This window comes from Ambystoma mexicanum, chromosome 14 (assembly GCF_040938575.1).
Source record: "Ambystoma mexicanum isolate Mex_15411 chromosome 14, UKY_AmexF1_1, whole genome shotgun sequence".
Lineage (NCBI taxonomy): Eukaryota > Metazoa > Chordata > Amphibia > Caudata > Ambystomatidae > Ambystoma > Ambystoma mexicanum.
The window spans coordinates 452,771,415-452,843,503 of NC_090940.1; the positions used below are offsets into that span (position 1 = coordinate 452,771,415).

General features: G+C 45.6%; 1 protein-coding gene across 2 annotated transcripts; it reads right to left on the bottom strand.

Annotated features, from left to right (window-relative positions):
- Window positions 1-41,493: 41,493 nt before the first annotated feature.
- LOC138526891 (fap1 adhesin-like) lies at window positions 41,494-46,047 on the bottom strand. 2 transcript variants are annotated; one of them, XM_069637679.1, is made up of 2 exons: window positions 45,972-46,047; window positions 41,494-44,842 (listed from the first exon to the last, which is right to left on the bottom strand). In XM_069637679.1, exon 2 carries the CDS (start codon window positions 43,482-43,484, stop codon window positions 42,378-42,380), a length of 1,107 nt encoding a protein of 368 aa, XP_069493780.1. In that variant the 5' UTR covers window positions 43,485-44,842; window positions 45,972-46,047; the 3' UTR covers window positions 41,494-42,377. Both variants share the same exon structure in this region, with proteins under 2 accessions (XP_069493780.1, XP_069493781.1).
- Window positions 46,048-72,089: the final 26,042 nt, after the last annotated feature.

Sequence of the window (72,089 nt, forward strand, 5' to 3'; positions counted from 1 at the left end):
CAACCTCCCACCCAAAATAAGTCATACCCAAATGCATTCCAACAGTTGTAGTTGTAACATAACAATGAATGCCTGTTTACATGCACATTGTGCATTGCAAAAACAACACTGCAGATTCCGTGTGCTGTGTCCATCTCCTGCAACACACTGCTCAGCACACAGCATCGTGACCAGCCATTGTGTGTGATGCACACCCTGAGCATCACATCAAAAAGACAAACTACATCAAAAAGCAAATTATGCATGTACAGGATCCACAAATGGTCGTAGATCATGTGCTGCAGGGACGCAGTGGGCCCCAGAAGGCAAACTGAGTGTACGTGTGGACATGGAAGGGTGGTTGTACATATTGTGGATCATAGTGCAAGTGTGTGTGTCAGTAGGGACATGCACTCAATACATGCATGTGCAATCAAGTGACCATCAGTGTCCTCTACACATCACATGTGAACATTGACCATGTGTACACCCCAGCATGTCAAACCACAACTATACCTTCACACCTGAAAGGTAAACACATGAACAGGAATTGGTCAGCAGAATACATCATGTACATAGGATACCACAATTACAATGTCAGGGTGCCCATCACACTGTAGGGCAAGGCAACTGTCAACAACAAAATACCCCCCCTCCCTCACAAATCACCATGACTCACTGAACAACTGCGCCTGGGTTATGTAGCCTTCATCCTCGAAGTTCACCTGGCCACAGGATCACCCTTCCCCTTTGTCACCATCTTCCACCTTGTGTGTAAAAAGTGTCCAGCACCCTCAGAGGCCACCTTGACTTGCAAAAACACCAAATCAAAGAGAATTCAAAGCAGGCCAACACAGAAGCCAAGCAAAAAGCCTGCAGGTAGCAAAACAAACCAGAAGAGCCTCCAGTAGATGACTTGAAGTAGCAGTATGTCACAAAGCCCAAGTACTACCACAAGGATGTAACAACCAAGGTAGCACAGTAAAACAATGTCACAACAGGATGTGTACCATGTGTGGTACATAACATAGAATGATGCACCACAAACTGATGTGTACTGTCACAGCTCAAGTGTACAGGTGCAGGAGTGGCATGAACCAACCACCCCCACCGTGGTCTGGGTGCCTGCAAGGTCAAACTCACACAGGCCAATGAGACCCTGGTGGGGAAGGAGGGTCAGGGATATGCAGTCAGGACAGGCATTGGTATACTGGATAACCGGAATGAGGGGCAGGAGAGGGGAGTAGGATTGACACGGGAAAGTAGAGAATGCACAAAACTGTACTACTCTCATTAACACATAAACAATTAGACCAAACTTGTTTATCATGCACATAGTACCAAATTACTCAAATGGAAGTCAAAGAGAACCTTATCTCTGGGGTGAGTGCTGGCCTTCTGCCTGCGCACTCTCCGGTCCGGTAACAGGAGCAGTTCAATGCTGCAAAGAGAGCCACAGTTACTAATCTGTGCGTGCCCATAACACACAAACACAGCACCATAAATGCCCTAAAGTAAAAAACTACTCTACAAACAAACAATCTGGTGTGGTGCTTCGTACCCATACGTAACATTCCCCCTGTGATGGTTCATACACAGTCAATGCAGTAAGTCAGGGGCCGGTGGGTGCATGGCAAAAGGGAGATCAATGTGTCACGATTCACAAAACATGCAATGTTCCCTGGGTAAGCAGCCAAACGCATATAGCAAGGTACGACTTCAGAACAAGTCGTGTTCCACCATAACCGAAATAAAGTAGGTACTGCATGTGTCAAATTCTACATGGAAATGAAATGCACTGCGCACAATCTGTCCCTCGCTGTCTGTCCCTGTGAGCTGCTTCTTTCCATGTCTTGGAACGCTACATGGCTAATTCAACTGCCTCAATGGACCATGGTCGACCGGAGGGTATGTGGCACTGACCCTGCAGGTGCCCCAGACAACTTTCCCATCAACTAGCCATTAGTCCACCAACGAATCTCAGCTGTATTGTGCGCTTCAACACCAACATTTGTCCAATCTCACCATCAGTGCTGCTACTAAGCATGCATGTGCAACTTGCCTGGTGGAAGGTTGGCTGCGGCGTGGCCCCCCTATGCTGCTCACCTTGCATGGAGTCCCTTGAAACACGTCAGCTTTTTTTGGATGTATGAGAGCAAACCCTGTGCATCTGCTTGCGCACACATGCGCATGTCGGCACCACCAAATGTGTCCAGCTTCCAGACGTCCAATGGGCCATGTCTGCTGGCAAAGGTGGTCTGGAGGCTCATCCCCCTGCAGAAAGGGCATGAAACACATGATTAATGCTTTAAAATCACCTGTGTGTGTCTCTTCAGGCATTTCATGACTGCACCATGTCATAGACGTACATCAGAAATGACACCATCAGTGCGTCTTTCACAGGCAAAGTGTGGTACACACTATCTACAGCATAAATTGCAACAAGCACATGTACAGTAAAGATAAGAAACATACTACACAATGTATAGCAAATAATGTACACATGAATCATGAAACCCCCCATCTAGCAAAAGATGAACAGTGGTCAATAACACCCCTATTATCTCCACTAGGGGTGTTAACACAAGTAGGACAGCAGCAGACATGCCACAGATATGACAGTCTAAAGCCCTTGTGTAATAGGCTGTTACACCAAACCATCCTTATGAGCCCATGGATAAGGGAAGCAGGAGTGGCATATGTGAGTCAGGACCCCAAGCTGCAAACACGTACACAAGACAAGCTTGAAGGGCCCAGCTGGAACAGACAGTGGATGCTTTCAAAAGCCACAAAGCACCACACCGTCACATGAAAGCACAATAGACAAGCTATTTTAAACTATATTAACTAATTACACTGACTATGAAAAACCTACATTACCTAATTTAACTAACTATCAAATTGAAACTTAACTAACTAAACTAAAAGAAAAATCAAAAATGGCCACATACAACCCGGGGGGGAGGAAGGCACCCAGGAGGGGGGAGGTACAGGGTGCTGCTCAACACCCACATGCGATGATGTTGAGGAAAAAAAAAAACTCCATGGGCTCAACGCCTGCACAGCCCGACCTATGTGGGAGATACATTGTCGTCCGAGTCTGGCTCTTCCTGGAAAGGAGGACGTGACACAGGAGCCTGTCCACGCCTAGCCACAGCTTGCCCCTCATCGGCAGCAAGTCTGCCAGATGGGTGAGCCTGGTTCTGTGTGGCGATGACACGTAGCTCTGCATGCAGAACCTCCTGTGATACACATGCTTCCTCTTGCAAGGTAGCACGTGCAACATGAAGTTCCTCCTACAAGGCCTGGCTAGAAAACTGATGCACCTCCCAGCAAGCATGTAGCTCAGCCGAGATGGTACGCTCAAGCTGCGCAAACCTCTCCTCTGACCGCTCCCTCTGGGACATCAGAAGGACACCCAGAGTGGATCTGAGGGAAGCATACTCCTCCCTCAGGGTCTCCATGTGTGCCTCTGCGTGAGCAGCAATTGCTTGACACAGAGACAAGATTTCAGCCTGGTGTGCCCTGTCTGAGGCTGCCATGCCCAGCCTGAGCGAGCGGGCCGTGGACCGTGCCACCTGCTGCTGGAGAAGCACCTGCCTAGCAGGGGGGAGGGAGCATGGATTGGGCCACACGCTCCATGCGTACAGCGATGTTCTCCATTGCTGCCCCCTGGCATTCAGAATTGGTAGTCATGTCTTGCTCCCACTCAGTATACTGCGGTTGTGCGCGGCGACCGCGTTGCTGGGCTTGACCCCTGCGGGACCCAAGGACCGGGTGTCCTCGTTGTGTTGGCACCGCCCGCGGCTGCATGACTACATGCCCCCATCGACGTGATGTCCCAGGCACATCAGTGACTGGTGTGGAGGGTGACCCTGTGTCCCGATCCACCACAGGCAGAGGTTCCAACGCTGTCTGACCCCTCAGTGCAGGTGTCGTGGACAGAGGAGTGCCCACATCAGAATCACTCACCCCTGACATATGGACCTGATGCACATCCAACTCGACATGGATGTCAGAGTGGTCATCAGGGCTGGACTCATTGCCAGCCAGAGACAAGATGGACTGTAGCACATGTGGGTTTTCATAGCCTACCACCCCATGACCCCCACTTGTGCCGGGTTGCTGTAGTGATAACCCTGTGCCTGGCATGACAACACCATCCTCTGGCTCTTGCATCATCATCTGAAAAGTAGAGAGAGAAAAGGTCACTACACATGTTAGAAGTACACAACACACACACACACAGACATCACACAGACAACAAACACATCAAGCTGACATGTCACACACAAAAGAGAACCTTCCATGCATGCTGGGTCAACTTGACATTGCTTCTGTGATTAGGCATGTAGAATGGTGTCATATTGCTCAGAAGTGGGTCGATGCAGTGCAGCAAATTTGTATTTTACTCACTATCTACATGTACAAGTACTTCATGATGTGTATCTGAAAATGTGAAGGTAGTGAAAGGTCAACTTCAGGCATCACGTGCAATGTGCATTCAATGGGTAGCATGGCTACAAGCAAACCACCCCTCCCCCCAAGTGCAAATGCAGGGATGCCTTGCATGGTATCAAAAGGATGACCATAGACCTGTGTATTGACAGACAGTGTTGACTAGCATCAACTGCATCATGTGAATTAAGTGACAACACAGCAAACGATGATGGGACATTAAGCAGGACACTTGATGCAACCTCCGGAGTACACCCACGTGTGAAGAAGACACTACAGCCTGTGTGGTACAGGATGTACCACACAGCATATGTCTGGCAGATTGGCCGATGGAAGTTAGCATGTACACAGGACGCATGAACAGGCAAGTACTCAACGGCAAAATTGAAGCAGACCAGTGCAAAGGTGGAATTGGGGTGAAGAGGGGGGTGGAGGGGCAAGGGAGCATGCCTACATGGAGTACCCGCATGCATGCAGAGGACACATGCACGTCAGTCATGCTATGACATAGTCCTGAGAGGAAGGTCACCCCAGGCTAAATGCAGAAGGGCCAGTGAGCTGGAACATGGACCGGAGGGGCATCCTGGTGACCAGCATTTGAGTAGTGTGCAATAGTGGTGATGCGGACAGTCCCTGTCCGCTCCACATGTCCACCATCCAGCAGAGCAGCCATGCATCAGTGAAGCATTGTATTACTTGCACATCAGAAACATGTACATGTGACATGTAGTGGTAGTCATGCACAACACATCACACAAGTAAAACACACATGTCCTCAACAAACACGCAGCAACACTCACTGGACTGGGCATCAAAGTCAGGCATCTCTCCCACTCCTTTGACCGATTCAGGTGGTATGAACTCCGCAACGAGTGACTCATGCGGAGTGAGGTCTTCCTCCTCAGGTGCAGGCCCACTGCCACTCACCAGAGTCAAGTTGTAATTTGAGGCACGCTTAGCCTTAGCGCTGCGTTTGAGGTCATTCTAACGCTTTTTGCACTCTTGCGCCGTGCGCACCTCATGGCCGAATGCACTCACATGTTCTGCAACTTGCTTCCAGTGGGTATCACAGTGGGCAGCCGTAGTCTGACAATTAGGCCCCACTAGCATGTCACGGCTGTGATCCCGCAGTTAGTCCACGAGGTAGTCCAGTTCCTGGTTGCAGAAAGGCTTCTTCCTCAACATGCAGGAGGTTGTGGCTGTGTGAGGGGTCCCAGCCTCTGCTGCAGGTGCAACCTTCCTCCTCTTGGATTGTGGCGCAGACCCTGGCTGGTAAATGCCGCCCTGATCAGTATGGCCAGTGGCACCGGTGGATTGAGCCAAGGGAGTGGCAGGTGGAGGGACGACCAAAGGCCTGACTTGCATCAGTGGCAGCTGGGTGCCCTCTAATGGACCCTGTGCAGCAACATCCACTGTGGCAGGGTCATTGACCATGACTGTCCTGGTTGGCAGACTCACAAACGGGGTGTTGCTGGCTGCATCTGCCCCTGCACTTGCCAACACCCGGCTGTTCGGGGCAGCAGATGACATTACTGCCCCAGGGACACGTGTCTCGGTCAGGGCAGCCCTGCGTGCAACTACGGTTTCCCTCCTGCCCTGTTGGAAATCTCCCTAGGACTCTTCAAGTGCCAACGCAGCCTGCGCTGGCAGACCCTGAGCCTGGGTGGTGGTGTCCACAGCTGCACCTGCAGCTACCACTACCCTTGGTCCCGTGGCAGTCGATGAAACGCACTGCCGGGTCAGACGGGTGCCAGTGCCAGATGCAGAAGCTGCATCTCTCGGAACCACAGGGGGTGGTGGCATTACTGCACCAACACATGGCACAACATCGTGCTCAAGTGGTGCACCCCTGCCTCTTCCCCCTCTGTGGCCACCCTTGACACCCTGGAGTCCCCCTACTCCCTCGTCACCCCGGCCACGTCCCTGACCACGCCCGCCACGAGGAGGACGCCCAGCTGAGGCGCCCCTCACCTTTGGTGGCCTCCCAACCATGGCACAGATGGAGTAGTGCCGGCACAGATGGAGGAGTGCCAATGGGAGGTGTACACCACAATTGTCTTGGGCAATTGGGGTGAAGGGGGTGGGATGCAAGATGTTAACAGCCCCCCTGCACCTGCAAGGCTGTATGTGACCCCGGTGATGTAGTGACGAGTCACGCAATGCTCAGGCACCCCAAAACTGCAGTAAAACCGTGCACGCAACCCTGCAGCCTACGTGCGTGGAATTAACCTCCCGCAGTACGCGGTGACACCCAGTAACATGAAAAAGCGTACGCGTGGGACACGCAGGCTACTATGACCTCGAAAACGGATGTGATACACAGGGGCACCCGCAGTGGGAAAAATAGCGTGCGCGACTCACCGTCAGACTAGCGTGATGATGAAAAATTCACATAGCCAATACTCCCGCCAAAAGAAGAGATACGTCCTTGATCCGCTGTGAAGTTGTGATGGGGCGCGAAACACGAAGTAGCAACACACATCGGTCTCCACGAAAGGCACGTACAGCGAACTGCTGGCCCCGCTCACCTTTAACTCGTGCTGAGGGAAACGCCCGCGTGCATCGCGTCACTTACGCGCATAGGCCGTTTCCTCGGATTATACGCATTCACATGCGGATGTGCAGTTTTTTCAGGTGCTAAACCACTATGCCCACTTCATGAGGGAAACGCCCGTGCACGTAACATCACAGACGCGATTATGCGCTAAGGGCCTTTCCTCGAATCACTCTGTATCAAGCTGGCCACGCAACAACACACAGAAGACCATGCTCCTGCCTAGAAGGCCATATTCCTGCCCCCCAGAGCCCTGGGCACGCTCACCACCTGCCATCTGCTGCTGCCTGCCTGCTGCCCACATGCCCTGCTATTTGGTGCCTGCACGTCAGCCAGGGGTGCAGTTTCTGTGAACACCCTGCTGGATCTGAAGACTCCCAACTGTGATACCATCGCTCCACAGCCCAGCCCCAGGACCCAGTTGCCCACCCAAACTTGCCTCTGGGGTTGCCATGTCTACACCATCTGGCACCACTGGCAACCCCCAGCCAGAGAGGCAGAGGGCCACCAGCTTCAGTGCCAGTGACGTTGGTGTCCTGGTGGAGCATGTCCTGGGGCAGTATGATGCCCTCTTTGGAGGTTCGCGCGCCGACAATCAAGGACAGAAGAGGATCTGGGTGGACATCGTGACTGCCATCAACGCGGAGGGGGTGGCAGTCCTTGACATTCAACACTTCCGGAAGTGCTTGGAGGACTTCAGGTCCAGGACCCTCGACAAGGCGCGGGACCTCTTGAAGGCAGCGGATGCCAAGGGGTGCCGGGGCCACCTGTCCGACCACCAATTGAGGGTCCTGGAACGCATACTCCCAGCGCTCCACGTCCAGGTCCTTGAGAGGCAGACCCGTCTGGAGTCGAGCAGTAAATGTACATGCCTACTGATTGGACGCTGTGCGTGTTGTGGTGTGCCAGGAGTGTGCAGGTTCAACATATGTCTTTGTGGGGCCATGTATGGATGCGTATGTACATGGACATGAACCAGCCACATGTGATTCCTCTCATGTGTGAGACACATTGATGGTGTATGTGTTGGCAAGCATGCTGGCCAAATGCATGTGTGGGTGCACACAAGTGAAAATTATGTGTATCTACTGTGGCATGTTTGTGGTGTTACCCATGGATGGGGGTTCCTGCTGCATGTATCTGCACTGTGTACATGTGCATGTGTGTGTATGTGACAAGTGTGAAATTGTGATGCAACATGGATGCATGTGACACTGACATGTAGGAGGCTGATTGCCAGATGTGACATGGATGGTGACATTATCACTGCAGTCGTGGAGATGTACAGATGCATGTCAGTCTGGTGGCGTGTGTGCATGTGTTGTGCACTCCCTGTGTTTCATGTGACGTCAGGCTCACCTTCGGCTGCTCGTGCTGTTGTTTGTGTATAGACGTTGCTGGCTGGTGCAATATTCCTGTTGATTTGCTCATATGTGTGAGTTGAAATGACATGTGTGTTGGGGAGTGTGATGCCATGTCTGTAGTTTTACACTGCCACTCATGTGCAACTGTCATGTGTGTCAGTTCATTGTACAGTGCCCTGATGCCTGTGTTCTATCTCTCCCTGTCTGCAGCGTCAACTGATGAAGAGAGCGGAGAGGGTGCTGTGGAGCAAAGCGGCAGGGATCGCACCATCAGCCAGAGATGCAAGGCACGGCTCCCCTCCCAGGTTGTCATCTCATCGGGGAGTGAGGAGTCTGGTGCCGCATCCCAGGCCACAGCTGCCAAGGGTATGTCCAAGAGGCGGAGGTCAGAGGTGGACTCCTCGGCAGCAGAAGGGGAAGCTGAGACCCTAAAGGGTCCGACGGAGGAAGATGGCATGGAGTCATCCAGGTTGGTGGGGGGTTTGGTGGAGGAGGAGGCTGTGGAAGGGACACACACGGGGTCTGGAGGTGGGGATTCCAAAGGTGCTAGTGGTGCAGTGCAGGGGCAGGAACAGGAGGAAGCACAGATGCCTCGTTGACCACGTTGACCTACTGGGACGGGTCACCAGGGCTGGATTCCTCCATATGCTGGACCTTATTCCGACCCCCTCCTCATCTGAACCCCCTATGCGCCAGTCGTCCTCCATGCCATCTTCCCACCCATGTATCTCCCAACAAGGTGGGAGCCATGATGGCTCAGGGCCTTCAACATCCGAGGGGCAGGCATCGGCCAGAGGGCAGGAGGACCCAGGATTGAAAGTGTCTTCTGTGTGGCAGCGATTGGGCCAGGCCATAGATGCGGGGCACGGCTCACAATGGTCAGGGAGGAGAACTCCATGTGGAGGGCATTGAGGCGGGCCGAGTGCCTCGAGGCAATTCACAGGGAGTTGGAGGTCAACATGGCATCGTCCCTGTGAACCCTCGGGGCCATGGAAAAGGACCACCTCCTGGACATTGAGCAGGAGTTCGATGATGCCCTGGCCCGGGAAATCAGAAAGTGAGCCGTCAGACTAGCCCGCCGCCATTGTATATAGTTTTTAGTGTTAGGTTTCATTTTCGTTTTCCTTTATTTTGGGGTGTTTGGACTTTGCCCCACACATTTGTATATAGTTTTTTTATTAGGTAGTTTTTTTCATAGATTTGTGTTCTTTCGTTGGGCTCATGGACCCTTGACAATTGATTGTACATAGTTGGACAATGGATTTATTGGAACATTTTCTTTGGATTTCACCATGGATTAATGGATTTTACTTTTTATGTTTCCTTTGGATTTGCTTTGGTGGAGGGAGCGTTTGGACTATTTATCTTTTGGATTTCTTTGAATTGTTTATACTTTTCATGTGCTCATCTTTTGGACATGCTTTTCATTTCATGTTTGCAATTTTTTTTTGCTTTCATTTCATTGCTTTATTTTTCTCCATAATACATTTTGATATTTTACTTCCATGTGCGTAATTCACTCATTGAGTTCATGCATGTGAAAATGTGGGTTTACACAATCAATGCCAACCAGTGTGTGTGTGTGACGGACATGCGTTGATGTACATAGTTGACTTTTGGTTTGTGTCTTGAGATAGGCATGTCAGTGTGGGGTGGATTGGGAAATCATTGCGTCTCAAGACTGGGGTGGCATGCAGTGGTATTTTGGTGGAGATGTGGGCCATGATTGTGCATCTTTATGTCATGTAGGGGGGGCATGAGTCGGGCCTGCTGGCAGGTGCCCCTCACTGCTGGGGGGCGGGGGTGCTGGGGACATGAGTCGGGGCCTGCTGGCAGGTGCCCGTCAATGCTGGGTGGGTGGGAGAGCTGGGGGACATGAGTCAGGGCCTGCGGCTCACTGCCAGGTGGGTGGGGGTGCTGGGGGACATGAGTCGGGGCCTGCTGGCTGGTGCCCCTCACTGCTGGGTGGGTGAGGGTGCTCGGGGACATGAGTCAGGGCCTGCGGCTCACTGCCAGGTGGGTGGGGGTGCTGGGGGACATGAGTCGGGGGCCTGCTGGCAGGTGCCCGTCAATGCTGGGTGGGTGAGGGTGCTCGGGGACATGAGTCAGGGCCTGCGGCTCACTGCCGGGTGGGTGGGGGTGCTGGGGGACATGAGTTGGGGCCTGCTGGCAGGTGCCCCTCACTGCTGGGGGTGCTGGGGGACATGAGTCGAGGCCTGCTGGCAGGTGCCCGTCAATGCTGGGTCGGTGGGGGTGCTGGGGGACATGAGTCAGGGCCTGCGGCTCACTGCCAGGTGGGTGGGGGTGCTGGGGGACATGAATCGGGCCTGCTGGCAGGTGCCCGTCAATGCTGGGTGGGTGAGGGCGCTGGGGACATGAGTCAGGGCCTGCAGCTCACTGCCGGGTGGGTCGGGGTGCTGGGGGACATGAGTCGGGGCCTGCTGGCAGGTGCCCGTCAATGCTGGGTGGGTGGGCGTGCTGGGGGACATGAGTCAGGGCCTGCAGCTTACTGCTGGGTGGGTGGGGGCTCTTGGGGACATGAGTCAGGCCTGCTGGCAGGTGCCCCTCACTGCTGGGGGGAGAGAGTGCTGGGGGACATGAGTCGGGGCCTGCTGGCAGGTGCCCATCAATGCTGGGTGGGTGGGGGTGCTGGGGGACATGAATCGGGGCCTGCTGGCAGGTGCCCCTCACTGCTGGGGGGTGGAGGTGCTGGGAGACATGAGTCGGGGCCTGCTGGCAGGTGCCCCTCACTGCTGGGGGGCGGGGGTGCTGGGGACATGAGTCGGGGCCTGCTGGCAGGTGCCCGTCAATGCTGGGTGGGTGGGAGAGCTGGGGGACATGAGTCAGGGCCTGCGGCTCACTGCCAGGTGGGTGGGGGTGCTGGGGGACATGAGTCGGGGCCTGCTGGCTGGTGCCCCTCACTGCTGGGTGGGTGAGGGTGCTCGGGGACATGAGTCAGGGCCTGCGGCTCACTGCCAGGTGGGTGGGGGTGCTGGGGGACATGAGTCGGGGGCCTGCTGGCAGGTGCCCGTCAATGCTGGGTGGGTGAGGGTGCTCGGGGACATGAGTCAGGGCCTGCGGCTCACTGCCGGGTGGGTGGGGGTGCTGGGGGACATGAGTTGGGGCCTGCTGGCAGGTGCCCCTCACTGCTGGGGGTGCTGGGGGACATGAGTCGAGGCCTGCTGGCAGGTGCCCGTCAATGCTGGGTCGGTGGGGGTGCTGGGGGACATGAGTCAGGGCCTGCGGCTCACTGCCAGGTGGGTGGGGGTGCTGGGGGACATGAATCGGGCCTGCTGGCAGGTGCCCGTCAATGCTGGGTGGGTGAGGGCGCTGGGGACATGAGTCAGGGCCTGCGGCTCACTGCCGGGTGGGTCGGGGTGCTGGGGGACATGAGTCGGGGCCTGCTGGCAGGTGCCCGTCAATGCTGGGTGGGTGGGTGGGCGTGCTGGGGGACATGAGTCAGGGCCTGCAGCTTACTGCTGGGTGGGTGGGGGCTCTTGGGGACATGAGTCAGGCCTGCTGGCAGGTGCCCCTCACTGCTGGGGGGAGAGGGTGCTGGGGGACATGAGTCGGGGCCTGCTGGCAGGTGCCCATCAATGCTGGGTGGGTGGGGGTGCTGGGGGACATGAATCGGGGCCTGCTGGCAGGTGCCCCTCACTGCTGGGGGGTGGAGGTGCTGGGAGACATGAGTCGGGGCCTGCTGGCAGGTACCCGTCAATGCTGGGTGGGTGGGGGTGCTGGGGGACCTGAGTCAGGGCCTGCTGGCAGATGCCCGTCAATGCTGGGTGGGTGGGGCTGCTGGGGGACATGACCAGGGGTGCTGGGTTGTCCCCTGTGGTGTGGACTGCCTGCAGGGGACATGGAGGGGGTAGAGGGCACACCTGGGAGGACCCACACTGCCAATTCATATGTGGGACTCGTCAATGCTGGGTCGGTGGGGGTGCTGGGGGACATGAGTCAGGGCCTGCGGCTCACTGCCAGGTGGGTGGGGGTGCTGGGGGACATGAATCGGGCCTGCTGGCAGGTGCCCGTCAATGCTGGGTGGGTGAGGGCGCTGGGGACATGAGTCAGGGCCTGCGGCTCACTGCCGGGTGGGTCGGGGTGCTGGGGACATGAGTCGGGGCCTGCTGGCAGGTGCCCGTCAACGCTGGGTGGGTGGGCGTGCTGGGGGACATGAGTCAGGGCCTGCAGCTCACTGCTGGGTGGGTGGGGGTTCTGGGGGACATGAGTCGGGCCTGCTGGCAGGTGCCCCTCACTGCTGGGGGGAGAGGGTGCTGGGGGACATGAGACGGGGCCTGCTGGCAGGTGCCCATCAATGCTGGGTGGTTGGGGGTGCTGGGGGACATGAGTCGGGGCCTGCTGGCAGGTGCCCCTCACTGCTGGGGGGTGGAGGTGCTGGGAGACATGAGTCGGGGCCTGCTGGCAAGTACCCGTCAATGCTGGGTGGGTGGGGGTGCTGGGGGACCTGAGTCAGGGCCTGCTGGCAGGTGCCCGTCAATGCTGGGTGGGTGGGGCTGCTGGGGGACATGACCAGGGGTGCTGGGTAGTCCCCTGTGGTGTGGACTGCCTGCAGGGGCCATGGAGGGGGTAGAGGGCACACCTGGGAGGACCCACACTGCCAATTCATATGTGGGACTCCCTGTGCACCCCACTGGATACACGTACCACGCTCTGACAGCGAAATCGCGTGTGAAACTGCCCGTGAACCCCAATAATACACATACCCCGCTCGCACAGGGCCAATCGTGTGTGGCACTTCCCACGTACCCCCGAAATACACATACCCCGCTCGCACAGGGCCAATCGTGTGTGAAACTCCCTGCAATCCCCAGTAATACACGTACCCCACTCGCACCGGGCCAATCGCATGTGAAACTCCCTGCGAACCCCCAAAATACACGTACCCCGCTCGCACAGGGCCAATCGCGTGTGAAACTCCCCGCAAACCCCCAAAATACAAAGACCCCGCTCGCACAGGGCCAATCGCGTGTGATTCTTCCCGCGCAGCGGGTTACGTGTATTCAGAAGGGGTGCACAGGGGGTTTTACAGGCGTTTTTATGATTGGGGGCTGTATGCTGGCCCACTGGCCTGTGCGCCATGTACGGGATTTGTGCGCTGTACATGGCAAACGGGGAGGGGTTGTGGGCGTAACTGGCGCTGCTGCAGGGTCGCTGCGCCACTCTGCACCACGGCTGGTAATGGATGTTAAAATCCATGAATACGCTGTGCGCGAAAATGGATTTTGGCGCACGCGGCTGGCGCAGACTGTCGCACGCGCACACTGTGCACCAGCCGCGTGCGCCACTTGTGTGCTGAATTCTATAGATTACCCCCATAAACTTTACGCAGTACAAAAAGATGCTGGACAATGAACACCAACAAGAAGAGGAACTTCAAGCACAACTAAATACAGACACTCCTGACAGCAATCAACCTTCTCTGACAGGAAGCCAAGAACCACTTGGACAGCCACTCATAGTAAATGAGGCAGAACTAGCCATGAATGAAGTAGAGAACACCATATGTCAGTATGAGCAATCTGCAGAAGACTTTACTCTACCGAAATCCCAACTAAACAATGAGCAACGTACCATTTTCCTAGAAGTAACTATAGAAACTGAACATGGCATGCAGCACGAAACTAAAACGTGTACCTGTCAACACTATAAACTGGTACTCCTGTATGTAAGTGGTCAAGCTGATTCAGGCAAAACATTCTTAATAAAAATCATCAGTACATTTCTCCAACAATTAACAAAAGAACAGCTTTCAGCTGTTGTAACTGCCCCCACATGTTTAGCTGCCTACACCATAGGTGGTGTCACTTTATACCGATTGCTACTCCTTCCAATAGAACACCAAAACAGATTAGACTACAACCAACTTTCAACAGAAGCTGCGATGGAGCTATGCAGAGTTTTGAAACAAATTAAAATGTTCCTAATAGATGAGGTGAGCATGGTCTCCAAACTAATGTTGGCTTTGATTCACCTGAGATTGCAAGAGGTCCTCAAAACAAACTACGAAGAACTCTTTGGAGGAAAACATGTTATTGTTTTCGGAGATCTCCTTCAATTAACACCAGTGAAAGGTGAACCTATTTTTAAAACCTTAGGACACAAGCTATGTCGTAAAACTCTTGGAAGCATAGGAAATGTAAATCTCTGGCAACATTTCCAATACTGAGAACTAACTGAAAAAATGTGTCATTCTGCATACCTCACCTACGCCAAAATGTTTAAAAGCATTCGGATTGTTGTACTATCTAAGGAAGCTCAGTCTATCCTAAATACCAGACACATATAGGAGCTATATGGGCATAACACATGTGCTACTGATGTCATGGAACAATTAGCGCACAGAAATGTGAACTATGTGTCCTTAATGCCAACTCTAGCAAACTGTGCACAAATCAATGAAACAATGCTGAAAAAAGAAATGCAACCACTATTGCAAATTTACTCCACAGACAAACTGGACATACAAGGTATGACAATATCTATGTGTCAACAAGCCATAGCACAACTACATACCTTAGAAAACTCGATCTCTAACACAGCTGGTTCTGAGAAAAAGTAAACATTGTGTTTAAACTGTAGAGTAATGCTAAAGTGTAACCTTGACGTGGAGCAAGGTTTAGTTAATGGAGCACTTGGTACAGTTGTTGCCTTCCAGACATACCCACGTGACAACAGCATCAGCATTCAGTTTGTTAACATCCACTTTGACAAACTTTGAGAAGTTAAAAGGTTAGGACGCTGAACAGCCCGATTCCTTCTATCAAAGACATGTATGTACACAGAGAACAGTTTTCTCTGTCATTAGCATACGCAGTCACAATTCATAAATCACAAGGTCTAGATCAAGCATTGATTGATATTGGCAGCACAGTCTTTAAAGAAGGCATAAGTTACGTAGCACTGTCACACCCACATACACTTGAAGGGCTCTTTCTAGTCAATTTTGATGCAACTAAAGTCAAGGCTTACATTCCTTGCATGTACAATACAATAGACTACGTGCACTCTACACACCCCATCTCAAAATGTACCCTGTTCCTCAAAAACACAAGCTTTGTAAAGAAAACAAATTCAATCAGAACTTATACATGATCTCCCAAGAGGACCATCAAAGAAATTGAAATCAGCTCATATCCATCAACTACCAAAACCACAGACAAATTTACTGAAAATGAAAATACATACCCAACTGCACAAACAAAGAGAACTACCTCTTCAAGCAAAGCACGAAATGTGTCAAATGTGTCAAACGGCTCAAACACAGAACTATCTCGTCCATTCAAATTTTCCAATACAACTGGTGTAAATTGCTATGCAAATGTAGCAATCAATGTTCTATTCCAATTGCCGCCAATTGTTGAAAACATTTATTTAAATGGCTCAGACCAGTTGTGTTTGCAAATGCTAGTCCTTCACAGAAATGCAACAAACAATCCTGAGAACACTTACAGTGTCTCAGGAATAAGGCAGGAATTGGACTACTTGCTGGAATGGTGAGATTCACTATAAACACACAAGAAGATCCGCAGAAATGTCTAATGTACTAACTACAAGTACTGGAAAGCAAAAACATACCTATAATGAAATCTTCCAGAATTCTTACATTTGGAAACATATATGCACTCTCTGCAACCATGTGATGCAGGAACAAGTCCGTAACAAGCGCTTTGTCTATGTATCTATACCTAACTGTGAACCCATTGCATTTCAGCAACTTGTACAAAATGCAAACCATAGCATAGTATGTACTACTTGCAATTCTGATAATCGTTCCACCTTACAGATACAATCACATAGCCAATACATAATAATAATGCTTTTAAGATACAATGCAGATGGAACCAAAACAACTGTAAGCTTACTAGCTTCACACACAGACAAGTATCACTTGGCAAGAAAACCTTCAAAACACTATCCATAATCTACCACACAAAAGACACAGCCAGTGCAGGTCACTATACTGCATACATTAAAAAGCAATGATACTTCCATAACTCTAAAGCAGAGAATACCAGCAAATCTTGCAAATGCCTACTTAATATTCTTGAAACCAAAATGTACTCACTGATCTACAAAATTAGAATAACCTACTCCCCAACCCCCACCAGTACATATATAAATACAAAAACAAAATTATCTTCTACTCTGTGGAAATGGAACAACTTAGCATACAGCAACTATCCAACAAATACATCAGTTTGCTTGCTGTACAATTTTCTCCCCAATGACCCAAGGATTACAGTCAGGAAACCAATAAATGTCGAAAAATCACACTAATATTGTTTCCTATATGGTACTTAAATAAAAAGTACTGAGTATGAGGGTTTAAAACTGTCCACAGTAACCTCTGAAACCACCAACTACTAGAATAAAGCAGCAACTGCCTAACAGTGCCCATACCAATGCAAGAAATACACAAATATTATTAAGTACACCCATAGTGCTGCAATGGCACTTCACAATATTGAAAAATGTAAATGTACAAAGAACAATGCACAAGCTTCTAAACATACCCTGCAAAAATTAGAAACTGTAAACAGTTAGAATACAACAACTGGTATCTGACTGCGACCATAATATTTCATTATTACTTGCAGCATTCAAACTGCCAAACACAAACTTCAGCAACCACAGTGCTCAACAACTTCCAAACTATCAACAGTTAGAATACACCAACAGGTATCTAACTCCCCCCACAATTCTGCAATATCATAGTGCAATGCCACAATACTAACAAAACGTAAGCAACAACCAAAAGCATAAAAAGAAATACTGCTAAAAAGAGGAAACAGATAAACAGCTGGAATACGCCAACTGGTATCTAACTGCAACCATACTACCACCACTTCCACAACACTAGTGCACAAGTCACTAAAACAGACTGTGCAAAATACCAACAAATGAATAGAGACGTTTTTTTAAAATCCTGCATGCATTTTTCCCCCACAGACCCAATGATTATGCGAAGAAACAAAGGAACTGTGCACATTGCACGGTACACTTGTTTAATACATTGGTACTTCTGAAGTACTAGTTTTGAGGTTCCACAAAGAATACACAAGTCTGCAATGCAATGAACTACAAAATGGCAAAGTACCTACCCTAACATGTTACGTTTTCTTTTATCACAGAGAATGAAACGATTACTCCTACATTTCCACATACCATGCACAAAAACTGCATAGGCCCTCAACAATACAAACAGTAAGTATAACATTATTGGTGTCATACTTATTTATAATCTCCAAATTGAAATCTATACACATATTTCTGCAATCCACATACCACTATCACAATGTTGAATGCAAAGGTACATTATACTGTGGTGCTTGTACCCAAGTCCTACTCTCTTGAGTGCATACCCTACAGTCTATAGCCTCCACCCATGCACTCAATACTCTAGACCCTGCCCACAACCACCACAGCATAATACAGCCATACATGCAAACATCTACCCACAAACATAACACAGCCGCCTAACCCCTATTCACTCAGTTCACATAGTATTGCAGGACTTCCAGCCAATGGACAAACTGTTTGATGAATGTCCTCTGCACCCAAGGCTCTAATAACTACCTTCAAGCAACACATCAAAATACAGTAAACTACCGAATAATCTCCACATTGACCACAACCCAAACATAGAATGCATCTATATCTCGTACATAACTGTACTGTGTTCTGTAAGACTTGCCTCCTCGCATGACAGTGGCATTGTTTAGCCCATTACTTGATCGTTCTTCTTATGTAGGCCATTTCACTAGAACGGATAGAATACACAGTGCACTGGACCACATGGTGCAGGACTCGGGCAAGCATATTTTAAAGTCTGCTCTACTCTTTAAAGTTTTAAACTTCTGCTTTACTCTTTTAATATCAAATGGAAACACTATTTGAAAACCATGCCCCAGTTATAATCTTTTTTTAAAGTTTTAAACTAATTCCTTTGGTTTGGTGGAGGGGGGCCCCGCCCCAAATATGTCTGTGGCCAGGGACCCAAAAGTGTTTAACATGGCCCTGCCACCCACATATGCTCAGCCGTCTGACACACACAGCCTGTCACACACACTGTCCAAACATGTACCTTTCATTCGTAAAACACTGCACATAACAATAGTACATAGGAGCCGTAATTCTACAATTGTTTTTTTTTGTAACATCCATCTATTCATTGCACAGTAGGATCATCTCTCCATGTAGCTAATACTAAGTTCTATGTAACTACATTATTTACATGGCAAAATGCATGATAAAATCCTAACAGTGTCCTGCTTCAATGCTTTTTTTTTTCCTGCATTCTTTTCGAAACATAACATTTCTGTCTTTCAACAGGACGAATGCTTCTTGTAATTTAGCCTTGACCGCTAGGCATCAATTGCTACAAGTACATACATTATGCAAAATAGAAAAAAAACAAAAGATAACTTTTACTAAATTCACAGTGGACATGTATCGCCAAAGTAGTGTAAACTGTGTGATACATCGTACAGACCAATTTCCTGTGGAAAGAATCTTATCATGGAATTTCCAGAAATTATTTAAGTTGAAGTTTACATAACATTTTTATTGGGATTACAAATGAGTAGGATAGAGTGCTATATGCATAATTATTAATAGACAGTGGCGTAAATTTTGTCTGTGTGCACTGTGCTTGGTTTTCTAACAGTAATCTTGCACGCTTCGTTACAATGGGGTTTAAGCTGAATGATTGCTATGATTGTTTTTCGTTTCCTCCATGTGGGTCTGCATCCCATTTGCAGCTATACCTAATTCACAGCGCTCAAATTATACGCAACTCGTGGTCTCAAACAGGACACCTTATTTTCATTTGTGGTAAAGATTGGCTATGTTGTGCCTTTGATTAAATTTCGATTGGTTATGAGTGATACGCTAATTTATGATATTAAAATAAACAATGGCTATTAAATGTATTGTTATTGCGTTTTGTTCGCAGATACATTCTACTGTACTGCCCGTTTCAACGCCTCCAAGTGCCAACAGACGGATTCAGAAACCAACAGTGCAGGATTACCATAAGCAGTGTTTTCTCGCTCACCGTTATCTGGGACGATAGATATGGCCCTATATGTCCATTTGCTTTTCCGGCAATAACGAGCAACATTTCAGCATTCATGATGTAAGAAGCCACAGAAACAAGAACTTTCACCTTTCAAAATGGAAAAAATACTTGTGTTCTACAAGGACACAAAAGGACAAAAAACATTCTCAGCTCCAAGTTACCCACAAAATTAAAAAATTGTTTGTTTCATGGAGCTTACAATTTCTTGTGAACATTCTTTGAAAAATAAAAGCACTTGCAACATTGCACACTATTGTTCATGTATTATTGAAATATTCACTTACAAAATAATATTTATGGCAAAACAGAGAAGGTACGCTGTGTGTGAGCAGGTCAGTTTTATCTTGTGTTTATCTTCCTGTTTGCGCAGGCGTGGGTGATGACGTAGCACGTTGGGCTACGCTAGCCACAAACGTAATGCAAATAGCTGCAACAGATCATTGGCACAACGGATGTCAGCTTCAGGGGCGGGTATTTTGATTTATTTCTGCACCCTCACTTAAACTTAGGGCTATCGATCCACGCATAAGATTAGCACAAGATGCCCGCGCCCAACACGTTCTTTTCGCATCTGTAAAAGTGAGAAAACTAAGGTACGATGCATAGGACATTTTTATACGCTCGATCAATTTATGCTTATAACTATTTGCCCAAACGATCGGTACAATACAATTGCACTCTATACACATATTTGTCCAATCCATATACCAGTATCACAATGTTTGCTGCAAGGCTGTATTATGTTGCGGTGGGTGTGGCCAGGGCCTAGACTCTTGGGTACATGGCCTACGGCCAACAGCCTCCAGCCATGCACCCCAGAGTCTAGGCCCTGGCCACACCCACTGCAACATAATACAGCCCTGCATGCAAACATCTGCCCAGTTACCACAACCCAAAAACATGACACAGCCACCTGCGGCCCTACCCACTTCAGTTCACATAATATTATAGTACTTCCAACCAATGCACAAACTCTTCAATGCATGGCCTCTGCACCCAAAACTCTATTAACTGCCCGCAACTAATACATCATAATACAATAAACTACCCAAGATTTTGCCCAGTGGCCACAACCCAAACACATAAACCATCCACCTAAAGCCCTGTCCATTTCTCCACACATAGTATTCCAACACTTCACCCAGTTGGCACACTCCTGGACTGTTGACTCCATCACCTCCAGCCATTCACCCAACACTGTAGTACCTGGTCACAACCACCACAACATAACACACCCATTCACCCAACAATCTGTACACTGGTCGCAAACCACACACATAAACCAACGACCTGAAATTCTGTCCACTTATATACACATAGTATTCCAATACAAACAAGCAGTCACCACATAATTCACTCCAATAAACCAGCCACCCAAGCCCATGTACACTTTTCTAGACATATTATACACCCTCAACAATACAAACAGTAAGTGTACCATTATTGGTTTCTTACTTCTTTGTAGTCTCGACATTGCATTGCGCACACATATTTGTGCATTCCATAAACCAGTATCACAATGTTGACAACATGGCTATATTATATTGCAGTGGTTTTGATCAGGGCCTAGACTCTTGGGTGCATACCACATACAACACAGCATAATACACCCAAAACAAACATGTTCATATCAGTTACAAGCCACTCCTCTTCCCTAATTAAGCCTGCCTGCAGTCACCACATAAACTGCTCGCCTCAGGACCTATCCTACCCTAATGAAGGCTCCCTGTCTGAGGAACCATCTGCGAACAGCCATACTATTTGCGGACACTGTATGAACACCACCATCTTCTTCCACCTAAGCAAATACATCATATGAACCATTTTTCACCCCCCACACTTTCCAGCCCCTCTTCCCACCACTGGATGCCTCAAAGCATGTTTTCGAGACCCTTTCGCCGCCACACTATCCGCGGATACAACATGGTGGGTGTTTCCGAAAATTGTGACGCACATCACGCTTACCGGCAGCCAATCAGCGTATGCTCCATGCATCCGCGGACATCACACCGCCCTCCTGGCCAACCGCAGTTCTGTTTGCAGAGTTAACAGGGAAATGAGACCGCCAAGCAGAGCCAGATATCACACATTTTTTGGGACCTACATTTTACCTATTTTTTTTTAAAAAACTACTAGACGGATTTTCACAAAATTCACAAAAGCATGCTTTCGGGACCAAGCCCCCACTCCTGCCGCAAATTTGGTGAGAATCCATCCAGCGGTTTGGGCTGTAGGCGTGCACACATTTTTTCTGCATTCAGTGTATGGGAAAAAAATACCCCTGCATAACTTTGCCCTACCTTGACGAAAGCATCACAGAGCAAAGTTATAAGCCTCCCAAAAAGTGGTCTTCCTATGGGTTTAACAACTTAATGTAATTCAAGGAAAAAACTTTAGTTGCAGGTACGTTAAAGTGAGAACTTAATGCAGCAAAACCCCTGAAATTCAGCTAAAGCCACCTTAACTTTACGCCCCCTGTTGCGCAGCCTATGACCACAATGATGAAATCACAGATCTCATCACTCATATGTTGTATGAGAACACTGATGACATTACAAATCACATCACTGATTACAGCACTAATTACATTGAATATAACTGATTACATTAAAAATGGAATTAGACATAACATCATTTATAAGTTTGCTCATGAAAAGTTTGATTACCTTCATAACAATTTAGGCCCAGGACTTGGCCATAACAAAGGCTGGGGTCACTGGCCAGTACCAAAGAACATAGCTAGTGGTTGATTACTGTTCAAAAATACCAATGTACATGGCTAAAAGCCATGTCTAGTAGCCCATTACTGTTTTCAAATATACAGTGGGCATAATTCAAAGCTGTAGTCAGTAGCCATGGATAAAGGCCATAGGTAGTGCCCATTAATATGTAAGAATATACCGACCGCAAAGCTCAAACCCATGGCCACTGGCTAGTATTGTGTTGAAGACCATGGCTAGTGGCTGGTTAGTGTATATAATATACAGTGGGCACGGCTGAAGGCCATAGCTAGTGGCTGGTTAGTATTGTCTAATACAAAGTGGGCACAGCCGAAGGCCATTGCTTATTGCATTTTATTATTGTAAAATACACAGTGGACATGGTCAAAAGATGTACAAACTGCTCAAGGTCAAAGGCCATGGCTAGTGGCCCATTTATATGTTAGAGTATATAGTGGGCACAGCCAAAGATTGTGGCCACTGACCTGTATTGTGCCAATGTCTGTGGCTAGTGCCTGACCAGTGTATATAATATACAGTGGACACGGTTAAAAGCTGTACCACTGGTAAAGGCTAAAATCTAGTTGGTAGACTATTAGTGTTTTAAAATATTCAGTGTTCATGGGTGAAGGTTGTCACCACTGCCCATAACTGAAGGCCAGGACTAGTACCCAGTCACGTGTTAAAATATATTTGGCCATGCACACTAACCATGGCTTAAGACCATGCTTTAAGCCAGTTATTGTTGTAATATAATTAGTGTTGTCACCAGTGATGGCATCAGTGATGTGATTTCTAATGTCATCAGTGTTCTCATACAACATGTAATTAGTGATGGCATCAGTGATGTTATCTGTGATGTCATCACTGTGATCATAGGCTGCACAACAGGGGGTGCGCAGTTAAGGTGGCTTTACCTGAATTTCAGGGGTTTTGTTGCATTAAGTTCTCACCTTAACGGCCCTGCGACTAAAGTTTTTTCCATGAATTTCAAGGGGTTTGTTATTGAATACATAATTCACAATATTAATACAGACAATTCAGCTAATCAAAACACTGTATAATGTCTAGGAAGTAAAATAAAAAGCAACTGGACAACCACATACCACCCAGTTGTTACAAAACCTTAGTTTGCATGTGTACTTAACTTGTTACAGTATTTACATGTATATGTACTGTTCATGAATAGTTATTAAAATCTTACAGTAACTGGCAATATATTTTTAATTAAATATTTACCAGACTACTGCCCATGTATATGATCAATGAATAGAAAGTGGAATGGTTATACCCGTTGCTATAGCATGATAGTTATAGTCACGACTGTCCCCGCCAAAAATACACGATGTGCCATTTGCTTGCTTGTACCCACGGCTCTGATCCGTCTTGCGGTTGGTAACTGCGGCTATCAAAGACTGCCAAAAAAGCATGACATTTGTTTGGGCCGTTCATAGACGTGTATCGAGTCAACCGCCAGTAGTCACGGCTATCCGTAAAATATTTACAGATTCAAAAGAAACACATGTGAAATTGTGTGGTGTAAAATCAATGGAGCAACATGATCAATGCATAGACATTGGAAAGGGTATATGCACCGCTAAGGCGCGATAGTGATAGTCGTGGCCACACCGGCTAAAAATACACAACGTGCCATTTGCTTGCTCGTACCCACAGCTATAACCTATCCTGTTGTTCCTCCCCAATGCTATAACACACCTGACAGGACACGACATTTCATTGGCTGCTATTGAAACCGCCACAATTTAAAAAAGGTATGAAAGGTATTTTCCTTTTCCAATATACTTAAAAGGTTCTCTGAATGGCTCTTAAAAGAGCCTTTGGGTTCTTTTACCAACATATCACCAACATTTTCAATCAAATACTCTTCGCCTCTATGATGATTCAAAACATTTTGAAAAACCTGTCTGTTCTCGTTCTTTAGATGATTTATTAATTTTCTTTTTCCAAAGAGAAAGAAACCTGTGCTCCCTGTCAAACATATTTCTCGACAGTCACAGCATATACCTCTCATTTCAAACACCCCATCTAATATAATATTATAAAACCAAAAACACCTTGTAAGTCAATGATTTGAGAACTCATCACCTATTTCCCCAACATCACTATTTACTTATCACTATGAACCCCATTCTCAAAATATTTTCTACCATTTTCTAAACAAAGAGATTCCTCTCCTTTGCTTCATGTTTCAAATAACAAATATAACAATAAATATACCCCCAAAAGAGTACTGTTTCCTAAGGGTGTACCTCACCCATCTACAATTGTATTGGCATATATAAACATCACTAAAAAAAAAAAAATACATTCTCTCAAAGGCTCTATATAATTGAACAGCATCTGAGGTACTTGAAATCCTATTGGCAGCCACCCACCACCCAAACAATGGACAACCAATCACAAAGCAAACACAAGTATTCCACCTTCTCTCCTCAATCTTCCTCCATTCCAAATTCTAACTCTGAACTGACATGAAGTGATTATCCATACCACTAGAACAATGGAACAATACATGGAATGGCTGGAGGAGAATTACCCTACAGAAGAAGAGATTAGAAAAGAAGACGCTCAAAACAATGCCCCAGAAGAAAATACACCACAATCAGGATTTTGTACATTCTATATATTCATGTAAAATTTGATTAACAATTACATTTTATTTTACATTTTATTTGCATATAGTTTATTACAAACTTTTGCAATTTTATTTTGTCCAACCATCTTTCGTATCACCCCAGTGCAGTTTCAATATAAAATATAAAACATTTTTCAGAGCTTTAAAAGTTTAAAGATAGGGCTCATTACTATCCCACTCAAATGTCTGTGAATCTCTAGTTTCTCAGTTTATAGTGATAATTTCGAAAACAATAATGTCGAAAGTCATTATTTCGAGAAAAAAATGTCAAAAAAAAAAAAGTCGCATTTTTTTTTCAATACGTTTTTTTTTCAAAATGGGGGGGTTCCCCCCATCCCCCCTTTTTTGATTTTTTTTTGTTTTACCCCTTTTTTTTACTCCTAGACCCCAAAATAAATATATAATTTTTAAAAAACGAATTCGACATTTTTTTTCGACATTTTTGTCATTCGACATTATTTTTTTGAAATTATGACTGACCACCCTAGTTTCTCACATTGGCCGAGAATTCTTCCATTCCAGTTTTTCCATTGTGGCATTTTAAAAGATCGCCATTGCATAATTTACTCTTTGATCTGCCATTCCATAGATCAACTCCCACCATTTCTCAGCTTCCAATGCTGATTTCTTGAATATTACATTGAGGAGGTGAATAGATCTTAAATCCTTCAATTTCGGGCAGAAGAGACTCAAGTGTTTTAATGTTTTGCTTTGTTTACCACAAAGCCTACACTCATCGGATTCTGGATTTTATACCGCTTGAGAGTAGTTCTGTTGTATAACACATTCAGTCTGAACCTCATCAGCAAATTCCCATCTCAATTGTTTGGGAATTTCCTTGGATAACTTCTTGTTCTGTTTAACTGTCCGGTGTTATTCTTACACAAGGAGTGAGTTTTTGAGGCCACTCTTTTTGTTCTATTTGCAACTGTGGCGTCCCAATCTGCTGCCCATATGTTCTTTTTTACTAGCATTGGGTTCCTACAGAGAATTCCATTTAAATTAACAAATATCAGTCACTAAACACATATAATGTATCTACCTATTATCAAACTATCAAATGTGTAGACAACCAACAAACATATTTTAAAAGTGTATTATTTCGGGGGAAGGGGAAGAAGGAAAACTCCTTAATCTTATAGGAAAAAATAAAAACGATGGAAAGTTTAAGAACACATATATTGTAAGTTTGCAAAATACAGTCCTACCCTTCCTTGAGGCTTTAGGCTATAAAGACCCCATGGTGAAAGACAACAGTGTATATATTTTAAAAACCCTTAAGGAAAAAGCTGATATCTTGGACTTGAGTGAAAATCAATCTTACCTCTATACTAAGTCTCGATATACAGTTTATGCTCTCCAAGGTCTTAAACCTGCAATTCCGAGAGAATATCTATTAAATACTGGTAATAGGGCTTTAAGAAGATTTATTTTGCAATTACGCCTGAACACGCTTCCCTGTAATGAAATAACCAGGGCATGGACGAATACTCCCCGAGCGGAAAGATTGTGCAGGCATTGTAACATAGAGGTAGAGACTGTAAGACATATTCTTACTATGTGTTCTAAGCTAAATAAATGGTATTATAAAGGGTATGCTCACATAGTTGGGGATCTTCTAATGATTGAATCTGACCAGTTTTTGTCAGTTATCTATGATGGAGAGATAAAGGTTTTTATTGGGGCAGCTTTCTATATTTGGAAGTAAGCAATCTGTTAATGTACTATTTTAATTGTCTTTTATAATTAAAAACAAAACATTTTAGATGTTTTTCTTATCCTGATTTCTTTGCCCCTCTTCATGATGAATTCCTTAAACTGAATATTATTGTCTATATTATGTTTTGAAAATTCATAATTGGTTATGATTGATATGTAATTGTTTTTGTCAATATATTTCTTGTTGTAGTGTATAAGGTTTTAATTAACCAATTGCACTTTAAACTTAATTAAATAAAAAGTGTATTACATCTTCAATTGTATAAAAATATTTCAAATATTTTCAAACAGATGAAAAACTGATTGAAGTCCCTAGAAGATTCACAAAGGAAGCACCACAACAAGGACCCACAAATCTGATTATGGATTCCTTTATAGATTTAAAAGAAATAATGATGAATATACAAAAATGCATGCAATCAACGAAAAAGGACATTGAACATTTAAAACTAATCCAGAAAATGTGGCTACAGAACAAGCTATATCATGTATTCTAAGTAAAACTGAAAGTAAACCCATAACCACATCCCCTCCCAAATAAACTTATTTATAACAAACTGTGTTTGAATATTTATTTACCCCTTTCAAGTATGTACACCTATATGCATTATTATTGATTTAAAAGTATTTCAAATGAAACACTTGTGTACAGGTGTGTTATAAATGCCATATCATATAATATCATATCATACACTAACTGTTTGCCAACACTACTTTTAATACATATTTCAAATGTTTCCCAAATGTATTATTTTTTTAAATATGTTTAGCCGCGGTTACCAAAATATCCAATATCACCCCAAATCTCAAATCCACTGCTATGTGATTGTGTGATTGTGTGCCTTTCTTTCCATAAATACAAAATATTAATAACAAAAGACACAATAAAAAGGGAGTACGTGAAGAATTCACTCATCAAACGTGTCATTGAAATCACGCCTAGGACACCTCCCGGTCATTGCTGCCATTACCCGTGTCTCCAAATGCCAATGGCTCATTGGGCTGGATCATAGCCGCGGCTATACATCTATGTTTAAAAAAAGAATATGATATCCTTCTATCTGAAAAAAAGAAAACAGAATCAGTTCAATGACACACACACTTTAATAAACACAATTTAATACACACATTTGTATGACCCTCATAATGTATATGCAGTGCATCACATGCACTATATAACAGATACAACATTAGTGCATTGTACACTGTTGTTCTCTTTCCACATACTAATCATTGGGTCATTGGGAAAAAAATCCAACCTGGATCAATATAAAATACAACAATATAAAAAACTATAAGAAAATACCATTACAAAAAATAAACAGGAACTGGGTGAAAGTAAACAAAGAACATTATGCTGGTAGAATGCAGAACACATTATGAGAAGGTTAAGAAAACTTGGAGAACAAGAGAAAATAGGGTAGGATACATAAACTTGGAGAACAAGTAATCAAACAAATATAGATTATCAAACAACTTTTTTTTACTTTTTCATTTTTTGCAGCATTTTCTTTATGGGTTGTCATGTTTATTGTTTTATATTTTCCTCCCTAGTAAGACATTCCAACATGTCTGAACATGAGAGCACAAGTAGTGACAATGTCATCATTTGTACCAACAATCCACATGAATGAAAAAAACAGCAGACAGTTGGCGCTTCTTCAAAATGGAACACTGTGCAAGAAAAGAGGCACAGGAGGTACTCTTCACCTTCTACAATAAAACTCTATGCCGTGGACCTTCTAATGTTCCATTGCAAAGTCTAGCAACAACAATAATTATGAATCCATCATAAAATAAAAATGCATCAGTCCCATTCCTTACATAGACGGAGATCAGCACCACCTGCAGCACCTCCATCCACTAATGCAACAACATCAACAGCAGTATCAAATGCACAGACTCCTCTTTTACCGACTCCCGATCTTTCCATGATGCAAATCATGTGTAAACGATGTAAAATCATTAGAAAGGCTAGAAAGATCACTAAGAAAGCTTTCCATATATCTGCTGCTTCAATCTCCAGCAGTACCACTTTCTTTTGAATATAGGTTAACCTTTCACGTGAGTTAACTGTGCAACATCTAGTGCAAATCCACTGGGACGATAACAATGCAGCTACAATAAAATACAAAAATAAGCACATTACAAAAATGAACTTGCACAACACCACCAATTGAATTACCTCCCAAAACAATTGAAACACCTAAAAGTAATACATTGATCAAAATACATTAGAAGTACAAGAGGTACAATCAAAGAAATCTTCAGCCTTAATTCCAAATACAAAAGCAACATGTCCAGATTTTTCAAACTTAAAAAATATATTAAATAAGATTTGCCACTCAAACACAGCAAAGGAAGAAAATAATAATGAACACCATTTGATAGCAGTGGTCACTACACCTTACACACACAACACTGCAAATAAACCTTCAAATGTGTAAATAATTATTAACACTTTCACATCAGCCACACTCCTGCCATGTGCACACTTCGGGCCTAATTCACAGAGCTTTTTCCAATGGGAGTTTGCCATTATAAAACACTCTGTGAATTAGGCCCTGAGAGTTCAGGAATCAAAAGGACAAAACTGCAGAAAATGGTGGCTTCCATACTTTCCAAATGAAATACCAAAAAAAGAGTACTATATACCAATAAAACTATTAAGATGGCTGACACATTTTCAGCACAATCTATCACTGAGCCCTACACAAATGCAAAAGTAACAACCAATAACAAACAATGAAACTGACACAAACCCACCTAGCATCTTTCATAGCCGCTGCTTTTCGATGCGGATACAGTTCTTGATTTGTACCCGTGACTATTTGCGAAAACTTCAAATTCGAAATTGCATTTGTACAGCACCAAACTTCAGAAACTGTCCCCAGCATGCCTACCAACCCCCTCTCTGCTCCTCATGGTCCTCCTCCACTCCCCTAGTCTCTTATAATCCCCCACAACACTCAATGCATATAAGATGCCACCCCACCCAAAATTTTGGATAGCCGCGGCTACCACACATCCACAAACACACGACGTGTCACTTGCTCAAATATAGCTGTGGCTGCAATGGGCGAGGTATGTGTCTACCCACGAGTAGCAATGATGCACCCTGGGTGGCTGGTCAATAGCCGCAAATACTAACAGTAGCACCATCCACCAATTAGTCAGTACAACACAAACACATCATATATACCCTGCTCATTCAAACTACTAGAAATTGAAACTAGGAATCATTTTCCTGGAAACAGAGAAATACAGCAGACATCAAGGCTGGTCTGAAAACTGTGTGGCTGATTGGAGACAGTTAGCTGTTTTGGTTGGTGGCTTTTTGTGAGAAAATAAATATTAACATGGACCTAGGTTTGAGAGATTTTACAATTACATGGTTTGGATTGCTGGGAATGCGTTAATTACAGTTTTGAGAATACACAACCTAAAATACATTGTGCGGCGTATCTAAAACTAGACTACAATTGCTTCTTTTTATATTACTTTTGTTAAACTATTTTCTTCTATCTTTCTCCAAAGTCTCACATGCTCAAAATTCAGAAAATAAACATTCAAAATGAAAAAGACTCCCTAATACCTACCAGGTCACTGACCTTGGCCTTTGGCAATAGCCAGTGATTTTTTCCCCCCCAACGTCACTATGGGCCTCATCACGAGTTGGGCTGTAGCCCTTAAATGCGGTGGTAACAGTATTACAGACGCATTTAAGGGCTGGCCCTATCACGAGTTGGGCGCTAAACGGGCTGTTTTACCTCCAGCCTTTCTCTGGAGGTGAAAATCCCCTGTTTTCGGCTGTATTACCGCCGGCTGTATTAGCCCGCATAATTAGCGCAGAAAATGCCCCATTGAATCCAATGGACCCAATGGGGAATGGGGATTTACCGTTAACACCCAACTCGTGATCCGGCGGTAATACAGCCGTACCGGTCAGTGCTAGGGCTATTACAGTCGGCGGTATTACAGCCAGGAATACAGCCCAACTCGTGATGAGGCCCTATACTTAAACAAACTACTTTGAAAAAAATATAAAACAGTGACACCTCAAACTATATAGCCGTGGATACTGAACTACACATACCCTTGGCTATCTGAAGTCCTTTGTAGCCCTGGATGTAACTGCGAATATCTGCAAAACAGCCCAAAAAAAGTATTTCCTGCCCCCGCCCCTTGCATCTACCATGTGCCCCCTTATCTGTGCCAGCTGCCCCCACTACCCAGATGGCCTCCTCACCACCTCTGCTCTCTCCCTTTCACCCCTGAGCCCACACTGCTTCTGTGACGCAGTTTGCTTTCAGATGTCAGCAACTCGCAGCTATAACCAAGGCTACAGAAAGCTTTGTGTTGCAAACTCGGTCCCTGGACCCGCTCCAACTCCCAAATTTCACTCAGTGCTTTCTAGCCATCCCCCCACCTCTACTCTGATGGCATTTGTATTTTTGTTTTACCCGCAAATAGCTTTTTACTGCATTTCATTTTCCCATAAACTCAGCTACGACCGCGAATATCTCTCGCATCAAGAGAAAAACAATGTAGCCGTTGGTTCCTTTCTGAAAACCATGATCCTGCAATGAACCATGGGAGGTAGAACTATCATTTTTGGACAAGGGGCACCCCCTTCTCCATCAAATTTTAAAATAACCACAGCACGGAAGTCAACGCTTCATGCCTTAGTTGTTTCAGACTTGGTCCAAATCCGTCCAGCGGTTTGGGCTGTGCACTTTGGCAAAAATTGACCTATTTTGTGTATGGGAAAATTAATGGGAAGTAGACTGTGCGTTTGGAGAAATAATACATACATAGATATATAGATATTTACACTCGGGCTGACCGTATTTTCTTCAAATTGCTATGTATGTATCTAATTTAGATTTGATGCTGTATAATGGTACACGCCAGTTCTGTTCATCAACTAAAACTGTGGGGCGCTCTGTAAGAGGGTTCAACCATTACAATGGGGACAGTGCGATCTGGCAAAATGAAGGCATGGCTGTTCAACATTCTAAAGGATACTCAAATGCATTCTGAGACTTGCTGTCCCATACTAAGTTTTAGCTCTTTAAGCGACCGTGGCAAAATCCACACGTTGTGTTTTTTGTGCTTTCCTACGAACCTTGAATGTATTTGTTGTGCTTCTAAAATAAAGTTGGGTGTACAGATTTTTTTGAGGGGCTTTGCATCATCACTGGCAAAAGGTAATCAGAACAAGAGAATACTTAAAGAAAAGAAGACCAGAAACCTCGTGTGCTGTTGTTCATAGCTGAGGCGTTGTTAGGGTGGGCCTGGGAGGGCTATAGTCCTGTGTCTTTTGGTTGTAGCCCCGGATAGAAGCTTAGGAGCTACAACCAGTAGCAGGGCCAGGGAGGGATCAGGGGGGCAGTCACCCCCAACCCTGGAGCCCAGTGCACCCTCCAGCCTCCCGCCAGCACCCTATTATTGTCCGCCCCCCTTAGCACCAAAAGCGGCGTCCCCTACTGGCTACAACCAGAAGGCTAGCTGGCCTCTAGTCCCGACAATCCCAACATTAGCGTAGCCCCAGATCTTTTCCAGACCTAGCAACACCTCTGGTTCATAGTCTGGTGTCACCTTCATAAGGCTGAATACATTCCTATTTACTGTGCTTCTTTCATTGACATTTTCAATAGAAGAGTTTGGGATACACCTGTTTCTGTATCTACTACCAATGAGCCACTTCTTCAGGAGCCACCTATTCAGGGGTCCTATGTCTAGTAATTTACCAATACCCCCCCCCCTTCCTGGGTTCCTGCAGTCTGTTGGCTACTTCAGTCCACAGGTGACACAGAGATAAGATGCAGTTACCAGACAATCAGATCATCCTGGGCCAGGGTGAGTTAATTAGCCTCTGTGTGCTTATCAGCACCCTGTTTTGTGTCATAGGCCAGATGATTAATCCTCTCGCTGAGCTCAGCGACATCAGTTAAATAAAAAACAGTACCACTAGTACTTACTGCACTCCATGTATCATCAGAGACTTACCGCAAATGTCCCTTCATTAACATCTCCAACTCCATCTGCAATTTCATGGAAAATGTATTAAATCATCTGGGACATTGATTGGGGATTAAATAAAGCTGAATGGAACACGCATCATCTCAACATCGCAGACCATCAGGGAGTATTTTAGCATCGTGATTATACCATGATGCCAGCCTGAACTAATTTGGTAAGTATAAATAGCCAACTCACAAACATCCTGGGTAGCTTTGCATCAGGAAGATAACTCGGATACAACTTCAGAAGTGTCCACATGAAAATGAGGGGGAACAACAATTTCCATTTGCCCCTACATTTTTTCCACTGAATTGTTGGGGGCGTAAATGTTTATGGATAGGGGTGCCCTGACTGTAAACCCATGACGGTAACTTGACACTCTTGGCAACCCTCTATGGTGTATATTGCAGCATTAAACCTGCAAGTATGTTGTTGGGATGGAGATGTGGTCATCAAGGATGAGGTACATGGGAATTTGAGGATCAGACACCCATGTGAATTATTTCCGGTTCTGCCACCATCCTGTTAACCCTTAATACAACAATAAAAAGCACAGGAAACCAATTAGTACAAATTAAAATAATACCATAAACACTCAGCTTTTGCATTGTGATGATTGCTGGGGTCCAGGCAGTCCTCGTCGCTCCATGGGGGTTATGCCATCATGCATTGACTTGCAATGTCTTTGTTACCAAATGATCCTTGGGTTTCTCCTCTGAACATGACTTGCACTTGAGTCTGAACCCTGTCGAAAAGTGCCTTACCTTTTCTAGGGAAGGTCTTTCCCTTTTATTTTTTACCATCTTTGTTAGGAAATCATTGGGCCTCATTACGACCCAGGCGGTAAGGGGTTTACGGCAGCGTAAACAGCGCCGACCCTTACCGCCTGAGTACGAGGTCCCTTAGCGCCATGGAGCTTTTAACACCTGCTTTCAGGTGTTAAAAGCTACGGTGGCGTAATTAACGCCTTCCCCACTCCCATTATGCCCTACGGGGCAAAAATGGGAATGGGGAAGGGTAAATGGGGATTGGGGACTTACCGCCCCGCTGACCTCGGAATGGGGCGGTAAGTCCGCCTACCACCATGGCGTAAACATAGTTTACGCCATGGTGGTAAAGTCACGGCCCAGGCGGTAAATTACCGCCTGGGTCGTAATGAGGCCCATTGTCTGTACGGTACCTGTCTTTGAACCACTTTGGTTGTTCCCTTGGGGCTCCCATTCATCCCTGAACACTGGTGCTACAACGTTGTATCAGAAACTCAAGACGTATTGTAGTGCCCATAGTCTCCCTTTTAAACTCATTACTTCCCCCTCCCATCATCACTACAAAGTATACACACTGTTAGTTTGTTCACAATTAAAGTGTATTTATTCCTAAGGTTAATTAATACCTATTTCTAATTTTATTTGTATTTATATTTTTCATTTATTGTTTAAAGCACAGACCTAGCTCGAGAGCAGTTTAACGCTGTACAGTGTGTGGGTTACCAGCATTTAGGCTGGCATCTTTTAATAATCGTGTAGTGTTGGGAGTTGCGGTCTATGCCTCAGTCAGTGCATAGATTCAGGATTAGTGTTTGGTTAAGTGTTGTTGAAAAATCCACGCTTTGACAGATTTGCAAAATTTGAGAATTGCGGGGGCATTCTAAGCTGATATATGGATTGAGTTCTAGAGGGTGCATAACAAGAGAAGGATTGTTTCCAGATTGTTTGCGGATGAGTTGTGATTCAAGCCAGTTGGTTGATTTGATGCACAAGGTGCTTGTGCCAGCAGATATGTGTAGCTTATCCACCAGGTATACTGGTGTGTAACTCGTGACCGCTTTACAGATGATACATGTAGCTTTGAACAGTTTCTTGGCCTGAAGAGGAAGCCAATTTAGTTCACGTAGGACTAGGGTGATTTGGTCATATTTATGTGCACCCATAAAAATGTGTGCTGCGGCATGATAGACTGGTGTTAGGAGAGCCAAGTGATCCACTGAGAGCCATTTCAGGAGGGCATTTCCTCCATCAATGTGCAATTCCACAAGTGCCTGCACTATGGTCCGGTAGTCCTGCAGAGGGATGAAGGGTTGGTTTTTGCCTTGGTGCAGATTTGGAGTGAGGCCATTTGGGCCTTCTCGGCTACTGTTGATGGTGAAGCCTTAAGTATTTCTTTAATCTGAGAGTTGCAGATCAAATCCTTCTAGGTGCATATCATTGAGCCATATTTGGACGAGTTCTTGTTTAGCGGGGTGCCAATGAGAATGAATTAAGTATTGGAGGAGTTAAGTTTGAGGCAGGCAGTCGACATCCAGGACTGGACGAGGGCAAGGTAATCGTGCAGTTGACTAATGTCCTGTGGACCTGTTACACACATGCACATCTGACTATCATTTGCGTATTGGTGGATGGCTTAGTTGGTATCTTTGAGGAGTGTGCCCAGAGGCTCAATGTAAAGGTTAAAAATGAATGGTGAGAGGATGGATCCTTAGGGGTCTCTGCAGGAGACTGGGCGTTGGTTAGAATGCAACATGTTCTTCTGTTGGCCTTGTGTTTGCCTGAGAGGTAGAAGGTAAACCCATTCTGGACAATGCTAGAGAAATCCACCTTGAAAGTGAGGAGTGAGACGAGGACTAAGGGGTATAGTGTGTCAAATGCAGCCAAGAGGTTAAGGAGGATAAGGAGGCATGAGTCACACGTATCCATGATTTGGAGGGCATCATGCACCACCTGAACAGTGGCTGTCTCGATCCTACACTTGGGGCATAACCCCTGACTTTTAGGAAGTGTAGTTGTTCAATTCTGGTGAGTGGTTGATTAGCAAGTACTTTTTCCAAGATTTTGCTACTAAGCGGGAGGTTCATAATGGGTTGATGATTGGCAGGTCATCTGGTTATAGGGTTGGTTTTGTCAAAAGGGGTCATATGAGACCAGTTTTGAGGGTGTCCGAGAATGAACCTTCAGTGAGGGAGGCATTAATGATGCTGAGGAGTGCATTGTACAATGGGCCCATCAATTGATTAATGATGGAGGGCAGGAATATATTGTCAGAGTAGGAGGGAGGAAAGCTTTTTTCGATGATCAGATGGATTTTCTATTTTTTCAAAGAAAAAGTTGTTGATTCTGTCACAATTTTTTTGAGTGGCTGTCCCCTCGGGGTTGAGTGTGGGTTTGGTACAAACCTTTACTACTTTAAAGGAGGTGAGAAAGTAACAAATCCAGTGACACTGCGCCAAAGGTTTCAAATATAATATGCCAAATCGCATAGAGTTTATTCTGTAGTAGTTCAGCCTGGCACGTGTTTTGAGCAAACATGCTCTTCATCCGAGGCTGATTGAACATTAAGTGAAATTAGTTGTGCAGAATTTCATCTTCCCTAACCCAAACCTGCAGAATTCTAATACAAGTTATTGTAAGCATTTTGCAAACTGCGCACACATCCTTTCAGCCCACAGCACCATATTTAAATAGGAAGTATGAGACATTAAACAGTTTTTTGATTCTAGCATGTATTGATGTACTTGGGAAATCAAAGCGTTTGTATAATTTGCAAATGTAACTTCATGTTTATTCTGGAAATGTTTGTGAAGAAAGTGTTGACATATTGGTGTCAAGACCATGGTTAGAATGACAAGTAGAACTATCAGAGGACTGAAGCCAATGTTTAGGTTTCACCTGTGTGTTGTTTTTTGAAGCAACAGTGGATACTTTGTTGTGTCGTTTCCTTTGCACAGAGCGGGAGTCGTGAAGATAAGGGTGACTGTCTCTGGATGCCACCCTGCCTAATGATAGATAGGGGAACACCCAGAGCCAGCCGCCAAACAGGATAAAACCTCAAGAAGGAAGTAACTTGATCAAGATGACAGAACGAGGCTGATCTACTACAGCAGATGGCAGGGTTGGACTGGGACAAGAAATAGGCCCGGACACCCAAAAAAAAGTGGCCTACTCCTCGCCTGAGAAAAGTGGCCCAACCCTCGCCTCAGAAAAGTAGCCCACCCCTCACCTCAAAAAAAGTGGCCCTCAAACCATCATCCGTGAATCGCGTCAATGGAGGGTTCATGTGTCTGTTGCATGTTGTTATGTTTTGTGTAAACGCTTGAGAAAGTGATAACATTCCTTTTGTTCTTGTTTAAAAAAAAAACATCATCACATAGTAAAATACTTATTTTGCAGAACCAGACTCCAATCATGTCTACTCGTTGCCACCAGTAATGAAAATAGAGTTGTATTCAATAATGATGACACAATAACAACACAACTCATAAAAACTTTGCATACAGTTCTGTGACAGGGTCTACCGCTCCTGGAAATCCTGCTTACAGCTTCATGAAAATCCTGGAAATCACTCAATCAACTTTTATGTGCAACCAGGTCGATTATGTCCGGATTTTGCAATTGGACAAGCACATTCCGCTCCACAGACATGAGCATAAAGGCTTCACATGAGCATATACATGATCTGGCAAGCAAATGCCCATATTGCTATGATTGTGGTGCCCAACACGTCCCCACTCGCGCCTGCACCCTTCTGCTATTGGGCACGCCGTGTATTGCCACCCACCCACGTAGCCGAATGCTGCTACTTCGCCACATAGACCCCGCCTGAACACCTCTAACGACCTGATCCACGCGCTCTCAGCTCATCATTCGGACACCCTATGTTCTGTCGCCAACAATTGTCGGCATCAATATGCTCGCTCATCGCTCTGGACGGCCCCCCACTATGTCAAACAGTTAATGTTGCCTGGTGTATGTTCATTGCTATACTGTTGCATTACTACAGCCAATGTATATGCACATATCAATGTTCATCGCGTGTACTTTTACTTAGGCTAGCACTGCCCTGCATTACTGCAAATACATCCCTGACTAAATTGCCAATTATGTTCATGTTATGACCAACTTGCAAGAAGCCTCACTTTTGTACTTAAGCATGCCACACATGTTAATCTAGCCTATACATGTGCACCTGGCGGCCACCAAATTTGTTAAAGAGTGAACGCTATCCCGCGGCACAACCACTGCTACACTGCCATATTATTGCGTATAATACCTGCATCTATCTATGCTTAACTCGCCCATTATATTGATGCCAGAACCACCTCATATTATTGTTTATATATTGTTGTTTACTATGCTCATGTCATATCCACCTTGCCAGTTATCTTCACTATTATAGACAGCCTTGCATGCTGCATTACAATACCACACTGCCTAACGCCTTTCCACCATTGATTTAAGTGCTTATTAGTCACAACTAGCCAATTACCTGCCTGACCGAGCCATCCTCGACCTTGCACCCACTCGACCACAAACCCCAGCCCTCTCTAGTCACTAGCCATTCACTAGCCACTAACCAGCGACCTGCTTCTCCCGATGACCTCTCTAAGGAGAGCAACGCTGGCCATGGCTACTATCCTCCCTCTACTCCACAACTTTCCACCACGGAACTGTACCAACAAGATTCTTCCACTCTACCCTGAACTCATATCGCCAGTAGACTGGATAAACAGATTTGCCTGCCCGCCTACACCACTCACTCCATGCCCTACACACCTAAGAAACGATCGCTTAGGCTTACGCCTCCTCAACATACCCGCTACCACTAATTTGGACACAGCCTGCCCTACTCTTCTGAGGAATACTAGACTCAGCTATTGCACCAGCCAGAGGCATAAGTCCACTACATGGATTACCAAACAGCCCAAGAATCACTCACTGCAGACAACGCAGCAAACAGCAAACCAGGACTGTACAACTTCCCATAACCAACTACCTACAAGTGTCACCCCGACTCCCACCTCTATTAAGTGTGCACTCATCAATACACGCTCACTGATAGCCCACGCCACCGATGTTGCTGACCTTATCATGGCCAACCACCTAGACTTCATCGCAATCACCGAATCATGGCTCCACCAAGCAGCTGGGCCCACATTAGCACTAGCCATCCCCGACAACTACAACATCATCAGAGCAGACAGAAAAAACGGAGTTGGTGGGGGAGTGGTGCTCATTGCCAAATCCAACCTCAACTTCAGAGAAGTAACTAACACCACATTCCCTTCAGCCGAACTCCTTTCTATCAAACTTCCACTATCGAACACCCAAACCATTCTCCTACACATTATATATAGACCTCCCGGAGCCCTTTCAACCTTCAAAGAGGATATCTCTCTCTTGCTCACCACTAATACCAAACCCAATTCACAAATCATCATCATGGGGGACTTCAATCTGGGACTTAATGACCCAAATGACAGCCATGCCACCTCTCTCTCTCAACGATACCATCACTCACCTAGGCCTAACCCAACACATCAACAAACCTACACATACTAAAGGAAGATCTCTAGATTGGTTAGCAGACACCAACTGCAACCTCTCACTGACGGACATCACTCCTTGCGCTTGGACAGACCATCACCTCATCACCTTTACGATACCGAATTCCTCACCTAATACTGCTCTCCCCACCAGGGTACCCCAAATAATTTCCAGAAAGAATCGTAAAATCACCATAGACAACCTCAAACCCCTTCTCACGCCCATCGCTAAAGCCAACTGGATTGACAACCCAGCCGCATTGGTAGATCTCTACAACAACACGCTAGAACTTGCCCTCAACCAAATTGCCCCTCTCAAAGAATGAAAGGCCAAACCTATTGCCCACACCAACAAATGGTTCTCAGCAGAACTAAAAGATCTCCGTAAGTTTAAAAGAGCGGCAGAAACCATCTGGTGAAAAGCACCCTCCCCGTCCATTAAAGATAAATTCTCAGTGGCAGCCTCTGCCTACAAATCTGCTATCTTAAGTGCTAAAAAAGAGATTTATAACTTGAGAATACAGGACGCCAAATCTGGTACAAAAGAACTATTCTCGATCCTAAGAGAGCTTGAATCACCACTACCACCCACTGAGGACTACATCAAGGATAAAGCCTGGTGCAATAATATCCAACTGGCCCTATCTAACAAAATTGCCCTCCTACAAGCTAAAATAGAGTCTAAAAACCCTCCCTGCTAAAGACCACCCTAGCAGCGACAAGAGTAGTACCATTCCCGACTGCCCCCTTTTCCACTTCTCCCCAGTCACTGAGGATGAAGTTGTTAAGATAATCTCCACACTCAAACCTTCTAACTGTAAAGGCGACCAATGTCCGGACTCAGTCATTAAGGATGGAGTCAAAGAACTAGCACCTTTCATCACCTCGCTGATCAACTCCTCCTTCAAGAACTCAGTTGTTCCAAACAATCTCAAAGAAGCCTGTTTATGCCCCTTCTTAAAAAACCCAATCTAGACCCTAACACCCCCACTAATTACAGACCCATCATGACAGTACCTTTCCTTCTCAAAATTCTAGATAGAGTGGCCTACCTCCAAATACAACAACATTTGGAAGACAACTTCCTAGGCCTGCAACAATCCGGCTTTAGACCCAGACATGGGACCGAAACAGCCCTCCTGGATCTAAAAATCCAAATGGACGAAGCCAAAGACAAGGGCAATCTGGCCATTTTGCTCCTGTTGGATCTATCCGCTGCCTTTGACCTGGTTGACCACCAGATCCTCACACAACACCTCTACTCGGCTGCCGCATTCTCCCAGAATGCCACCAAATGGATTCAGTCATTCTTGTCTGATAGGTCGACTAGGGTCTTCGCCCCCTCAGCTGCTGCTGACCCTGTCCCAATCCATTGTGGAGTCCCCCAAGGTTCTTGCATTTCTCCCACACTTTACAACATCTCCACTAAGCTTCTCTTTGACCGTCTTGACGATCTGGGTGTCAGCTACACTAATTATGCAGACGACAGCCAGGTCCTCATCACACTCACTGGGCGTGATGATGAAGACGTTGCTAAAGTTAATGAAATTTACTTAGAAATCCAAGCTTGGATGGCTACACATAGCCTCTGTCTTAATGATGACAAGACAGAACTGCTCATCGTAGGCTCGCAAGCACGCCTCAACAAATTGGACACCAGATACCAATCCTTCATCATTGATGGCAACATCATAAAAGTCTCTAAAGAGGTCAAAATACTAGGTGTGTACCTAGATTCCACCCTATCACTGAAAAGACAAATAAATGCTGCCATCTCATCTACCACCTACACCAACAAACTTATTAATGCCTGTAGGCCTTTCCTATCCTCCACAAGCTGTCTTACCCTATCCAGAGCATTAATTTTATCCAAGTTAGACTATTGTAACACACTCTACCTTGGCACCACCACCAAAAATCTGAACAGACTCCAGATCTTACAAAATAACGCCCTTAGATGCGCCCTCAACCTCCCACGCAAAGCTCACATCTCCACAGCCAGTAAGGAAGCCCACTGGCTCCCTATCCGAGATAGAATCAAACTAAGATCCCTTGTAATTACACACAAATGCCTGTCTCTGATTGCCCCTCGATACTTATCTGACAAATTCTCCAGACATATTTCATCCAGACCTACCAGAACACCGTACCTGCACCAACTGCACCAACTGCAGATTCCCAAATTCAACCTAAAAACGGCTGGAGGTTCTAGCTTCCCAGTTCTAGCCGCCCAATGTTGGAACACTCTCCCTCTATCTATCAGAGCGGAAACCTCCTTCTGGCCCTTCAGAGCCATGGTGAAATCATGGCCCTCTGTCTAATTCACTTCCAACCTCCTGCTCACTGATCTGATCTCTGCAGATCCCCACAGCACATATTAGACTATAAATGATCCGGACCACCCTGTAACCTGGTCCTATACTGCCTATTGCACGCGTATTACTGTTATCCTATGTACCTTTGAATGTATGCACCTTTGTCGCGAAACGATATGTAACTATGTTGTCCACAAGTTTTTTGCGCCCAGCTACCTGAGGGTTCGGCAATAAACAATCAATCAATCAATCAGTCAATAAATTCAAGGTTGTCCTGTCAGAGGTGGTTTCTTAGGTGGGTTTTAATATTCTTCAATTTCAAAAAACTTCTTTCACATGTTACCTGTGTGCAAGATAAGGTCAAGATGAACTTGTATGCCAAATACAATTGCCGGTAAGCAGTACTAAAAAGTTCATACCTTTTTAGAATTGCATAGCAACATATTGCACAGTTACGGCATGTATTGCATTTCTGTACTACAGGTAGCTCTCCAAAATCTTGTAGTGCTGGATCTTCACTATGTAGGGCTCCAAAGGCATACTCTTCTGGTAGTGTCCTCCTCAGTTTAGTCCACTTACTTGCAAAGTCTGAGAGTTCTTCCCTTAACCCCTGTAGCGTTATGGAGTCATCCAGTCTTTCAAGCAAGGAGCAAATATTTGTAAGAGCATTGTCGGGTAGACTTTCATTGAAATTTTTGGGATCCAGGCATGCTATATCTGCAGCAAGAGATGAGTGGGTTTTAAAACGACTAGTTAGGCTTTGAAGAATGTTGTCCATAATGGCATTATGTACAGTCACTCTAAACCGGTCTTTAGCCAAGGTGATTGGCTCATCCCTTGCATTCATTACAGGCATCCTCTTTTTGTGGGACACTCTCCCCTCTCGAAGTGCAGTTTCCACTCCTTTATCATAGCCTCTCTCTTCCAAGCCCACATTGGCCCATTCTGCAAATTTTTCAGCTGCAGAATAGACAGAATCAAAAGTTCTTGACTGTGCAGCAAGCACTTTTGTAGTGTCCGAGACCATTCTTTGTGCCTGGAAGATGTTCATTCCACTTGTCTGGAGGTACTTAGATAATGGGGTTGTCGAATTAAATACTCTGAGATGTAACTGGGCTGTGAGCACTGTTTGGAATTTGCACAGGGCCTCAGAAAAGTTTAAAGCTTGTTAACGGACGTTTACATTGAATTTATCTGTATTTGAGCCAATATTATTGAGTGCAACAACCACATCAATGAACATTGCTTTGTTTGGGTTATTAAAGGAGCCAAAAACTTTCCGTGGTGCTGCATCCTTTGCCCACCACCTTGTTTCTCCTATTATTTGGATTGTGCGGCCTTCCACAGACAGCTCACGCCACACATCCATCCTTTTGTAGGACTCCCTGAAAAAAACGGCACATGAGTTTAACAGGCCAAACAAAGATGTGGATTCATTTGATGCTTGTGTCCCTTCTACAAGAACAAGATTTAATACATGTACATAGCACCAGACATGTATTTGACATGGGGATTCCTTATTGAGCCAGGATGTGAGACCATTGTACTGCCCCTGCATATTGGATGCACCATTGGTTGAATTTCCAATGTGCTTGCCTAGGTCCAGACCATTATCTTTAATAACACTCTGCACCAACTCAAACAGCACCTTTCCAGTAGACAAAGTGCAGTTGGTTACTGCTAGCAGGCATTCATGTACAGTGTCAGTAACATATCTAATACGTATAGAGCACTGATCAGTAACACTCACATCTTGGGTTGAGTCTATCTGAATGGAAAATATTCCTGCTTCCTTTATTTCTTGACAGATTACCATTTTGATCATTTTGGAAATGGCTTCAATCACATACCCAACTGTAGTCTTTGACATGAAGGTCACAGAAGCACCCCGTCCTTGCCCAGTTTTCTTTTTGGATTTGGTTTGAATGTCCTCAATATGTTCCTTTAGAGGTCTGTCATATTTACTTAGCAGCAGAAGGATTTCAAGGAAGTTGCCATGATCCAGCTCTACGTTATCCAGCTCGGCCTTGGACTCTGATTTTCCACGAAAACTGAGCCCCCTTTTCCCAATGACTTTTAGAACGTCAATAACGCGCTCCAATATGTTTCTCCTTTTTCTGATTTGCTCACTTCGAGCTAATTTCTGTGGGTGAAAGAGTAAACCGCCTATGTCGACCCCTGAAAAGGTCAACATATATGAATCTGTGCAACTCCGATGACTTTGGCCTGTCTCGTGTTCTGCAATGCGCTGGTAAAGACGCCTCCAGTTTTTCATCCCGTTGATAAAAAGACACCTCTTTCCACATTTAGTAAATGCTAAACAAACTTGCAAAAAAGGGCCTTTTGTATTTCAGAGTAACTTAACCAATACCATTTTCCCCCCATCTTTCCTCCAAAAGGCTAAGCTTGCTTTAATGTGTCTATGTTTGGGAGGTTGAATTGGATGGTGCTGAAAGAAATAGTAAAGTTGATCTGGTTTTGGACATTGAAACAAATAGTCTGCCACCTGTAGATCGTCTTTTCATGCTCTGTGCTTCACACCCCATTCCCTGAGTCTTCAGTATGTTGTAAAGCAGATAAAGATTCTTCAGAATGACCAGTACCTGCCACTTCCTCTGGGGGGATGATGTTGTCTCCAATTATTTCTGGCAGACTAGTTTCCGACACTTCCTCCTTGGGAGAATCTTCAATTGTTTGTGACAGACTGGTACCACCACTGGCTGCCACTTCCTCGAGATGGACACCCTCAATTATTTCTGTCAGACTAGTTTCCGACACTTCCTCCTTGGGAGAATCTGCAATTGTTTGTGACTGACTGGTACCACCACTGGCTGCCACTTCCTCGAGATGGACACCCTCAATTATTTCTGTCAGACTTGTTTCAGACACTTCTTCTTTGGGGGAATCTTCAAATGTTTGTGACAGACCAGTACCACCAGTGGCTGCCACTTCCTTGAGACGGACACCCTCAATTATTTCTGTCAGACTTGTTTCAGACACTTCTTCTTTGGGGGAATCTTCAAATGTTTGTGACAGACCAGTACCACCAGTGGCTGCCACTTCCTTGAGACGGACACCCTCAATTATTTCTGTCAGACTTGTTTCAACCACTTCTTCCTTGGGGGAATCTTCAATTGTTTGTGGCAGACTGGTACCACCACCGGTTGCCACTTCCTCGAGATGGACACCCCCAATTATTTCTGGCAGACTTGTTTCAGGCACTTCTTCCTTGGGGGAATCTTCAATTGTTTGTGGCAGACTGATACCACCACCGGCTTCCACTTCCTCGAGATACATACCCTCAATCATTTCAGGCACACTGGTCTCCGACACTTCCTCTGGGGGGGCACCTTCAATGATTGCTGTCATTGTAGTTGCTGCTGCATCTGCCTCTGTTGAGATGTCCCCAATAACTGCAGAGACTCTGGCTTCTGTCACTTTCGTACCTGAAGAAATGCCTGGTCACCTTCCCCCACTGTTCTCCCAGTAATGCCATGTGACATTTTGGTGGTCTGACCTGTAAATAGATCTTCCATTTTTTTGTTTTGCCGGATTTCCTCTTCAATCCGCTTTTTCTTCTTTTCTCGTAGTTTTTTTGCTCCTCCCTTTCTTTTTTTTTAATCCATTTCTCTCCTAAAAAATAAAATTACCTTAAATGGGCATCAGATTCCTGCCTTTAGCACAGTAGGTCTAAGTAACCTGACTGCCAACATCCAAACCAGCATTTCATAAGAAGAAACAAGTGCTTTCCATTAGATCAAAACAAAGCATTTCGAGCCAACGTGAGTGATTCGGGATGGATAATGAAAGAAGTATTGGATCTAACCCAATATAAATAGATTCGAACACCACTTTGAGTGAATATTTTTTTAAATCTTGGAAATGAGATATAATGGTATTGATCATCAATACAAGTTTGTTCAAATAGCCCAGATTTGAGAAAGGCTCTGCTAAGCCGAAACACGTGTTATACAGGGCTTTGCAATTCAATAAAATATACCCAAGCCAAGAAAATCAATTGGCGCAGAAGTCACAGAGGTGTTTTCTATTTTTAATTCCATTAGATCAATGTCAGCATTTCCAGATTTGACTGTTCCCCAGCCTCACCATAACATCCCTCCACAAAAAAGAGAACAATATCCAGCTGGCAGCTGGGTCTATAAAATGCTGAATCTAACAGTAATCCAGCCTCATGCCATTGCATGTTAAATTAACTGGATGCATGCATGTTCTTACTCCTGGCCAGTGGCCTGTCTGACGTCTCAGAAAAAATAGTAAACAAAAAGGAAAGCTGCCTCAGCCTTTTCATTAATTTATGAAAAACACAAAGGACTATGCAGCAATACATACATATATAGCAAGTGAATTCCTATTGCATGCACACAAATGCACACATTTGTGTAATAATTCTACCCTCCACCCTAGTGGATGCTCTGCAACAGGGCCTTCGAGAGTGTAATCCTTGTTTTTCTTTTGCCCTGGCACACATTAAGTCGGGATGCAAATTCACAACAAAATTTGGCCAGATTGAAAGAGGATGGAGACTGGTTCTCTAACTCTAATTTGGGTGTGGAGGAATAAGATAGGAGTTCTGCCTGGTCACTGTTGCTTATAGGCTGAACTGGAGCCTAGGGTGGCCGGGCTCCTAAGGGGTGACAAAAGGTGTGCATAATAAAGGCCGCCAAAGTGGCTGAAGTATGCTATACAGGACCATCTTACATTACACTGCATTGAAGATATACAATCACTAGTGGTTACTTACCCACAGCAGGGATGGGCTCGCCTGGCTGGCTGTTGGTAGCCTGGCTAGAGTGGATACTTGAACAGCGACCTGCCTGCAAAAACAAACAAAGTATAGATGTTCAAATAGACAGCAAGGGGTTGTAAAAAACTCTGTGTGTGTGTGTGTGTGCGTGTGTGTGCGTGCGTGCGTGCGTGCGTGCAAGACAGAGAGAGAGAGAGAGAGAGAAGCAACTGGGGCACTTTGAAACACAATTTACTTGATGTAAGCACCTTACAAATGCACAACAAATAAATAAATAAAATACAGGGAATGAGAGCGCAAGAGAGAGGAGTATTTGTAGATTCACATTTTCGTGAGAAGGAAGGTTGCAATACTACTCACGAGCAGATGGAGTGAGCTTGGGTGAAGGAGGGAATCACCTAGACTTGTGGGAACTTTGTGGTGCAAATGAGCAAGTCCTGGTATGGTGCATATAAAACACACAGCCCAACATGTTAGAAATAAAGTAAATGTATGCACAGCACAGTAAAACAGATGGTGACATTTAAAGTTAGGGGGTATGTGCACGTGTGTGCAAACTGAAAGCATGCCAACCCTTATGCTATGCTGCCAGCACACACTGCTCTCTAGTACCCACTCCCCACCAGAATATGACATTGACAAGCCTACAAAGTAAAACGTGTTGACTTTTCTGCAGGGCATGCTGGCTGCCTGCTATCCTATTCAGACCCTCCAGCTTATAGCGATTTTGCGATCCCGCAAAATGCCACGAAAACAGCCGTTTTGCGCAAAATGCCGCAAAAATGGCCGTTTTGTGTAAAAACAGCATCTTTAAAAAAAATATATATATTTTTCTTTTACATTTTTTTTAAGTAATCTGCAAAAATTACCGTTTAAAAAAAATAATACCCAGGGTGCCAGGTTCTCAACTTTTTTTACACAAGAAATGAAATGCGCTAACACATATCACTTGCGCCCCAAAAAAGTGCAGCCCAATCCACAAGGGACACATGAATGGGCACAATTTATATGCGCGCCCATTCAGATGGCCTTTTTCACCTCCTTGATCAAATAAAGTGGCGTTTCTGTCAATTTAAAAGTGCATCCCTCATTTCCAAGCAAGATGCACTTTTAAATGTGCAGAAATTGTAGGCAACCCTACGCACATGGGATGTGGGGCTGCCACTGCATGACAGGAGCCCTCATTACAACACCGGCGCTAAACCATGGTGCTATTAGCACCATGGTTGCTGCCGGTATTGTAACGAGTCCACCAAGGTGAAATGGGGAAGTACCACCCCATTCCAAGGTTGGCGGGCGGTACTTTCCCATTTCACCATGGCCCTTCCCCATTCCCATTTTTGCCCCATAGGGCATAATGGGAATGGGGAAGGCGGTAATTACGGTACCGCAAATTGCGGTACCGTAATTAGCACCAAGGTCCCTTTCCGGGTCCATTCCTTAATGGCTGGTAAAACCAGCCAACAAGGTGGGAACCAGCAAAGGGAGCTCGTAATCAGGCGCTAAGGGATTACCGGTACCGGTACCCTTAACGGTACCGGTAATCCCTTAGCGCCAGGGTCGTAATGAGGCCCAGGGTCTTTCCTGATCCTGTCATGCATTTCTTTTAAGGTATGAACCGCTGCTGTCGCTTGCATTTCTGTTCCTCAAACAGGATGAAAATGCATTTTTTGGGTCGCATTTTACAGCGCAGGCACCTGGAGGGCCTGCCCCTGTGAAAGGCGCTGGGAGCTTGCAGAACACTGTCGGGAGAGCGATTCTATTCAAAGTACTGGCCATTTTGATGACAAAAATCTGTCGAATGTTACAATTTGACCTATTTCATCCAGTACATCCAGGGGTGTCACCTGCTCCCCATGTTCAGTATTTTTGGTCTAGGGTGGTTGCAGAAGTGTTTTCCCCTTTTTCCTCAAAATTGGAGGTGGGGACAGAAAAAAAGAAAATAACGAAAAAGGGACCCTGCAGAGTCAGATCCGACCCGCGTTGGAGGGACGGATCTGGCACCGCAGGGTTGCAGGGGAATCGGCAGCGACCAAGCAGTTAAGTAGGGGAGCGGGTGGGGTGGGTGTGAAAGGTACATTTTGGGTTGTTTGGCTAAAGTGCAAATCAATTTGCAGCGAAATTGACTACGGTCAATTCCGCCGCAAATAATTACACTTCGGTCAAACAACCCAGAACACCATTCAAGGCAGCTGGCCAGCGCACAATTTGCGCACCAGCTCAAGCCTGTGGAAATACGCCGGTCACCTTTGAGAATAAGGTGACCTGCTCATTTCCAAAAATGGGTTGTCTAAAAATAGCACATCCTCCGTTCTTTTTTTAAATGCCCCATTATTTGAGGAACTGGGTCAAAATCTACATTTAAAGAAAATAAAAAAAATGGTTACACTATGAGAGAGAGGGAGAGTGATGGGTGAGATGTGATGTGATGGGCAAGAAAGCAGAGGGAGAGCAGTGGGTCAGAGGAGGAAGCGCTGCACAAGAGTGCAGAGGAAGCAGTGATGCGGTGGGAGAGAAATCTGAAAGTGAGCAGAGGTACCGAAAGTAGAGGGAGCGTGTGGTCAGTGAGCCAGAAAGCAGAGAGGAAGCGGTTGGCCAGAAAGAGGCAGTGAGCTGCAGATTGGGAAAAAGGATGAGGGAAGAGTGAGATAGCATGGGAGAAAGGATGCAAGATGCAGAAGCAGCACAAAAGAATGAAGGACTGTACATTGCGGGAGGAATTGTAGTGTGTAAGGTGTGAGTTGGGAGTATGATTTGGAGTGTGGCAGGGGCTGGGCAGTGCAAATTGTGACTTGACAGTGTGACCTAGCACGTGAGTATTTGTATGACAGAGTGAGAGGTTAAGTATTGTAAGTTGTAATAGAGAGTTGGTGAGATGTGTGTTGGTGAGAGAGGTGTGTGGGTGTTTGGGGGATTGGAGAACATATAAGGGGAATGTTTTCAGCATTACAATTGATAATGATCAATTTAGTTAATACTATTAAATAGGCATGAACATTAAACCAGAAATGTAGCCAAATCAAACAATGTTCTGCCATGCCAGAGACATCTGGGACTCTTCCTATTAAATTAATACAAAAGATACATAATAATGATACCCTGGCTCTCTTGTAGCCTTGCACTCTGCCTATTTCCTGCAATGTGGCAATCTTACACCCTCCAGTTAATACAAAATGTCCCGCAAAAATGCCGCAATAAATAAAGGTTTGTGCCGCAAAATTTGCCATTTCATGCCGCAAAATTTGCCATTTCATGCCGCAAAATCCTGGAAGGTCTGCCTATTACAGCCCTGGGATGTACATGGACATGGCGCTCAAGTTCAACCAGAGTAAATCTGCACCACCTTTGCTATTCCAGTGCTGCGTGGCCTTCTTGGCTGTACAAGGAGACGCTACCTCCTAAACTCATGGTCAACATGCCCAAAGATCGCCCTTTTGTCCCCCTCCCCACCCCGCTCTATTTTTCGGGCTTGCCAGGCCATCAATAAACGCACCCCTTTCTCCGCTTCATCCCCAAAACAGAGGAGCAGGTCTCTATCCCCGGCGGTGACACCCCCCCAGTCATCACCCCCTGGAAGAAAGTGCAGCGAATCAATCTCCTGACACCCTCCCTTTCTTGTCAGGGTCTGCGATGGGCTGGTCGGGACGAGCAGCCCCCGAGTGTCGGGCACTGCAGATTAGGGCTCCCAGCTGCTTCCCCCGGCCTCTTCAGAACCTCTTCCAATGAATAGATCGGAGCAGGGACGGCGGTGAGGGCGAGGATAAAGGGGGATTCCATGAACACTGGGGGATAGATAATACGCCGCCGCCCAGCACCTAAATGGCTTTTTCATTGGCTATTAAAGTGCATTTTAAGTATTTCTGCGGCGCACGGTGGCAAACATTAAACCCTGCAGGGGGTGCTTTTTGATTTGAAGCACGGCACCCCGTTCCCTCTTCTTCCCCCATTGACTCTCGACCCCCCTCTCTGTTTGGGTACCCAGAGTGCCCCTTAGTTTCTAGTGGTCGATAGCCATGGTGAGATACCTGAGATATTTACGCCCCCCCATGAAGAAAAACCCTCCGCTCCGTGCCGTGACCGTGGGCACTTTTCTTTAATAAAAAAAAACACCTTTTATTTCTTTATATGAGGTCTGGTCGCCTTCCCCCACATTTTAATCGCTTTTCTGCCTTGTTTAAAACGTGTATGTGCTAATATGAACACACTTACACAGGGAACATACATAACGTCTGGCATAATTGCACACACGCATATCCTTCCAACAACACAGGGCAATTGAGTCTCCTCCCTCCCCCATCATATGGGAAAAGAAACAACTGTTTGAAAGTCACAGAATATAAGTGCCTCGGGTCCTTGCCACTGAGAGCTTCTTTTGAACTTTCCCTCTGGCCCATGGAAAGAGGGGGTTTGTCCCTCCCCCCACAACCCCCCCCCCCCCACATTCAAAGATCTGTCTGCGGAAATCCAGCCTCCGGGGCAGATTCGGCTAAACCAGTCATTAAAAAGATATTAGCGGAGCTGTGCAAAACTCCTCTAAGTGGGGGCCCTGCCCACAGCACACGGAGGGTCCCCCCCTTTCCTGCTGTCTGTTCAGACGGGGTCGTGTCCTGGAAGGCGACTGTCGCACACATAAGAATCTTTCTGTATTTATGCTAAATGCTGCCTTTACACCCCCAAGGCCCTACACCCTCCTTCGCCCGAGGCAGGAGCACTTTGCTCGCATAAAACATATGTATTAAAAACAGCCAGGGATGTAGTTATTCGTGACTGGTTACCTTTTCTTTCCTGCATCCCTCTGGGCTCAGAACGCACCCCTCGTGTGTCCTCGGCCCCTTTCCCTTACTCTGAAGTCTGGCTTTCATTTCATATTTAAGGAGCCTTCCTTTTAATGGCATTGAAATAAAAGACAGTGAAGGCAGATGCCTGTGTGTATGTGGGGGGGGGGGGGGGGGGCAGTTCAGGGCGGGGGCAACGAGGTGGGTAGATAACACTGCCTGGGGTTGTTGGATTTCAAAAAGAGCTTATTTATTTTAAAAAGAAATAAGCCGATTGCGAGTGGGGAATAAAGTGTATCACACCAGCCTGGCTCGGAATCCCCCCAAATGGGTCATTTATAGCATCAGTGAAGAGTAGCGGGTGGGGGGATTACCCTTTCCCCATTTGGTTCGGTTGCACAAAGAGGCAAGCTGCTGTTTTAGGGGCATTTATACGACGGGGGGAGAAAGCCCCAGAAAAAAAGCGATCCGCACATGTTTTCTAGAGGTTTAACTCAATGAAGAGTGCATTTTCCTGAGCAAAAAAGGAGGCTACAAAAAAGCCCCTGGTCTGAAAGCAGAGTGTCTGCGCTTGAAAGACTGGGACCGTTTATTAAGGAGGGGCGAAGGGCGCTTATTTGTTGGGATCAAATTTAATTAGCTTAGTACAACGCTCGAATAACAAAGGGCGTCCAATCTGTATCCAATCTGAAGCTCATTTCTAGAGCAGGGCCCCCGCGGGAGTCAAAAGAGGCGCCGGGGAGAGGGGCTTCAGGCAGAGAAGGGTCTCGTGAAGCGAAGTGCAGGTGACTGGCACGCGTGAGAACAACACAAGCGCCTGTGAAAGGAAAGGAGGCCGGGTACAAACAGAGTCTCAACACCTTACTACCAGGGATAAACAAGTGTTATATATCCGCCGTGTCCTGCACGCTCCTTTATCTCCCTGCCTGGTCCTGTCCTGTACACACAGGCAGACGATCCCGGCAGCCCGCCACCGGGAGAGTGCAGACAGAGACAGACTAGACAGCAAGACGGTAAGGGGACCTGTGTGACAGGCCCAGGGCCTACTGAGAGAGTGCAGTGAACCAGCTAGAGGGTAACGGGGACCAGAGATAGGGTTCATTGTATTGGAGACTGGACTACAGAGGAACAGGAGGAGAGAAGGGACCAGACGCAAGATGGGAGAGGGGGGGGAGAGGGGGTGGACAAGAGACGGTACAGTGGGCCCACTGGGAGAGTGCAAAGAAGGGACAGCAAGGAGGAAGGGCAAGAGAAGACAGACGCGGCCTAATGGGGGTCTGGGTCCAGGGGGACTCCGGACAGCAAGAGCCTCGCTCGGTAAAGGGGCCCAGAGGGATGATGGAGACTAGTGCTCCGTGACACCTGGACCAGCTGCCACACCCCATACACCCACCACAGTGAGTGTGATGATTCTTACCTGTTGGCCAATGTCCAGGCTTAGCTGAGAGTCTCTAGAACTTCGTCTTGGTCCGGCCGGACCGGACTTCGGGCCGGAGCCGCCTGCTGCACTGTCTGCGGTGTGGTGTGCGCGGTGGGGTCCCTGCTGGCTGCTGCTACAGACTGCAGTGCTGACTCTGTGGTGTGACGTCGTGCTGCTGTCTGCTGTGTGTCCAAAAATCATCATGCCCAGGATGGGTCAAAAGGCCCAACTATATCCTAGAGCACAGTCGCGTGGACCAGTCCATGGCAACACAGAGTCTGTGAGCGGCCCAGCCCCAGGCACAAGTTGCTTTCAACTTTGGAAAGTGCAACAAATGTGTTGTTGTTACTTCCTAAAGTTGAAAGCAACTTGTGAGAGAGTGAACTGCCGTGGGCCGTCAAGCCCGCCCCCAGCCCTGCAGGAGGCAGCCCAAGGCCAGCCCAGCCTGCTGCAGGTGTTATTATTGTATTATTCATAGCACACACGGAAGCACGCCCTTGCCACTTACCAAGCCCGGCAGGGCGGACCGGCGGGGCGGCCCGGCGGCGAGCACGGAGCACCAGGCACTGGGCGGGCAGTCACTACAAAGTGGCTGCAGTGCACGGCCGCCGCCACGGCGGCCCCATATGCATGCAAATAGTTATTGATGCATGCATGCTGCATGTAATGAAATCATCAAAGTAAGGTAACAACGTGTATGTGTTGTTACCTTGCTTTGATGAATAATTTAATGCTGCACAGACAGTAGCATGGCCCGCCCGCAACGCCGGAGGCATGCAGCGCGGCTTCCGTCAGCAGCTCTGTCCTCACAGCCTTGGCTGTCGGCAGCAGTCCGGCGACGGCGACGAACAAGTTACATTACAAAAAATTGCCCAGTTTGACCAGGCCCGGGCCGCGGCACTCACACTTACATTAAAAAGAAAAAATGGGCCAGCTTGGGCGGGTCTGCCTGCCGCAGCACTGACACTACTCACTGGCTCTGTGGCTCAGCTGCCTGCAGCAGAGCCACGCCAGCGCTGCAGCTATGATGTTATAAAAAACCAGCCCTTGGTGGCTTGAAGGAAAACCACCCCCTCCCCCCCAGGTCCTCAAAGTCCATCGGCCACGGGCCGATCGACTGATAGGGCCAGTCCGGCCCGGGCAGATGGTCCTAAGTAAGTGAATCCAAGGTTTCCAAAACTGTTAGGTTGACAAGACACAAGTTTCAATGGGTCCAAAAATACAGGCAGAAGCAGGTAAGAAAAGTACATGAAAAAAGAATTCCAGGCAAGGACTAAGGGGCTGGAGGGAAGGACCAAACAAAAGCACAGGAAATAACAGGAGATTCTAGGAAGTCAAGAAAACAATATTACCAGGAGCGCTGAGCTAGGGAACAATTCCTTAGCATTGAGGCGCACTGAGCCATGTTTGCCGGGAGCTGATAATAGCTCCAGGAACAGAACGGCATCCGACGCTGACAGCAGAGGGCCATGTTGGAATCGCAAAGCCTTTAAAATTAGGGGGAAATGGCAGCGCCATCTTGGAGTGGAGCTCCGCAATGGTGCGCTGATACGGAAGCTTCCACTTAGACCACAGGGACCAGTGCCTGCACTGGTGGTTCGTGACAATTGTTTGATAAGCGGCAGAAGTGAAATTAGAAGGTCTATTCTAATCTGGAATTAGATTTATTTATTTATTTAGGCATTTATTGAGCGCACCTAACCCAGAGGCCTCTGGGCGCTGGTTACATAGGATTGACGGTTACCTTAGTTACAAGTTTGATATAATTACAGACATAGAACTTTGCATAGGTTCATAGGCTGAGAACACAGAAAAGGGAACAGGGTGTCTGTGGTTTGAAAGGCAGATTGTGTTTAGAAATCACAACTTTATCATCATTTTAGATTTAGGGGTGCGGAGGAGATTTCCATGAGCCACGGCTGTTTTGATTTCTGCTTAACAAGTCTGGTTGCCTACTGTTCCAAAAGGTCAGATGAGGTAGATCCGTGAAGCTGGGTGCCCCGTAGAGGAAGAGGCCAATCAAACCCTGGCAAGTAATTGGGTAAGTGACACAGCTGCTGGGTTCAGCAAGCCAACAGCACTGTTTTGGAATGGTACCCACCTACCTTGGTGTTGGCAGCAGGGTGACCCAATTCATACTTCCTTTCCTTGTGGTAGGGCTTACTTTTGCCCTCAGTTTTGCCAAGCATGTGCCAATTGTCCCTTGGGATACCCATTCTCAGGCGCTGGCTAGAAAGAGCATATATATATATATATATATGTATATATATATATATATATACATATTACAGGGCCTGCGGCAGTGGCCCTGTAATTATGGTTAAGTTGTTGAACTCATAGGAAGAGCACATTTTGGGCAGCTTACAACTTTGCTCTCCCTGGACGAATTCCCACCAAACTTTGCAAAAAAAGAATATGGCCCGCTCTGAATTATTTTGGTAAGTTTGGTGTGGTTTCGTCAAGGGGGAGCAAAGTTATAGGGGGGCCCCACATTATTTAGAAAAATGTTGCTCACACCTACAGCCCAAACCGCTTGACGGATTTTCACCAAATTTGCAGCAGGAGTGGCAGCTTGGTCTCAAAAGAGTTCTTTTTTACATTTGGTGTAAATCAGTCCAGTAGTTTTGTTTAAAACAAGTGTAATGTGGGTAAATAAAATGTGTGATATCTGGCTTAGGTCCGCGGACTCACTTCCCTGTTCGCTCCACGGAAATGGACTCTGATTGGTCCAGAGGGCAGCGTGTTGTCTGCAGACATACGATGCACCCGCTGATTGGCTGCTGTAAAGCGTGAGGTATGTCATATTTTTCCGATACACCCGCCATGTTCTATGCGTGGATATCTGTGGCTGTCCTCAGACAGCATGGCGGGATACAGGGCTTGGAAACATGCTTTGTGTCATTTGGTGTTGCACAGAGGGGCTTGGAGGGGTGGGGGAGCAAAAGAAAGATGATTTGGCGCTATTTGTTTAGGTGGAATAAGAGCGTGTGGGGTGCGACAGACGGTGGACACCACGCTTATCCACAGACAAGGTCTTGGGCGGGCGGCTTATATGGTGAATGCAGACAGGCTTTATCAGGATAGAGGGGTGGAATGTAGATGATATGAGGATGTTTGCATAGGTTAAAAATAGGCCATGCACCCAAGAATCTAGGCACTGGCACAACTACCACAGTATAATATGGCTATGCAACCAAGAATCTGGCCACAGCCATTGTAGTCGTAAGTGTTTGGTGGGCAGTTGGAGAAACACTTTGGGGTTATTTGGTGACTACAAGAGGGCTTGTTAGAGTAGGTGAGTGGAATGTAGATGATATGGCGATATTGCCATTGGTGAAAAATAGAGTTGGCAGTCTATTTTTATGTCTGCAGATGGTGTTTGAATTGGGAAGTTAAGGGCAAGTTGTGGTGTGGTGGTTTTGGCCATTGGCCAAATGCTTGGGTGCATGGCAGTATTATGCTGTGGTGGTTGTGGCCAGTGCCTAGATTCCTGGGTGCATGGCCATAGGTCGTAGGCCATGCACCCATGAATCTAGGCACTGGCCACAACCACCACAGCATAATACAGCCATGCACCCAAGAATATGGGCACTGGCCACACGCATTGTAATAATATGTGTACAGAAATGGAATTCAGCCATTGGAAACAACCATTATAATACTATATGTATAGTAAGTATACATACTGCATAGGCAGTGTATCGTTTTTGGAACATCGTGACAAAATACCGTTGAAGTGGAAATGGTACATTTCATTGATGTTGCATTGGGGGTACAGGTTGACTTTATTGTACATGGTAATGCAGGAGAAATCTTTGCTTATTTCTCTGTGAAAAACATAGCATAATATGTTAGGTAAGGTTCTTCACAATGTCACATTGCATACAATCTCACATATTCATGTACTTTTTATACCCTCATAATTAGTACATTCCAAGTACTATGCTTCAAACAACATTACTGTGCGTTTTGCACAGTTGCTGTGTTTGGTTGCATAACCATTGAGTCTGTGGGAAAAAAAATCCATTTAGGATTTAAAAAATCCCTAGTACATTTATTTGATGTTACGTGTCACACTATGTTTGTTTGAAGTGTGGAGTAGGTTAGTGGATTTTAACTTTTTCACTATTGTAAACTAATATTGCAGTATTATGGGTGCTGTTAGATACCAGTTGGCATATTCTAACTGTTGATAGTTTTATAGTTTTAAAGGGTATGTTTTGAAGGTATAGAGTCATTGCATCGAATTAAATAGCATCGAATGCCTTACCATAGAAAAAAATAAAAAATGCATCGAAAAAAACATTGAAAACATTTTTTAAGGTAAAGGCTTTATTTTAATTGTTACAGGTTTTAAAGGTAAAAAAGGGAGGTTAGGGGGTACCACCCATTAAAAAAAATGCATTTAATGCTTTTCTTCAATGCTTTTTTTTCCTATGGTAAGGCATTCAATGCTATTTAATTCGATGCAATGACTATAAACCTTTTGAAGCACTTTCATTCCTGACGGTGGATTCTAACTATTTCACTATTGGGGAAAGTAACATTGCAGTATTATGGGTGCAGTTAGATAACAGTTAGCGTATTCTAACTGTTGATAGTTTTACAGGTTAGTGACTAAACTTTGTAGACCCTCATAATCAGTACATTTTAAGTACTATGGGTGAAAACACATTAGTGTGTGTTTTGCACAGTTATTTCTGTTTGCATAATCATTGGGTGATTGGGGAATAAATCTGTATAGCATTATCAAAAATGTACGAAATGTACATCTGTTAGCATATTGAAACTGTTTTCCATTTCACAAACAGCATTGTAGCACTATGGATGTAGTTAGGTGCCAATTGTTGTATTCTAAGTGTTTATAGTTTTACATTTCAGAAGGGTATTTTTTGAAGCACTTAGATACCTGTTGGTGTCTAAAGTGTACTAACTTACGATAGTCTTACAGGTCAGTGACTAAATTTAGGTTTAAGGAATATTAAGTAGGCATTTGTTAGATTTGCTGGTTATCTATCTTTTAGAGTAATGGAAGTGTCATTGCATTCAAACCAACCACATGTTTTTTTAATGTATGCAATATAGAGACCTGCAGTGATTGTGGCACCAGTGTGGTAGATTATGCCTACTGTTGTGAAGGTTTTCTTGCCAAGAGATACTTGCCCGTGTGTAAAGCTAGTAAGCTTGCAGTTGTTTTTGGTACCATCTATGTTGTACCTTAAAAGCATTACTATTACATATTGGCTATGTGAATTTATGTGTAAGGTTGAATGATTGTCTGAATTGCATGCCATGATTTGCATTTTGCACCAGCTGATGAAATTGAATGGATTCCCAATTAGGTATAAATACATACACAAATTGTTAATTAGGGACCTGCCCCTGTGCAACATGGTTGCAGAGAGAGCATGTATGCTACCACATGTATGAAATCTGGAAGATTTCATTTATAGGTATATTTCTGCTTTCTATTACTTGCAGTAAGTACATTAGAAATTCTTGTGGATCTTCCCGTTTGTTTATGGTGAATCTTACCATTCCTGCACAGTAGTCCAATTCTTGCCTTTTTCCTGAGACACTGTAAGTGTTGCCAGGATTATTTGTTTTATTTCTATGAAGGACAAGCATTTGCAAGCACAATTGGTCTGAGCTGTTCAATTAAATGTTTTGAACAATTGGTAGCATTGGGAACAGAAGATTGATTGCTACATTTGCATAGCCAGTTGTGTTGGAAAATGTAAATGGACCAGAGAGTTCAGTCTCCTTTTCATTTGCTGGACTTCCACTTGATTTTTTAGAATACATATTTCTCTTTGTTTGTGCTGTTGGATGTGTACTTGCGTTTGCACTAGATAGTTTTGTGGTTGTGCTACTTGATGGAGTAGCAGTTGTTTTTAGTTTCTGTTAGGAAAGATTTCATATTGTACGTAATTTTCCTTCCATGTGGCAACCCCCAAACGTTTTGCTGTTGTTTTACACCCTGATCTAGACTTTGCCAGAGAAGCGCAGCCTTCCGCTACACTGTCATGATCTCTGCTTCCAAAAGATCAGGACTTGCCCGACTCCCTTGGAAGCAGACCCATAACCCCGGTTCCGAGTGCCAGCCAGTCCCAATTGGGACCTTTTGGACCCTGTCTTGGCGCCAGTGGCACCAGGCTCATAAAGATGCCCAGTCCCAGCGCTGGAAGCGCCGGGCCCATAATGCTTGGGTGGACTTACCTGCAGCAGACCATGCTGCTTACTTACCTGCCAGTTGAACCCCTGATCCTCTTCTGTTTGGGACTACTTTTCCTGTTGGGTGGGGCAGGAGCCACTCCCTAGGTTCAGAACACTGGAACTCTTCTGGAAAGCAGGAACTCTTTTCTTACCTAGGCGTGGCTGTGGAAGGAGACACCTAAGCACTACAGGAGGCTATTTAAACCACACCCGATGGATGAATCTTGCTTTGCATTATTCTGCATTCTCTGCAGCAGAACGCTCATCGTGTCTTCTGCTTCTGATCCTGGGCCTAAGGGAACAAAGGCTTACCATCCTGGAATCCAGTCTTCAGCAGCACCTGTAAAGACAAAGAAAGAACAGGTTAGCACTACGGTCTTCAGTGGCAGCGCATCTCTTACCTGGTCCATCGGTTGTCACCAACGCCTCACGCTGCATTCCGGCATCTGAAAGACAAAGGCTTACCTACTCTTCGCATGCTCCGGAGGTCTTCGCACTGCATTCCGGCATCTGAAAGACAAAAGCTTACCAGCTCTTCGCACGCTCCGGAGGCCTTCGGCGCTGCATCCCGCATCTGAAAGACAAAAGAAGGTGCGTTTAAAGACATTGGGCAACTTTATTACTCACGTGCCATTACTCCTTCCCACGCCGAATCCAGTGGGTATTCCAGCACCCTTCAGCTTCTCTAAAGCTCCGAACTTGTACCTGCAAGATAAAAGAGACAGTTAGTGCGCATTGTGAAGCAGGCTACAAGCGCTTACTTACGTGCTTCCAGGCGCTTCTATTCCTCACGCGGGTTCGATCCTCAACTCTCATCAGCCCGCCATCCGCCATCGCCGGAACCCTGCAAAACAAGAGATATCATTACAAAAGACTTTTAAGACATTTGAAGTGCCCAGAACTTACCGTTCGTGCAGTTAAAGACGGACAGCAGTCCTCTGAGGTCAAGAGGCCTGCACCCTTATCCAGTGAAGAAACTGGTTACGGCACCCTGCCCCGAGGCAGGTGGAGAGCTCAGCGTTCACTTACCTAAGGTGAGGGCGTTAACCTTTGGGGTTCTACAGGAGAAGAGAAAGGGAAGAGAGAGGCACCCAATAACCCCAGTTCATTAATCCCATATTTTCTATCTGCAGACATCTTACTCTTCGAGTCAGACATACAGTGCACAGAGGTCCAGCCCAAAGAGCCAACCGTGTGTTACACATCTCCTTTGAAGATACGGCATTCACCCAGTCAAGACCGGCGCCTCTGCGGGAATCAGGTGAGCGTTACAGAATGCAAAGCCTACCGCAAAACTCCCACCCAGGCGCTATGGAAACCTCGGATACCGACCAGCTAGCCCAGTTACTTGGGGAACTAAGAGCAGAAGTGCATGCAGCCCGTCAGGAAACGAATGCTCTAAGAAGGGAACTGATTATTTCCAAGGAGCGAACAGACGATCTCGCTAGACAATTGCTACAGTCACAAGCCGGACAAACTCCATAACCCGCATCAGGGGCAAATCTTCCTTCAACATCCTCTACGAACCCAGTGCAGATCAACCTACCTAGGAATGTACCTCTGGCTCCGCCCGAAAGATTTTCTGGTGACCCAAAGAGGTTTGCAGTATTTATTAATCAGTGCCGGTTGCACTTCTTATGCCGGCCAGCAGCCTTTCCAACTGATCAAGCTAAGGTAGCTTTCGTGCTTTCGTACCTTTGTGGCAATGCGGCAGACTGGTCGATCCCTCTAGTTAATCAAGATGATCCGGTTCTCCGTGATTTTCAAGCTTTTCAGCTCAGTATGGAAAAACTGTTTGCAAGACATTCACAGGGGCAGGCCTTGGACAATGAGCTCCTTTCATTGCGACAGGGTAATCAAGACCTTTTGGCTTATATTGCGTCTTTCAACAGACTGATAGTGGAAACTCGATGGCCTGAGGACAAAAGGATTACGCTGTTTTATAGAGGTCTACGTGGAGAGCTCAAAGATGTGTTAGCCCAAGTAGTGAATCCCCCGGAAGACTGTTCGGACTATATTGACTTAGTCGTTCAAATTGACCACAGACTGCAGAACAGGAAGGCCGATCGTTCTAAGTTTGATGCTCGAGTATTTTCCAAACCACCAACTCCTACCAAAGGAGTAGACTCCGAGGAACCCATGCAAATAGGGGGCCTGAAAGGACCACTAACACAAAAGGAGCGGGAAAGGAGAAAACAGCTGCAATTATGCCTCTATTGCGGAAACTCGGGGCACTTTCTTCGAGACTGTCCGGTGAAACCAGCCAAGAAGGCAGTAGGAGCTGCAGTTACCAGGGTCACAAACTCTGAGCAGGGAAACGACCTCGTCCGACAAGAATAGAGGTCCTCTTGCCGAGCGTTAAAACCAGTTCCGTGACCTCGCATTTCGTGATACCTATGGTCCTCATTAGCCCTGAACATCTGGATGGATTACATGCGATTGAAGCTTACGTCGACAGCGGTGCCATCGGCAATTATGTGGATCATGAAATGGTTTTGAGGATGAATCTGACTCTTTGTCCAAAGGCTGTAAAGGACGTCATTACTACGGTGGATGGTACGGAGATAGCCTCCGGACCAGTAACGCATACCACCCAAGAAGTGACGCTAGTAAGTCAAGATGGACACCATGAGAAGATCGTGTTCGATGTGATCAAGGCCCCTCAGTTCCAGATTATTCTAGGAATTCCTTGGTTAGAGAAGCACAATCCTCAGATCGATTGGCGAGCAAGAACGGTTCAGTTTCCAGAATGTGTCTCTACTTGTCACCCTCGACCTGGTGTTGCACTGGCAGCAATTTCCTCGGAGGCTCCCCAGTTACCTCCTGAATACCTAAAATTCCAAGATGTTTTCCGGAAGGATCAGGCTAACTCTCTACCTCCTCATAGGTCTTATGACTGCCAGATAGACCTGATACCTGGATCTACTCCTCCTTGTAGTAGAATTTATGCCCTCACCGAGCCTGAGAAACTTCACCTCCGACAATACCTGGATCAATACCTAGCGAATGGGTTTATTCGTCCTTCCAAGTCCCCTGCTTCCTCAGCTTTGTTCTTTGTTCCAAAAAAAGAAGGGGACCTTAGAACTTGTATAGATTATCGCGCCCTGAACCAGATCACCGTTAAGAATAGATATCCGTTACCTTTGATCCCTGAACTCCTGGACCAAGTCAGAAAAGCATGCATATATACAAAGCTGGATCTTAGAGGAGCCTACCACTTGGTACGAGTAAAAGAGGGCGATGAATGGAAGACGGCCTTCCGCACCAAGTATGGGCTATTTGAAAATCAGGTCATGCCCTTCGGACTTTGCAATGCCCTGGCCGCCTTTCAATATTTTATGAACGATGTCCTCAGAGAGCTCATAGATGTGTGTGTTGTTGTTTACATTGACGACATCCTCGTTTATTCTTCATCGGAAACTGAACATCAGAAACACGTGAAAATGGTCCTCAAAAAAAAGAGATTGCGTCAACACAAACTTTTCGCTAAGTTGGAAAAATGTGTTTTCAACGTGACTGAAGTTGAATTCTTGGGATTCATATTATCACCTAGCGGAGTGCGTATGGATTCAAAGAAGGACGATGTAATTCTCAAATGGCCATCGCCATCCTCCGTAAAAGGTGTTCAAAGCATGTTAGGCTTCGCTAACTTTTACCGCAGGTTTATCCCCGAATTCTCTCGAATAGTCCAGCCCATCACCGCCTTGTTAAAGAAAAACAAACGTTTTGAATGGTCTACCGAGGCGGAACAGGCTTTCCAGAATTTGAAGACTAGATTTATCTCTGCACCGACCTTAAAACATCCTCGCCCAGAACTCCCCTACATCGTTGAAACTGATGCTTCGAGCCTTGCCATGGGGGCAGTTCTATCACAAAAGGACCCAGTAACCAATCAGTTGCATCCCGTGGCATTTTGGTCCCGCAAATTCTCGCCTCCTGAAATCAATTACACTATTACTGATAAGGAACTTCTAGCTATCAAGTCCGCCTTTAAGGCTTGGCGGCATTATCTTCTGGGGGCCCGACACACCGTTACTGTGATTACAGATCACCGAAACCTGCAATATTTGAAAACCGCAAAAGCTCAATCCTCTAGGCAACTCCGTTGGGCACTATTCTTTGCCGAGTTTGACTTCATAATTACCTATCGACCTGGTACAAAAAACGGTAAAGCTGATGCCCTTTCTCGGATGGGAGTGGAAGAACATTTGATCAATCCTAAACCTGTACCTATCATTCCCGAACAAAGAATTCTAGGTGTAATCGCCACACAATCCATAGAGGAAGTTAAGGATAAAGCCAGGCTACTGGTAACTCCAGAAGACATACAGAATTGGCATCTGCAGGGAAAGGACTTTACGGTGAAGGACAACCTATTATATTTCCAAGAACGGTTATACCTGCCCAGCACAGATTTACAGAAAAAGGTAATCTCTTGTTATCACGATTCTTTAATGGAAGGACATCCCGGTATGACCAAGACCTCGGAAAAGATCAAGCGCTACTTCTGGTGGCCGTCTTGGAAAAAAGATATCAGAGACTTTATAATGTCCTGTGGAGTATGCGCCCAAAACAAGAGTCAAAAGGAAAAACCAGCTGGCCTCTTACGCCCTATTGACATCCCGCCTCGCCCTTGGCATACGCTTTCTATGGACTTCATCACCGATCTACCTCCATGCTCCGGATACAATACGATCCTAGTAATCGTGGACCTATTCTCCAAGATGGCGCATTTCATTCCACTCAAAGGCTTACCAACAGCAGCAACTCTGGCCCGAGAATTTCTCGAAAACATCGTCCGACTGCACGGTTTTCCTTCAGTTCTAATTTCGGATCGAGGTAGTCAATTTATTTCTCATTTTTGGCGAAGTTGCTGTGGGTCGGCTCAAATTGATGTGAGACTTTCGACCAGCCACCACCCTCAAACCGACGGACAAACCGAGAGGACCAATCAAACTCTGGAACAGTATTTGCGCTGCATGCTACAACAAACTAAAAAAACTTGGAAAGATATCCTTTGGATAGCCGAATATGCCTACAATAACTCTGTCCACTCGGGAACTGGGAAGACCCCGTTTTTTCTTTTATACGGTAGTCACCCTCGAACCTCGGAGTTGGATCCACTCCAAGATCTTGGAACACCAGCAGTAGACCACCTGCATTCTACAATCACCCAAGCCTTTAAGGAAGCCGTTTCTCACCTTCAAAGGGCTAAAGAACAATACAAGAAAGGAGCAGACCAACATCGGAAGGAAGCCCCCCAATATCAAGTAGGAGATCAAGTCTGGTTATCCACCAAATATCTACCTCTAAAAGGACCACGCACATTCAATCCAAGATACCTTGGTCCCTATTCCATCACTACCTTAATAAATCCAGTAGCGGTCAAGTTGGACTTGCCCCCTCACATGAAGATACATCCGGTCTTCCACGTCTCTCTATTAAAACCCGTGCAACCTCAAACCCGACTAACTACATCTCCAAAACCTATTCTAGTTGATGGAGAACTTGAGTTTGAAGTCAAAAGCATCCTGGATTCCAAGATCTCCAAATCTAAACTATTTTACCTGATTGACTGGAAAGGCTACGGTCCCCAAGAAAGATCCTGGGAACCTGCAGAATATGTCCACGCGCCTCGTCTAATCAAAAGATTTCATCGAACATTTCCTAACAAGCCCAAACCCCGGGAGAAGCCCGGTTTGGGAGGGGCCTTGAGGGGGGGTGCTGTCATGATCTCTGCTTCCAAAAGATCAGGACTTGCCCGACTCCCTTGGAAGCAGACCCATAACCCCGGTTCCGAGTGCCAGCCAGTCCCAATTGGGACCTTTTGGACCCTGTCCTGGCGCCAGTGGCACCAGGCTCATAAAGATGCCCAGTCCCAGCGCTGGAAGCGCCGGGCTCATAATGCTTGGGTGGACTTACCTGCAGCAGACCATGCTGCTTACTTACCTGCCAGTTGAACCCCTGATCCTCTTCTGTTTGGGACTACTTTTCCTGTTGGGTGGGGCAGGAGCCACTCCCTAGGTTCAGAACACTGGAACTGTTCTGGAAAGCAGGAACTCTTTTCTTACCTAGGCGTGGCTGTGGAAGGAGACACCTAAGCACTACAGGAGGCTATTTAAACCACACCCGATGGATGAATCTTGCTTTGCGTTATTCTGCATTCTCTGCAGCAGAACGCTCATCGTGTCTTCTGCTTCTGATCCTGGGCCTAAGGGAACAAAGGCTTACCATCCTGGAATCCAGTCTTCAGCAGCACCTGTAAAGACAAAGAAAGAACAGGTTAGCACTACGGTCTTCAGTGGCAGCGCATCTCTTACCTGGTCCATCGGCTGTCACCAACGCCTCGCGCTGCATTCCGGCATCTGAAAGACAAAGGCTTACCTACTCTTCGCATGCTCCGGAGGTCTTCGCACTGCATTCCGGCATCTGAAAGACAAAAGCTTACCAGCTCTTCGCACGCTCCGGAGGCCTTCGGCGCTGCATCCCGCATCTGAAAGACAAAAGAAGGTGCGTTTAAAGACATTGGGCAACTTTATTACTCACGTGCCATTACTCCTTCCCACGACGAATCCAGTGGGTATTCCAGCACCCTTCAGCTTCTCTAAAGCTCCGAACTTGTACCTGCAAGATAAAAGAGACAGTTAGTGCGCATCGTGAAGCAGGCTACAAGCGCTTACTTACGTGCTTCCAGGCGCTTCTATTCCTCACGCGGGTTCGATCCTCAACTCTCATCAGCCCGCCATCCGCCATCGCCGGAACCCTGCAAAACAAGAGATATCATTACAAAAGACTTTTAAGACATTTGAAGTGCCCAGAACTTACCGTTCGTGCAGTTAACGATGGACAGCAGTCCTCTGAGGTCAAGAGGCTTGCACCCTTATCCAGTGAAGAAACTGGTTACGGCACCCTGCCCCGAGGCAGATGGAGAGCTCGGCGTTCACTTACCTAAGGTGAGGGCGTTAACCTTTGGGGTTCTACTGGAGAAGAGAAAGGGAAGAGGAGAGAGGCACCCAATAACCCCAGTTCATTAATCCCATATTTTCTATCTGCAGACATCTTACTCTTCGAGTCAGACATACAGTGCACAGAGGTCCAGCCCAAAGAGCCAACCGTGTGTTACACATCACCTTTGAAGATACGGCATTCACCCAGTCAAGACCGGCGCCTCTGCGGGAATCAGGTGAGCGTTACACACACTCCTCTGGGCTTTCTCTCCATTCTTACGGGGAAACTGACATGCCCTTAAGACAGTCAGTACCGGGAAACGTTGTTTTCCGTAGTCCTTTTCTCATGTCGCAGCTTTCGCGCAACATGGCACAAGAGGGCACTGTAAGCTAAGTTACTGCACTCTTGGGTCTCTAGTCATTCTACAGGCTCTAGAAACTCTCAATGGATTTATAACGAACTGTGCAAGTATGTCACGGACGGGACTGGTGGCAGCGATCGTTTCTTTGTGTTTTGATCTCCCTTTTGCCCTGTTAACCGCGCTTCTCACGGTTGGCCAAAATGGGTGGCCTGGCTTCCAAAATGGCCATGCCATGAGGTTCTTTGTCCTGTCCGCTGACCGTCTTGCTCCTTCACCTTCCCCAGGTCGAGCCGACCCAGGGCCATCCTTATTTGGGCATGTACTTTCCCGCGAAACACAGATGCTTTCGCAGGCTTCTACAGGCCTGTTGTGAGCCTCCAGGATGTGGGCTGGGATGTCTGGTCCCAATACACATCTTGGGTGCCAGAGAGTCTAGTGTGTCTTGAATGTCTGGGACCACCGTGGTCTGTGATAGGTCCACGTATGGTGTGAGTGTTTTGTGAGCAGATCTCCCATTGGGTCCTCTCCATTTCCCTGGAACCCTGGATAAGAGGAGGCTGGAAACACCACTACCATGTTGATCTCCTGAGTTCTCACGAACAAAGGATAAAGGAGCCAAGTATCCTGCAACTAAGAAGCTGAGTCGAGGAATCGCTGGTGACCCGCTGAAGGTTTGGCACCCTGCACTGCTGTCGTTCTGTGAGACCCCTATGCCTCTGATCGAACCTTTAGAATAGTTGGAATAACTATTCTCGGCATCTTCACCAACTCCTATACGTAAGCCTTCGGAAGCGTCCCTGGGCCATCCAGCGGACTGACCAGCCGACACAGGAACCTTGCTCTGTTACCGCTGTCTGGCTGCTGCTGAAAGCCGAGCCCTCGACACTCTCACATGCTTTGTACACTTGGCGTTCCCAGGTCTGAAGTGAGAAGTGTACATTGGACCTGGAATACAAGCGGCTGCCGAGTTGCCCTGCTGATGTAACCATCTGTGTGTGTTCGCTGCGTTTGGGACACCCTCAACCCTGACTTCTGCTGCTGCGGAATCTACATGGCGCTGAGACGTCCCTCTGATCGCATCTGAACCTGCCAGCGAAGAAACTAACTCGGAGAAGCCTGGATCTGCGTGCATCGGGGACCGGTGAGTAGTCAATACCCTGAATCGGTCTGCCTCCTGCAGAAGCCTGTGGCTTTCCCCCGGTGTTGAAAAGCAGCACCCCTTTCTCCGTACTCGCGCCCTGCTTCTGCCCACAAGTGGAGGCTGCACTTGAGTCACGGAGGTCTGTTCGCCATCATTTGTTCACCTCTCTGAACTGCCTGATTTCCCCGAAGAGACACTCCTTGGTCCGTTGGCACCCGCATATGCAGGTACTTTTGAGCACAAGGCTTCACTCTTCGTAGGGCTCGGACTTCCTCCTAGTTAGGTGGCCTCTGATGTCGAACTGGGTCTAACAATTACTTGCACTGCCTGTTTTCCTCCCCATCTAGGTGGTCTACATATTTCTTGCTTATAACTCTTTAGACCCCTTGGCATTGTATATATACTGTATTGATTGCGATGTGTTGGTTTACTTGAGTTTTATCGTCATTCTTTACTACGGTCTATGTTACAAAGGCCTTGTAATAAAGGTGTCTATATTTTTAATGTAACACCCGCTTGGAGTAATTTGTAAGCGTCCTTGCTTTGTGTGGTCATTGCGGGCTTTCAGTTACCCTCACCCCTCTTGAGACCTAGTCTTGGCCGCCGCCATCGCTACCCTGATTGGTCTGGCTTGTCCAGGGTTACCCTGTTCCAAGAAACTAGGCTGGCCTTCTGAACCTCTGCCCCTCCAGGACAGAGTTCAGAAATCCATCTTAACAGTTTCCTTGGTGGTACAGTTAGGAGATCTCTTAGAAGTTCTGTTACTTTTCTTTTAACAAGTTTACCTTGTTGAGGAACTGGGTAGACATCGAGATGGGTTGTGTAGAGTGCACGTAGTCTGTTGTACTTTCCGATGCAAGGGTTGTCAGCCTTGACTTTGTTTGCATCAACATTGACTAGAAATTATCGTTCGAGGGTACGTAGACTTGACAGTGCTACATTACTCATACCTTCTTTAAAGACCGTGCTGCCAATGTCAATCAATGCCTGATCTAGGGTTAAATCCTGCGATTTATAAATAGTGACTGCATATGAAAGAGACAGAGAGAATTGTTCTTTGCGTACATACATGTCTTTGAAAAGAAGGAATCATGCTGTTGGGCAACCTGTACTTTTAACTTCTGAAAGATTGTCAAAGTGGATGTTGACAAACTGAATGTTGTTGTCATGTGGATACATCTGGAAGCCAACAACTGTACCAATTGCTCCATTAACTAAACCTTGCACCATGTCAAGGTTACATTTCAGAATTACTCTACAGTTTAAACACAACGTTAACATTTTCTCCAAACCAGTTATGCTGGAGATACATTTTTCTTAGCTATTCAATCATGCTGTTGCTTGTTGACACATAGCGAGCGTCATGTCATGCACTTCCAGTTTGTCTGTGGAGCTAATATGCACTATTGGTTGCATTAATTTTTTTAACATTGTCTCATTGAATTGCGTACAGCTTGCTAGGGTTGGCGATAAGGACATACATTTTACATTTCTTTGGGCTAATTGTTCCATGACATCAGGAGCAGATGTGTCATGCCCATATAGCTCATAGATGAGTCTACTATATAAGATAGATTGTTGATCTTTAGAAAGAAGACCAGTCCTAATGCTTTTTAAAATGTTAGCATAGATGAGGTCTGCAGACTGACACATGTTTTGTGTTAGTTCACTGTATTGGAAATGTTGCCAGAGATTTACATTTCATGTGCTGCCAACTATGTTCTAGCATTGTTTGTGTCCTAAGGTTTTAAAAATAGGTTCACCTTCCACTTGTGTTAATTGTAGGAGATCTAAAAAAAAATGTGTTTTCCTCCAAAGAGTTCATCGTAGTCCATTTTAAAGACTTCTTGTAATCATAGGTGAATTAAAGTCAACATTAGGTTAGAGACAATGCTCACACTATCTATTAGGAGCATTTTCATTTGTTTCAGAATTCTGCGTAGTTCAGTAGCAGCTTCTGTCGATAGTTTGTAGTACTCTCATTTGTTTTTGTGTTCTACTGGAAGGCGCAGTAGTCGTGTAAAGTAACACGTCCTATGTTGTAGGTAGCTATACCTGTGGGGGCTGTTTGGAAGAATTTGCTGATAGTTTTTAATAAGAATGTTTTTCCTGAACCAGCTTGACCACTTACATAGAGGAGTACAGGTTGATAACTTTGACAGCTACAATTGTTACTTTCATTCCGCAAACCATGTTCAATTTCCAAGAAAATGTTAATTTGCTCATCATTGAGTTGTGATTTGAGCAGTGCCAAGTTTTCTTCTGATTGCTCATATTGATACAAGGTGTTTTTTACTTGAGTCATGGCTAATTCTGCTTCATTTACTATGAGTGGCTCTCCAAGTGGTTCTTGGCTTCCTGCAACACAAGGTTGACTGCCCTCAGGAGTGTCTTCATTTAGTTGTGCGTGAACTTCTTCCTCTTATTGGCCTTCATTGTCCAACATGTATATGTATTGCTTGAAATTGACATGTGTTATACTGCTTTCATTTGCATTGAAAGCAGCTTTAAATGAGTCATGGGTGCCAAACAAATCATCTTTTCTCCATGGTTTAAACAGTTGGAGTAGGGACATTTAGTAAAGTTCTCTATGTTGAGGAGTTTTAAATGATAACCTTATATGATTAATTAGGCTGGGTTTGGTAAGTTTAACGAGGCTGCCTTCCCGAGTTTTGTGTATGTATTTTAATTTTTTTTCATCTTGTTTAATATTATTCTTGTAGGAGAAATGTTGGGCTTTGTGGTATAGGCACATGTTTTCCAAAGCAGTACTTCTGTTTGGGTAGTATGTGTCTAATACATTGTTTTTCAAAATGTCCGGGCTGCTGGGATAATTTTTGGCTATTGTTTATATGTCTTGGTACAATTTCATCACTCTTTTTCTGGATGCAGCAGGACCAAGGCTTAGTCAGTCTATGTGTTCAGATTTTCAATATAAGACTGTGCATGTTAAATGGACTGCAGTTTCACAGCACCCATATTCTCTATGGGAGATCATTTTTATGCAGAAGCTCTACAATTTTTGTGACATTGTTTTGTCAGATGATATGTCAAACCAGAGGTATTTTAGCTCTGTTTTCTCAGCTTATGCTAGGTAGGCTGTGACATATCTTGCAACAGCAGTGGAATTGTCTGCAATGTATTGTATATCTATGTTTGCATTCCACAAGAGGGCAACGATTGCATTGTAATCATTGATGTACTTTGAGGCTTTGTTTCTTTTAATGCAGTATGTATTTTTAGTCGATGTGCGTTTCACACTGTGTCTAACAGAAGACATGAAGCTGTTTACTTGTCCTTTTGCTGAAACTGGAATCCAAAGCAGCATTTGGTATAGTATTTACCTTTGTTTTTATATCTGTGTCTGCAATATTTGTCACATTTATGTTTTTGGAAGCGTACAATTTGTGTATGTAGCTCACTATGTGTGTTTCTGAAGGGATGTCACAGGTTACATATTTGTGAATAAACTACAAAACAGTGGCATCACTGTCATGACAAAATGTAAGAGCATCTTTTATCCATAAAACATGTGGATGTGTGGGGCTCCTCTGGATTGATATCCTTTTCTCCAAAAGAAGAATTCCACTTTTCCGAGGGGACGAATTGTTTTATTACAGATGAAGTGCAGCATGGCAATAAAGCGGTGGTGAAAGTATCTTGATACATTTACAGGGTCAAGAGAGCAGAGTTCTCCTGGTGCTTTTATGCCTATCCCTTCTTAGTTTTAGTTTGCTATACGTAGGACGTCTTGCAAGTCCTCCCATGCATATTCTGCACATTTCAAAGTGACAGACCATGTGGGTGGACCAAGGTTCTGTAGCAAACACCATACATCAGCGTGAGGTCAGAACCAGTATTTCTTTATACCATGCATTTTAGCCAGGAGATTTGGGATACTTGACTGCAAAACTTCATCTTTGTCTTTTATCCTTGGAAGTAGTTGAGTAGCAGACATGTTTATAAAATTGGAACCTGTTTTCAAGGAGTGTGCAACACTGTAAAATAGAGTTGCTAGTTCACTTTCAAACTTGAGGCGGAATATGTATTCAACGTTTTGTCTGAATCTGGGGTCTTCAGAATATATTCGTAAAGAGCAGTATTCTGATGCTGTTATTTGTGTGAATTATTCATTATATCTTCCCCCTTTTCCTGAAGAAAGAGTAGAAGAAAGGCTTGTGGTTCTACACCTTTTTCCTATATGCTGATTGGAGATCCTTTGGCTTGACACATTTCATTTGTTTCTAGTGCATCATTTATGGTGTCTTTGGAGTTTAGTGGGTGAATTGTGTACTAGTCTAAAATATTGGATGCTGTAGTAGGATCTACAAGTTCAAATTGGCCAGTTGGTGAGGAATCCTGAATTATTTCAGTGGTTTCCCTTAGGTTTTGTTCAATGTCCATTTCTTTGTAGTACTCATTGTTCTCTTTAAGATATTCTAGGGCTTCTCTAACTTTGTGTAAGTCTACTAGTTGTCACCAAATTCTTTTGTCTTTCATTGTACACCATTCACTAGGATAATCAAAGATTGATCTATTGGCTGTTACACTCCTAGACTGTCTACATTTTCTTTAAGATCTAATGGCAAATAAACTACTTTGCCACGAATGCCTTTCAGTAATTCAGAAGTAGGCAATTTGGCTGTTTTGGGTTGAAGGCGTATTATAGCTGAAGGATTTGGTTATTATCAAGCTTTGTATTGCAGTATGTGCAAAGTATTAAGGGGTTGGTCATTTCATATTTGTTTTCTGCTATAAGATAGAGAGCTAATTGGAACCATTAGGATTCCTCATTGTCTTCTATTTTGTACATTATATCTTCAGTTTTGGTGCTCTTTTTTTATAAAAAGTTCTGCGACAACACACACATATTTGGTTTGGTACTTCAGAAGATGTGCTTTTAAACTTTGCTATTTCTTTTTAGTACGTGTTTATTAGAAGATTGGCATTTGTAAGGTTTTCGCTACTCTTCTCTAAAGTTACTGGATTTTCTAAGTGATCTTAACTTCCAAAATATTTACTTTGGATGTGGTCTATTTGTTGAAGGAGTTCTATGGCTGTGCCATTTAGGAGAATGTTATTAAAATGTTGCAGTTCTAAAGCAGGACTTTTTGCATAGTACAGTCTCTGGGCAAGATTCTTTTTTAGTAGAATTGTGTGTTACTAACATTTTAATGTGGTGGAAGGTGCTTTTGCAAGCATGTCCTGAAATGTATGCTAATGAATGTCCTTGTAGTGCAGTGTATTTGCGCAC

What these genes read in the sequence shown, in the direction of transcription:
- LOC138526891 (XM_069637679.1), bottom strand. Translation starts at nt 43,484, where the DNA reads ATGAAAAACTGGAGGCGTCTTTACCAGCGCATTGCAGAACACGAGACA.